Raw genomic sequence first — 72,089 nt, 5'->3', positions numbered from 1 at the left:
TATATTTATATGATAATGTCTATATATGAATATGAACTATTTTCCATATATACATACATATATAGAATATTTGTTTATGTAAAAACTTTTCTCAAATTTAGGTTGAAAGCTGATTAGAATGAAAATTTCTTACTGAGTTACTAAGAAGTAAATAAGACAGAAACCCTCAAATCTTCTTTCAGTGTGTATGTGTGTGTGGTGTGTGTGCACGCACATAGCTATGTGTTTAGAAGGGCACATTTCAAGAAACAAGGTCATGAGATACCCACGCAGATATTGACAGGTGCATAAAGAAAGATTTATCAGGGGGGACCTGATTTTTTTTTTTTTTGGCTATTTAATAAACTTGTACTGACCGAGTTAAAAATACGAAATTCTCCAGGAAGCAAACCAGCACATGAAACACAACCTGTGGACACAGTGTTGCTACTTCTCCTTTTTATTCTTGGTCTGAGATGCTGTTGGATTGTTTGCCAGGTTCTGCTGTTGATCTTCCCTCTTACAATAGGGACCCTGGGCTTGGAGGTCACCTGGAGTTTTAAAACTCAAACCTGGGCTTGGCCATGTTTAAGCTCTTATTAAAAAACATAAAAAGGGGGAGGTAAAGATAGACATGTTCCATACCTCCTTTCTGGCTGAAAATGAGCTGTTGTGTCTGAATGTCAGAAATCCACACGACTGAAAAAGCATCATACACATCTTTCTGTGGAAAATTTCCATCTCTGCCATCAAATCAGTAGTTGTGAACTCAGGGAATCAATATTTTTGAATGTTGGAAAGTAATTCCTTTCTATATTGTGTTTTGTAGCACCCAAAATAATTTTTCTGTCTTTCCTTTAGGTTTTGGCTTAAATCTTTTAAATAATTCTTTACAGCTAACATTGATTTGGTGTCAAAACCTTACATATTCAAGAAACACTGTGAATGCTATTAAAGCTAGAAAATGATGATTCAAAGCAGTTTGGAAATTATTTGAGGTAAGAAACATATGCAGTGACATCTACAAAATGTTTTATAATACCGCTGGAGTATGGCATTATCTCAAACTTCTCTGTTTCTGCTGTATCATTCAGTGACTTCCCTGAATGCAGGGACTTTGTCTTTCTTAACTGTTGGAGCTGCTGCACCTAGCACTTTGCCTGATTTGGGTCCTTAGTGCCTTTAGTTAAATGAACTAATAGATTAAATACCACTCTTAAACCAATGGTAACTTAACTGGAAGACTAATGACTAGGGAGAAGGACACATTAACGCAGTCTGACCAGTGTTCTCTTTTCCCCCTTGCCTACAAAACATCGATTGGATATGTTCTATGGCCATGGAATGTTCTAGAAACTGAGGTACAGCCATGAAAAAGATGGATGAGATGTCTACTGTCTTAGAGCTGACATTCTACTAATGAAAGGGAAGAAACACATTTACAGATAATGCCAGTCAGCATTTTATAAAATTAAATTAGATAGTGAGATGGAGAGGTGGATGGAGAGTGTAGGTAGGAGGGTGGTCAGAGACAGCTACCTTGGTAGGTCACATTTGAGTTGACGTCTGCCCGATGAGGAGAGGACAGCCATGTAGAGCCCTGGGGGGGGGGGATTGTATCCCCAGCTGAGGGGATGGTAAGTGCAAAGGCTTGAGATAGGAACAGCGTGGAAGTATTCAAGGAACAGAGAAGAAGTCTATGTAGCTGGAGCAGAATGAGGGATGGGAGGCCATAGGAGGTGAGGCTGGAGAGAGGGGTCAGAGGACAGGCCGTGGCATCCTTTGGGAGTCTGCTGCCTGATTGCTTTCGGTCGCTTTAAATGAAAGTTTCTTTCATTAATTATCAGAACTCCCCTAATTTTTTAAAGTCTACTTCATAAAGATAGGATTTTAAGCAAAAAAACAAAACAAAACACCAAGATATTGTTTGTAATGCTTCCCGAGGAATTATGATATCATGAGAAGGATTAAAGGAATTTGTTACAATAATGCTGTGTGTAAATAACGAGGTGGGATACTTAGGACCTCCCTCCCTGAGAAAGCATTTGGTTTATAACAGGGGCTGGCAAGCTTTCTTTTTGAAGGGTCATATGGTACATATTTAGAGTTTGAGAGCCAAGTATCTTTTTATATATTTTTTTTAATTTTATTGAAGTATATTTGATTTATAGTCTTGTGTTAATTTCTGCTGTTCAACCACGTGACTCTGTTATACCTATACGGACATCCACTCCCATCTAGGTTATCACAGAATATTGAATAGATTTCCCTGTGCTCTACTGACCTTCCATCCATTCCAGATATAATAGTGTGCACATGCCAATCCCAAGCTCCCAATATAAGAAGTTCCTACATAACGTGTGTGTGTGTGTGTGTGTGTGTATGAGAGAGAGAGTGTGTGGGTGTGTGTGCTGTGCGTGCACACATGTTATAATTACAGATAACATGAAGTTACTATCTTAACCATTTTTGAGTATATGGTTCCTTACATAACTATTAATAATGTAATTGTTTTAAATGTAAAATCTTCTTGGCTCATGGGCATGCAAAAATAAGCAGTGGATCAGAGTTAGCTGTGGGTCATCCTTTACCAATGCTGGGTTTGTAAAAACGAAAGAAATACTCTTTTCAGCAGAATAATTGACATCAGCACAAAATAGTATTATGCATTCTGAATCCAAATAACTTTTGACTGAAGCTATAATATGGAAAAATGTTAGACAATCATTTTTTTATTAAACACAGCTCTTATTGGTTCTGTATGTGCCAATTCAAGAAATATTGCTTGATGAAATTCATAGCATAGATATTGACAAACAACTGATGTGTGATAGTTAAGTTTTGTGTATCACCTCGGCTACGTTATGTGTCTAGTTATTTGGTCAAACATTCACATAGATTTGCTGTAGAATATTTTACAGATGTGATTAACATCTATAATCAGAGGGAGCAACAATAATGTGGGTGGAGATTCAGATTTCAGATTTGCCATCCTCTCAGTTGTGTGATCCAATTCCTTAAAATAAATAATATATGAAGAAGCTATATATTTATTATGTATAATAAGTCATATATATTTTATAATTATATATGATGTATAAGTTTGTTCTATTTGCTTCTCTGGAGAACCCTGGCTGATGCAATGCCCTTGGTGTGTTTTTGAACATAGAAGGATTAAATGTTGCTGTAATTTTTTGAAATAAGATTCTACCATTGAGCTTTTAGTTTCCAAGATTTTAAGCTTTATCATCAAAGACAACATAGACTAAGTCTATAAGTTGTAAAAGTCTCTGGTACAGAATATAGAAAGCAGCCGAGAAGTTGGAGAGTGACAACCCTGAGATTTTTTTTTTTTCCCTTCAAATTTTACATAGCACCAGTCTTCGAAAAAGCCCTCTAGTCTAGAAATAGAAAGTGCAATTGTTCAGCAATTGGATTCACTCTGTATGCAAGTCTCCATTTGCATCTTTCCTCCCTTGGCCTTGTAAATAACCCAAATAAATCCTCTAAGTAGAGTTTATGGGAGTTCCTACTCTCAGTTAGTAATAGGATGCCATAAAGTGGCTGCATCTGCTACAGAGAGGACTGCTCTCCTCATTAACTCATCGCTTCAGAGAACTCAGTGCCTAGGGGAACCCTCGTCCTGTATCAGGGTTTCTGACTGTGTGATTTTTTTTCCCCAAGAATTGAATGATTGTGCTATTGGGGAGATAGCATCATCTGTGACAGATCACTTCTTTATTGGGGAAGATGAGTAACACCGACTGTCGCATTGATATCATACTTAGAAACCTAAGGGGGAAGAAAGGCCATAGTGGGTATCACCCAACACCTGTCCCTAAAGCTGATGATTCATCACCCCGAGACAATTTTGGGGGACTAATACATTCATTGTGTCATGGCTGCAGCATCTTCCCCAGTTTAATAGCTGCTGCAGACCCATGGTGCAGGAGAAGGCTCTGAATTAAGATGATTCAGTAGGTTCCAATTCATCCTAAATAAGTGGCTGTCTAGATAAATGAAGTTCATCAAATTGCAATGAATACCATAGAACAACCTTGCTGGGACTGCACGCCCCTGGGACACGGACCGTGTCTAACTGTGTGCTCTGCAGCATCTCCTGTGCCAGCGCTTTGCAGTCCGCGTTCAATAACAACAATATGACAGCGTCTTTGCCCTGAGTCATTTTCTTTCTTATCAGCGATGTTAATGCTTTAACTACATCAATTAAGTCACTTAAATTCCACCGGTTAATGAAATGCCCTTATGGAGTGCAGCCCCAGAATAATTTTTTAAAAGCAGCCACAAAACAAAATAAAACAAAATCAGTATAAATTACGTCTCATTCAATTTATTTATTTATTTTTAAAAAGACAACTCAGAGTCAGGTTTTATTTTAATTAATGATCTGTGTTGATGAGGTTGCCTCAGCCATGCAGGGTCCTCTCTGCTTAGTAACTTTGTTCTTCAACATGCTGGAGGGACATCAGGGCAGTGACCTGGTGTGGCAGAAGGAGTGGCACTGTTGGAAAGGGACCCCAAGTGCTCAGTCTGGGATGCTTGGATACAGAGCTGGTGGTGCTGCCTCCCCCATCCCCCAAGATTTTCTCTGGGGAGAATGGCTGTCTACACGTTCACCGTTCATGAGTCAGGGCCTGCTTCCTTCCAGTACGGGAACTGCTAATTCTCATGGTGACAGAGCCTCCAAGGGCAGAAAATGCTTATGAAGAGTTGGTACCCACTTCTAGACCTTCCAGTGTCAAGACGCCTGTGCATTCTCCACAGATAGAACCACTTTCTCACACTTGCCTATTAAACTGGGCAGTGAGAGGTGGGCCATGTCCCCTTCCCTGGAGGGCAGACCCATAGTGTATGCACAGCCACGTCCTGGCCCTGGCCTAACCCAGAATTTTCACCTTGTTTCAATTCCTTGCTCAATATACTTCCTTTGCTTTTTGCTCAGTAAGACTGAAGGTGTGGTATGACTCATGATCAGAAGGAAAAACACAACCTGGAATTACTGAGATCCTGAAGTTCTGCGAATTACTCTTCAACTGGTCACTTCTCCCACTGCAGGTAGTAACCAGACAAATGCAAGAGTTCTCACCCAGTCATTTGATTTTTGTGGATATCTGAAATTAATAGAATTGTGTATCTGATGGCCCTAGGAATTTTTGGGTAGAAAGAATCAGGGATTCTTTCAATCCTTTTCTACTGTATGAGGAGTAGCATATTGTTTATAAATGTTTTATACACGTCTGAGCCTCAGATTTTGTGTGTGTGTGTGTGTGTTAACACCTCTTTCCTTCTTATGTTTCTAGAGACCCTGTCTAGTCTCTAAAATAGTTGCAGGTAGTACATGTAGTAACTTAGAACCTTAGGTGTGCTCTACAAAGGGCATTTGCTTATACAAATAACTCTCTGAAAGAGATTGAACCCATAGCAGGAGGTGGAGGTCCTGTCACTGAATGATTTTTATTTTCCTTTCATGGTCCCAAGGCTTCTATTCTCTGCACTTCGTAACTACTCAGATCAGGCTTTGGTTGACCCCTTTTCTCTTCTGCCTTGGACCAGCCTGGACCTGATATTGGTGATCAGTACGGATGGTTCTGGTTTTTTTTTTCTCCTTTAGTTCTTACAAGCCTTAGCATCTACAGGACAAGAGACAAAGCAGGAAGCTCTCTGAGGAAGGACTTTCTGTGAGTGACAAGATCAGGAAAGACTCAGTTCTGTTTCTCTCTAGCTAAAAGGATCAAGATCAGCTTGTGTCTCTTCTGGCTCAGCAAATCGTATTCATGTGGGCCATAAATCACGTGCATTACCTGAAAGGTAGGAACAGAAAGGGTCCAGTTCATACCATGTTCAAGTGCTATTCTCAGGAAAGAGAAGTCTCTTCTCTTCTTTAGGGATAGCTGATATTGTGCTTTTAAAACACAGATATATCAGTTACAGATCTCTTATTTCCTTTTTCTACAAATGCAGCCAAGACAAGGTATTAAGTGGATGGTGGTTATCAGCACTGATGCTCAAACACCATCAACGCTGCCTTGCTTCTCCCACTCCAGGTGGCAATCAGGCAAGGTCGGGTGCCTTCAGCTAATCATCCAATCCTTGGTTACCCAAAGTCAATAGAATGTAAGGAGACATGAAGTAAATGTGCTGGTATAAATCTTTAGAGAGTAGCTGAGTAGCATCAAAGAGTTATACTCAAAACCAGGTAGGAAAACACAACATTATGACCATGCAATAATCTCTAAGGAGCAGGTGGGAAACAGCTATGATGCAAAATGTGCACAAGAAGGGGGAAAACTTTTTTATGAATTATTTGGCACAAACCTGCTTTTGAAACCAAAGAGGACAAAACTATCAATTATTGGAAGAACAAGGATCCATCCAAGATATTTAGGAAGCTCTACAAGTTATTCACAAGATATACTCACCTCATGTACTTGTTTTAGCTAGCTTTGTGAACTAAGAATCCATGGCAGAAACAAAAGTAGCAGCAGGGAAAGAAACACAGATTTTGTTGCTCAGTTTCATGAGTTAAGGACAGAACTTAAACGAGAGTGAAAATCTTTATACTATACGCATTAGCACTGAAACCAGGAAGTGATTTGCTTTGTTGAGACCAGCATGGTACAAAGTAATACAGAGATAAGACATGTACACCATGGCTAATGGGCTAAAATGAGGCTGAGGTCAAAAGAAGGCAGAGGCACTACCATAGATTTTGTAAAGAACTCTCTTATGCCTATAGAAGAAGCAGCAATTGAGGTGCATCAACACTTTAAATACTTGGTCCTAATTTTGTCTTAATTCAGTGCAAGCTTCCAGACCTTGCAGGGAAGATGATATAGCAAAGTATTTAAGGGAGAGGTTTATAAGTCAAATTGTCCAAGTTTTTCCTGGTTGTGTTTCTTACTAGCTTTATCAGTCAGCTGTTGCCACAATAATGCTGAGTAACAAGTCACTCCCAAATTCAGAAGAATGCAAAAACCTGAACATTTCAGTGACTCAAGTGTCTGTGAAACAGCTAGGGCTTAGCTGATCTAGTATTGGCATTGGAACACTGGTTTAGTTCAGGCATAGTCAATTTATCTTTAATTTGTCTGAGACTAATAGGCTACTTGGGCCATATTCTTACAACAGTAAAGACAGAGGTGCAAGCTGAAAGTCCAATCACATGCAATCATATTTTACACTTTGCTTGTGTCATAGTCCATTACTCCCCATTGACTGAAACAAATCATAAGACCAGGTCCTAAGTCAATGGCAATATATTCAGCCCTCTATGAGACAAAATCAAGTGTCATGGCCAGGTTCAGTATCAGTGGGGCAAGAATGTACAATCCTTCAATGGGTAGGTATGTTGCGGGGGGGGGGGGGGGGACATAGTAAATTTCTGAAAAACAGGAATATATTCTACCATACTCCCTCTGTGACCTTGAGCATTTTGCTTAACATTTCTTACTCTACTTATCTGAGGGAGTAATAAAAGAGCTTATCATAAATGGATGTGAGAAATTACACGATATTTTAAGTGTTTAGGAAATTTCCCAGCCTGTAGCAATCATTCAAAATATTAGCTATTATCTATCTATCTATCTATCTATCATCTATCTATCAATCTATCTATCATCTATCTATCTATATTTTCTCTATCAATTTATCATCTGTCTACCACCATTATCTTTCACGGATTTTACTGCATCACTTCTTTGCTAGACCTACTTGGTAGTTAATATATGAGTGTTAGAATACTCAGTTTTTTAAATTGTAAACAACAGAAATGAATGTGTCAAACTAAATTAGAAAAGGCATTTAATAAAAGAAATATTGCAGAATCAAACTCAGAAAGCAGTTAGGATGGCAGCAGAAAATTTCCACTTTGAAACCCATCTCTTACAAGGATATAGGTGTCAGTGCCATTGAATTCCAATTGCCAACTCTGACCCAGAGCACATGGAAACTGAATGTTCCCATCCTCATAGAGTCTCTACCTGAAAATGGACTCCACTATGTCACAGGTTTTATTTTTACTTCTTCTTCGTAAAAGTTCTTATCAGATACATGCTATTGGCTGAGTATGGGTCCCAGGCCCACAAACATGGTTTGGAAAAGTGATTCTTGACTTTTATCTTTGAAAATTCTAGTGGAGTTAAGTTGTCTCCTTTCAAGATTTGTTTCATAGGGAATTCTTCAAACATTGAAAAGGGTATCAGATGTGAGGGAGATCAAAATATCAAACTGGAGACTATTCCAACTGTGGTCTCCAGTTCCCAATTGTGGGTTTTGCCTCTGAATTATGACTTCTGGAAAGTTTACTGAAGGAATCAGTGTTTCCTGCTGGGTTTCCTTGTGATGGTCCCAATGTGAAATTCCCTCCCATTTATTTTGTAACTTTGTGCTTCTCCTCTTAATACTCATGCTAATTGTGGGGGATTTTAGTTTTCCCCAATTGGGTAAAGCAATTTACCTTATTGAGTTCAAACAACTAATTTGGTATCAGGCATCTGAGTTTCGATTTTAAGCTTTTAGCTCTACTTGGTGTGTATCGAGTTACGCACATATAAGGTAGTAAGACTCAGTAACAGAGCATTTTTACCATGTGGAACCTATCAGGTATTATCATAGGGAGGTGCATAAATTGACAGATATCTAACTGCCATTGTCCACATTATTCTTAGTTGGCCACGTAACAGTGATTTTATGGGTCTAGTTTTCCTGCAGCTATAGGTTGGTTTGAATCAGCCAGACAGTTACCCTTCTCTGGGAGAGTGGAAAATGTGTAAACTCAGATTGAATCTTAGTTCTTTAATTTGGTAATGGTGAGACCTTAGGGAAGTTAGCTTACTTTCCTGAGCTTCAGTTTTTGTTTCCCAGGAATAGATCAGTTCTTACTCTGGAAGGGGCTTTTTTAAGCGTTAATGAAATGCTTATAAACATTGGGCCAGTTTTCTTATCCATTCTGCTGTAGCCAGGTTGGTTTCTATTACTTATTTGACCAAGACAAGTTCCTTCCCGTTTCAGGGTCTTTAACACTTTCACCCTTTCTACTTGCCATCTTGTCTCACGGATAGCATTCATGTGTTCATTTACGTAAAAGATATTTATTGAGTGCTTTCTCTGTGCCAAAGTTTTAGGTGCTAGGGAGGTATCAGTGTTCAAGACAGACAATTATGCTTTCCTTCTTAAAGCTCACCTCTAGTTAGAAAAGATAGTCTTGAATTAGCATGTTAGGTGGCAGGGAAAAATAAACAAAGGAAGGAGATAGGGAGGGTGAAAGTTGGAGCTACAATTGAGACGAGATGGTGTCTGCTACAGATTCCTCGTTCTCTATGCTCCTGGGTATCTGGGAAGACTTTCCAGCCCTTTGCAGTGAGATGAGGTCATGCCACTAGTGTCGGCCAATGCGTTCGTAGTAAAGTGATATTATCACTTCCATTTAGGAGTTAAACAGAAGTTGTCCTTTTTTTCTTTTTTTTTTCCTGCCCTGCAGCATACAGAGTTCCCACCAGGGATCAGATCCGAGCTGCAGTTGTGACCTACACAGGACCGGATCCTTAACCCACCGTGGGGGGGTGGGGGGTGGGTATCAAACCTGTGTTCTAGTGCTGCAAAGTCACCGCCAATCCTGTTGCACAGCAGTGGGAACTCCGAGAAGCTGTACATTCCTCCTCTGCCTCTGAGGCCATGTAGCCTGCATCATCTAGATGCTGCCAATAAAAGATGGTAGTGTCTTCATCGACCTCAGTAGTTGCATGAGATGCAGGCTGCCTGGCCAACCCCCCCCCCCCCACTTTGGAGGCATAATATGAGCAAGAAATATGTATATATATATTTGTTGTTTTAAACCATAAGTATTAATGTCTTCATTTACTACCATGTCACCTATCTTATCCTGATAATAAAGTTGCTTAGGCAAGAACTCACCAAAAAAGAGTCTTTGAGTCCCTGTCTAAATGAGGTGAGGGTGTAAACAGATTTTTCATCTTCAGATGTCAGCTTAAAACTGATCCTTCTTCAATATTTGCATAATGCCACAAGATCTTAAAGCTCCACAAATACAGGGGCTGAATTTGTTTTGTTTTGCTTTGTTTTATTGAATTTCCAGCATAGTAGCAATTTAATACATTTTTGAAAAATGAATAGATGAATAAACAAATAATATCAATGAATGAATGAATCACACAAGAAATTGCTGGGACACAAAAAAAGGTAACCATGACTGTTGAATTAAGCGTTTTATCTCCTTCTGGTCTCTCTTACTGTTTTTTATCTTGTTCTTCAAATAAAACTGATAATAGATATTTAGGTGGACTCTCCTGATTGACAGTGATGTTAATTATAAGAAACATTTGACCATAAGGGAAAGAGGAGTTATATTGGAACTGAGGGGCTGCTAAATATGTCAGTTTTATGGCAGCTGAGGCATAGTTGATAATAGCTAATAATGGCTAATATTTACTTATTGAAAAAAAAAACAAACTATGTGCCAGTGGCATTGCAGGCCTTCCCATGTATTAATTTATTTATTTTGCCTAATGGCTTTAATGGTGAGTCCTGTTGTTTCCCCATTTTACAGATGAAGAAATTGAGTCAATAAAGAGGTTGAGTAACTTGCTTAAATCCTCATCGATGGTAGGTGAGAGACACAGGGCTTGAGCTCTCCTATTCTTATTCCAGACTGTATCATTAACAATGCCACCCAGGACCATCCTACCTCTGGACAATCTTCCGGGACCATCCTACCTCTGGACAATCTTCTGGAAGTCACCAGGGTCTCAGCGGACAGGGTCTCTGGCCTCCTACTTCTGCTTTGCCCTTCTTGCAACCTAGTTCCTCTTAATAGTTCTGATTCTCTCTAGGTCTGTCTGCTCCCCTCACCAAAAACTCATTGATCCTTCCATCCATGAATATTTCTGAACTATGCCAATTTGCTTCCACTCTCCTTTCTCATAACCTCAGCACTTCTTCATACCTTTGCTTAACATCATGGCTTCTCTCTGTAAATCCTGTCCGTTTCGATTCTTGCCACTAGCCCCCTGAATTTTTCAGGCTTCAAGCTAGAGTCTGTCAGACTCTTCGAAGTAGTTCAAATTTAGGCACCTGCCAGGTCATAATTCTTGGCTGCTTCATAGGTCACCTGTGTTGAGCCTGGTGACCAATGGCAGGATCCTCCGTGGCCAAGGTAGCCAAGCCTTATGGTGGCATCAGTGTTGCCTAAGGATTCTCGGCGTTAAATGCTGGATTATGGCTGTTTGCTTAGAAAAGGTTATGGACATGGCAGGAATCCCAATTAATAGCTACAGCATTATTGTCTACAGTGAGCTGGGCATCGCACAAGACACTTAGACACATTGGATAATGTGATTTTGATGCTTCGAGGTGGACATTATCACCGTTTCCATTCTATAGAGAGATACTGAGTCTCTAAACTTGCCCAATGGTCCATGATTAGAAAATAGCAGCGCAAATATTCAGACTCCCTTGACATTTTTACTCCACTAAACCACAAGTTTCCTTTGCACATGTTTATTTTATTTAAAACCCTCTGCTCCCTTTCTACCTGAAATAAATAGAACACTTGAAAGTCACCACTACTGTCAATATTAGAGACATGTCAAATGCTGTCACTTAGTCAGGAAAGCTGCTTTGGAGTAACTGTGTAATATTATACAACATGACAAGTTCTCATCCACAGTGGCAACATTAAAGCCAGGAGCATGTGGCTCGTGCAAAACCCCAAAGCCATTAGCTGAAATCCCAGGACCCGAAGACTGAAGAATTCCCCACCCAACCCAATATGATCTCAGCCCTGGAGAGTAGAGGCCACTCGGAGCGGGTAGGTTATTTTCATTCATGGGAAAATGTGTGCCGACATTTGCTTTCTGTTCTGGAGCTTGCTGGGCATGTTAACTTCTCAGTGTGGATTGGATGAGGGAAGTGAGAAGCAAACAGCAAATTCTTGGCAGCCAGAGACAGGCAGGCAACAGAGAGGAAGGGAGAAAAGCTGTCAGGGGACTCTGGGGGAGTCACTTGACTCTTGTGCTGTTTTTGTCATTTTTATTCAGTCATCAGCATGCTGTTTGCAGGCTTGAGATTTTCTTAACAAACGAAGGGTGAGAGGGAATCCTAAAAATGAAAAGACTGGAAGGGTCATCTAATTTTCTACCTTTGTCCTGACTGTCACTGCCAGGGAGGACAGGCTTTTAGCAGTTAAGATACTTTTACGAACAAGAATGTCCCAGTTATAGAAAAACCCATTTAAATGGCACAAAAGATTTTTTTTTAAAAAAATCAAAATTCTGCACGACTTATTGGCCCCAAGTTAGAGAAGATTTAAAATGGGGTTTAGTACATTTGCTTCTCCATGTTTGTTTTCTGTAGTGTTGGCTTAATCTAAAGGCTGATTTTTCTTTCCGTTCCCAATTTGGCAGTCAACAGTGTTGAGGCTGCACGTCTTGGTTCTGGAAGAGAGAACACCACTGATCTTCTTTAACTTACCGTGAGGCTAAGTCCTGATAACCCCATCATAATTTGAAAATATCATAAATTGAAAATACATTTAATACACCTAACTTACCAAACATGATAGCTCCTTCTGCTTTAAACGTGGTCAAAACACGTAGATTAATCATCTAATATAAGCCTATTTTATAATAAAGTGTGGACTATCTCATGTGATTTGTTAAATATTGTACTGAAAGTGAAAACGGAGTGGGTGTCTGGGGACGCAATTGTTATAACTGGATCGGTTCTTTATTCTCGGAATCACATGGTTGACTGGGAGCTGCCACTGCCCAGTGTCACCACAGAGGGCTGTACCACATATTATTGGAAGGGGAAAAAAAATAAAATTCAAAATTCAAAGTTTCCTAGTTTTCTATTGCATGTGGATCACTTCCACATTCTCATAAAAGTAAAAAAATTAAGTCAAACCATCATAAGTCAGAACAATTTGTATTCCCAGTAGTTCTCCTAAAGGAGCAAAGGAGATGCTCTTCCAGAAGCCCAGCCCAGAAGTTTTCTGGCCACATTTGCTCCATTTGAGTCCTCTCTTTATTTTTTTTTTTAATTTTGTCATTAATTTTTGCATGTTTTTTATTTTATAAAGTTTTATTGAAGTATAGTTGATTCACAAGGTTGTGATAATTTCTGCTGTACAACAAAGTGATTCAGTTATACGTGTACACACATCCGTTCTTTTTCAGATGCTTTTCTCACATAGATGATTGCAGGACATCAGGCAGAGTTCTCTGTGCTCTACAGCAGGTCCCCACTGGAGAATCATTCCATATATTCAGGGTACATGTGCCAATCCCAAACTCCTAGTCCTATGCCTCGTCCTAATCCAATGACTATGGCCAAGTGAAAGGGCTTTTCTGATTCACTTAAGTTAATTAAGAATCATCCTTGGAACTGAGGACAAGTCATCTCACTCAAACTCCAGGCTAAAAGTAGGGGGAAGTGTAGTTTTCCAGAAATCCTGGGAACCACTAGGGGAGGAAACAAGTTCAGGGTAGCAATGATGGATCCCAGGAGGCCCTTGTCAAATCTCAGCTGGGCTGTTGCAAGCCTGCTCATTGGGCCCCCTGCCTCTAGGATTGCCACATTTGGTCCACTTTTGACTCTGCTCCTGATGACAAGCAAAGGAAACTTAAGCAGCTCACATGGCATACAGAGTTCTCAATGTATTTTTCCCACCTATCTTCTAGTTTCTCTTCTATCCCCTCTCCGCAATGAACAAGATGAAGCTCCCTAAACATTTTTCCAGGCTTCTCCATATAACTCTTCCTCCTTCTTCAATTCCACTTTCCCCTGGAGGCCTTTTCTAACCCTACGATCTTGGGAGAACTTTGCTTCACCTACTCTGTGCTTTCATGGCAATCTTTGTTTAACCCCCATCCTAGAAACATTCGACTGCATTGATTTGCTTTTGCTTTTCCCTCTCAAGAATGTAAGCTCTCTAGAAGAAAGGCCCACAGCTCAGCATCTGTAGATTCTGGGACTCCACATGTTATCATATAAGCATTCAGTCACTTAAAGCATGTTTACTGAATGCTTACAATTTTCTAGTGAAATTTGCGAGACAGCGAGTGCATGCACAGGACAAGCAGAACACAAATTCACACCCAGGTCCATACAATCCTACAGCCTACTCATTAAAAGAATTACATGAATGATGAATAACAAAATGTGAGAAGGAGTGTGAGGTATCTTCCAACATCCAAGAAGGTAAAGAGAAAAGAACATGAAACCAGGTCTTCTCTGTGGGACCCCATTCTCTGTTTCTCCCTGAACTTCAATTTCTCTTTTTTTTTGTCTTTTTGCCATTTCTTGGGCCGCTCCTGCGGCATATGGGATGTTCCCAGGCTAGGGGTCGAATCATCGCTGTGGCTGCCAGCCTACGCCAGAGACACAGCAACGCGGGATCTGAGCCACATCTGCAACCTACACCACAGCTCACGGCAACGCCGGATCATTACCCCACTGAGCAAGGGCAGGGATCGAACCCGCAACCTCATGGTTCCTAGTCGGATTCGTTAACCACTGCTCCACGATGGGAACTCCCTGAACTTCAATTTCATCATCTATAAAACAAAGAGATCTCCAATGCTTACGATTAAACAAGTTAAATAGCAAAAATTACCACAACATTGTAAATCAACTGTACTTCAATAACACCTTAAAAAATGAAAAAATAAAACAAAGTTAATAGTATTTGACAACATTCTACCCAATCTTTCTTCTTTGTTTTCTCAAAAAAATAGAGTAAGAAGGGAGTGCTTTTTAACCCCGAGACATTTGTTGGACTTCCTGGAGAAGCAGCAACCATACCAACTCCTTATGAATACCCAGTTGCCATTCCTTTAAGGAGGTAAGTGTTCAAGAGTAGACAGCCCTTCCCTAGAGGACTGGTCCAATCAAAAAGCATATTTAATACCAACTACTGATGCCAAGGCTGAAAAAAAAAGAATATTACATTAAGTGGAAATTTTGTGAATTTAGTACCAATTTAAATCTTGTCTTGCTCTTCTGCCAATGCTTTATTTCAACTCACTGCCAAATAAACTTACACCTAATTTTAAACTAATATTTAATGTTGGCAAACTCCAAGGACATAATTTGTACTGGTATCAATGATACATTAACCTAATTAATTAAAAACTAGCTTATAATTAAGAGAACAAATGAACAATGTACATTTTTGTGAGGCAATGGCCTCCATTTATTGTCATTTTTTTCCCCCTTTTTTGCTCACTTGCTAATTCTCAGATTCAATAATCTGCACTGGGTATCCCAGTCATTAGTATGAATTAGCAGTGCTCCACTGTAATTCACCAGAGACAGAGTTTTGATAAATGGAGGAAGTGTTTTAATAGAGATCAGTATGGTGAAGCCAAATTACAGGAAAGACTAGGTCCCTTTGGTAACTAGGCTTCCTTTGGTTTCTCTATCCTGCATCCCCTGCCATCTTATAAAATACGAAGATAAAATAAATGAAATCCTTAAAGGAAAAAAAAACCTAAATCTGAACCTAGGTTTTAATAAACTTAACATTAATAAAGAGTTTGCATGATTAGAGTAAGGACTTCTAATCAATCCAGACAGATAAGATCACAGTCATAATTGCATTGGCTGTTATTATTTCCTTTTCATTTACTTGTACCAAATGGAAAATAAAGTCTTGAGATGTCTACAAATGGAAATGAAAATAATGGTTTTCAGTGATAATTTGATAGGAAGTAATTGGCCACCTGAAGAGAAAAACCCTCATCGTGGAAATAATTACAAATAATTGGTTACTACAAGATTGGACTACATTTGATACACTCAGTACAATAAATACTCTTAACTAAAGATGCTAGCATGGAGGTTTGAAGGGTGTTAGCAGCCATGTAAATTGGCAACAAAAGAACAATTTAGAGAAAGAGTAGCCAGTGTGATTTGATTGGCTAACAAAATTATTTTGAAATCTACTTTAATCAGCTGTTGATGCTGAAAGATGGATATTTTACACACAAATCAGGATTTATAGTTTTTCCTTCGGTGTAAACAAAGAGGAAACATCAGACAACACCGGGCTTTTGTGGCCACAATGGTAGCAACGCTCTGGAACTAGAAGATAGGAGAGCCCAGTGGACCTACCCCATGCAGCTGGAAGGCAACCTACCCCTTGAAGATGTTTGTGCTTGTGACTCCAGCTCCAAATAACGTCCCATGTTTATATAAAACTTCTGCATTTGACAGTAAGTTCGCATATCTCAACTTAACTTTGCAGAATAAATACAGTTTATGGAAAAATAAACTGAGGCTTTGTTAAAGTGGCTCCCCCAAGGAGACAGGTCTGAAGCTGAGGAAGCCAGGACATGAATCCAGGTCTTTTGACTCTTAATCCCCTAACGTTTCAACTGAGCTCTGCTAAGTCTCATCTGAGATCAATTATGAAACCCATCATTGGAGAAATATGTGCATTCAGGTAAAGTAAATAGCCTTTATTTGGGCTTAAAGTATTAGCATTGGCCTCAGATGAAAACCGATTTGTTTCATGTGAGCAATACTAAATGGTAAAAAAATTGGATATGGTTCCAAACTCTTACCCATTTTGAAATTTCTAGAAAGTTTCTTGGGGCCATTAGTTTATTTAGAAAAATAATTGGTTTCAAATGATCACCCTGAAACAGAGACTATAGGTAAACCAGTAAGCATTTGAAAAATATATTCAACCTTACTAAACAGAAATACAAATTAAAAACGTGAGACAAAAAAAAAAAAAAAAAAAGAGTTCCCCTTCATGGTGTATTGGAAACCAATCCGACTAGGAACCATGAGGTTGCAGGTTTGATTCCTGGCCTCGCTCAGTGGGTTAAGGATCTGGCATTGCTGTGAGCTGTGGTGTAGATCACAGAGTCAGCTGCTCAGATCTGGTGTTGCTTCAGCTGTGGTGTAGGCCAGCGGCTACAGCTCTGATTAGACCCCTGGCCTGGGAACCTCCACATGCACCGGGTGCAGCCCTAAAAAGACAAAAGACAAAAGACAAAAAAAAAAGTGCTTTAAGCAAAATAACAATGGTGTAGTTTTAATTACCTATTAAATAGGCAAATAATTTAAAATGATCGTACCCATTGTATCCAAAAGTCCTGGAAAATTGGTATAAGGATACATTCCATATACACTATACATTGAAAATGTGCAAATAGTTTAAATTAGAATATAATTACAAGATTTGGCACCTATAATTTGAAGATACTTAAGGGTAAACACAAATATTGATTTATTTTATTATTAAAATTTAAAAAATAACAATAACACTAGTAATAAATTGAAAGCAAGTTAAATCCATAAATATTGTATATCAGATCAATTCTCTAATATCCATACACTTGAATTGCCATGAAGTCTATGGTTTTATAGACTATTTAATGCTATAGATATACATCTCAAGTATGTTTTTTCCAAAGTTTCTAAAAAGTATATGAATATGACCCTAGTTCTCTGCACACACAAATAACCTAGGTTTTAGAAACACATGGAAGAATATACTCTAATGTGTCAGTCATGCTTATAGGGTGAAAGAAATATGGAAGGTTTTTTTGTTGTTGTTTGTTTTTTTTGTCTTTTTGCTATTTCTTTGGGCCGCTCCCGCGGCATATGGAGGTTCCCAGGCTAGGGGTCTAATCGGAGCTGCAGCCACCGGCCTACGCCAGAGCCACAGCAACGGGGGATCCGAGCCGCGTCTGCGACCTACACCACAGCTCACGGCAACGCCGGATCGTTAACTCACTGAGCAAGGGCAGGGACCGAACCCGCAACCTCATGGTTCCTAGTCGGATTCGTTAACCACTGCGCCACGACGGGAAGTCCTGGAAGGTTTTTTGATGCTTATTTATAATTTGTTGCAAAGACAGTATATGCCTTTTGTAATTGATAAAAATAGAATGGAACACTTTAAAAACTAGCTGAATATTATTATTTCTTGATAAATTTAATAAATCCCACATACATGACATGATCCTACATTTTTTGGATTCAAAAATATAGGAATTCTTCAAAACCAAGCTTCTACTACATCTTGCTTGGACCACTGCAAAAATTCCTAATCAGATATGTTATTCTTCAGCTTCAAACCTTCAATGGCTTTCCAGTGCATTCAGAATAAAACCAAATTGTGTACATGACCTGGTCCCTTGTCTGCTTCTTTTGTCTTCTTTCACACCACTCTTTCCCTCCAATCACAATCACACTCTTTCTTCAACAAACTAAAAATCTTTCTGCCTTCAGGACATTGCACCTGCTGTTCGTTCTGCCTGGAATGTTCTCCTCTTTCTCTCCCTACTCCAGGCTTTTTTGCATGACTGGCTCTTTCTCACTTTCTGTGTCTCAGCTCAACTGTCACTTCCTGAATAAGGAGTAGCCATCTCCTGACAAAAATCCTCTGTGGCATCAACCTGTTCTCTTGTCTTTAGAGATCTTCTCACTGCATCATTTTTTTTTTCTTGCTTAGTTATTGTTTCACAGTTACCAAGTACTGATTATTTCTATTGTCTTCATTTCTTTCTCTCTAAGTGAAGCAAAGACCTACTTGGTTTGTTCACTATTAAGGTCTTGAAGCAAAAGAAGGTTTTTGTATGTTCAAGGTGCTTAATAAAGACAAGGAACGTTTGCCTTCCGTTCTTTGCAACTACCCATGCATAGCCTCAGAAATGACAGAAACTGAAGGATGGCTCCAGATGCCAGAAAGGACCAACCAGCAGGAGTTGGGGGCCTCAGCTCTCTGCTTGGGAGGCAGTATTATCATCGTCTCTTCTCAGCTTGTTTCTATTCTGTTATTTATGCTTTATGCAGCTTGAGATCCTGACCTACTACTTGTTCTCTATATTTTCCCTTCTTCAGAGTTTCTGCTGACTCATTTCTCATAATTTTGATTTACATATAATACCTTACAGTTAGAGGTGCTATAAAGCAAAATGACCATCATAGTGTTTTGATATTTAGTTCATGTAATTTCAAAATAGCTGTATTGCACCATTATTAATTTCAGTATATATAATAAAAAGCAAACTGGGATTGCTGTTGACTTCTACAAAAATCTTATTTGTCCTACTTTTTGGATTTGACCAATATAAGTATAATGCATGCCACTTATGTAATTATAAATTTTCTAAGAGCCACATTAAAAAAGTAAAAGAAACATAAGACATGTATGAAATTAATATTAATACTGTATTTTAAGCTATATCTAAAACTTTTTTCAAGAGATGATCCATATAAAACTAGTGAGGTATATTTTTATTCTTTTATTTGTACTGAGTTTTGGACATCCAGCAGGTTCTCTACCCTTGTGACAGATCTTAATTTGGATGAACCATATTGCAAAGGTTCAGTAGCCACATATGGTTGGAAGCTATTCTAAAGAGCAATATAGTTCCATGTTGCATATCATATTCTGTTCCACTTGGGAGAAGACTAAAGCTATTCGGGCTTTTTAGCTGGAGTATCCCCAGGGCAAATGATTAGCAAATACTGTCCTTGTTAAGATAAATAATCATGTCTGTGGTGCTGGAAAGATGGCAGTGATGAGATCCTAAGAAGTGAATTTGGTCTTATGAGAATAAAGGAGCAAAGAAGAAAAGGAACCCATGCGCAAGAGGAAAGGGGATAGATAGGCTTTAGGGAAATATCTAGAAACTGGGCCTGGAGACCCTTACCACCTTTTCTCTGCCCTCTTCTCCCCCAATCCCCTTAGCTAACCTTCCAGCTTTTTTCCCTAAGGTAACTGCTACCACCCTAAGCCAACCCTAGCAGAGAGTCCGGAGGTAACAATGAACCCAAATTAGTCCTCCTGGGTATGAAAATGGTTACTAAACATATGAGAAGATGATCACCTTGGAAAGAAGAACTGAAAATATCGACAACAAAATACCTGGGGAGGAATTGAAACAAGGGAGAAATCCAGTCAGAACACTTTCAGAGTGCCACATGGTTCCATGCATCGCTTTGAATAACTTTTAAAGTTTCAAATGAGTCAGATTTTAAATAGTGGAAATAATGATATCATGCACGAAAAAGACCTGTGTTTTGGTACTTGAAATTTCAAGGTACCGTCAATGTGGCTCATAAAAATGATATTAATATTACAAATTTCAGCCTCCCTGGCCTCTTTCTTGTTTCAACTTTTTTTTTTCTTGTCTTTTTGCTTTTTCTAGGGCCGCTTCCAAGGCATATGGAGATTCCCAGGCTAGGGGGTCTAATCGGATCGGAGCTGTAGCCACTGGCCTACGCCAGAGCCACAGCAACTCGAGATCTGAGCTGCGTCTGCGACCTACACCGCAGCTCACGGCAACGCCGGATCCTTAACCCACTGAGCAAGGCCAGGGATCGAACCCGCAACCTCATGGTTCCTAGTCAGATTCCTTAACCCCTGCGCCACGACGGGAACTCCTCTTGTTTCAACTTTTATTCTTATTGCTTAAGGATACATTCTCTCACATTTTTTTTTTTCCTTCAGACTCCTTAGTGAGAAAAATCTTATTTGTCTCACTTAAAAAAAAAAGATTTTTATTTTTTCTATTATGGTTGACTTACAATGTTCTGTTGCTACCTGCTGCACAGCGAAGTGACCCAGGCAAACATGTACATACCTTCTTTTCCTCACATTATCCTCCATCATGTTCCATCACAAGTGACTAGATATAGTTTTTGCACTTGATCAAATCATCACTTGCTGGCCTGTTTCTGGATGGACAATTCTTGAGCCAGCTCATCCCATGGTTCCACCAGTTGTGGCCAGGAGAGATAACGTGACCCTCTGCGGACAAGTAGGCACAGTAAACAATATTCTTAGAATATGTGTGCCCTGGACAAACTCGTGGCCAGCTGGCTGGCTGCTTTGCTTTCTTCAAGGAAGCACAGATTAGTAGACGGGAGTGTGGCCTGGGGGAATCAGACTTCCTAGGTTCAATTTTTGATTTCATCAAGAGCTAGCTGAATGTACATCAATTTACTTAACCTCTCTGCAAACATCTCCTCTCTCATGGAAATACTAATCATATCATTTTTTTTTTAATGGCTACCCTTGCAGCATATGGAAGTTCCTAGACCAGTGATTGAATCTGAGCCACAACTGTGACTTATGCCACAGCTATGACAATGCTGGATTCCACTGTGCTGAAGTGGGAATCAAATTTCTGCAGTGACCCTTTATAGCTGGATTCTTTTTTTTTTTTTGTCTTTTTGTCTTTTCTTGGGCCACTCCCGTGGTATATGGAGGTTCCCAGGCTAGGGGTTGAATCGGAGCTGTAGCCACCGGCCTATGCCAGAGCCACAGCAACGCGGGATCCAAGCTGCGTCTTCGACCTACACCACAGCTCGCGGCAACGCCAGATCCTCAACCCACTGAGCAAGGCCAGGGATTGAACCCGCAACCTCATGGTTCCTAGTCGGATCCGTTCACCACTGCCCCATGACGGGAACTCCCTATAGCTGGATTCTTAACCCCCTGCAGGGGAGCCCAGTATCAACTTCTTGGTTGTTGTGAGGACTAATTGAGATAATATATGAAAGATATTTGAATAAATCCTGGCACGTAGTAAGTGCCTTGTATTATTATTTTCTTCTCTCATTTATGCAGTGCTAATCATACCTTTGGCACACTGCTTTTTCCTGTTGATCTTTGCAATAGCTATGAACACTGGGTATTATAATCCCATCCCATCTATGAAGCAACCAGGGTTAATGAGGGTTAAGCAACCAGCTTAAAACCTCACAATTAATAAGTGACAGGGATGGGACCTAAAATAAAGTTTGAATGATTTCAAAGGTCACTTCCTCTGTTTTACTACTACTATTTCTGTCCCAAGAGACTGTAGGTATAGTACAAGAACAGGGTGACAAGAGTCAGCATACTTAGGGGCATTTTATTTCAATGATGTGTAGTTGATTATTCCAGAATGCAACTTCAGGATCTCATTTGGTTTCCATGAGGCCTCAGTTCTCATTCTGTGTTCTATTCATTTACATGCTTATATTGCCAAAATTCAAGACCTACAGCTGAGTGCCCCTGCTCTGTACCACTGGGTCCCACTGCCATCAAGTCATCACTGATATGTTGAAAAGGTGTGTTCCTGTTTGTTTTGTAGAGAATGAATTGATGCCTCTTTGGGCCAAGATCAAGCATGCTGTTCCAGTAATGGGACCATAGAACCCAATCAAAGGGACCAGACTCTTGCCCTAAGGATTATAGTAATGGCAGCCTCCCAGCCATTCTCTGCCTGCATTGTAATCTTGAAATCACTTGCATGACTGTGCAACTTGACCAGAAACCTCTTGGATTTGCAAAACATTTTCTGTCGTGCTTTGCCTTTTTAAAAAGATGTCCAAGCTTGGAATTATTCCCCCAAAGATAGACTTTGCCTTTGGAGCTTTGGGGGAAAACACACACACACATACACACACACCTGTGTAGAAAAGCTTGAATGTATCACATTAAGGATAGAGCCATTATAAACGCTGGAGCTGTTAAATTCTGAAAATCAGGACTTGGAAAGGGAATGCCTCCTTTGCTGATTGCACTGTAACTGGTGCAGCTATAATAGGCTCCAGACACTACTAGAATAGCAGATATCCATGTGTGACTACAGAGGAATATATAAGAAAGAAAAAGACAGATGGTGTACTTAGGTGCACTTAAGTCTGATTGCATGAGTTGATAATGAATGTTTAAATATGGCACTCCCATAAAATCAGATACCTGTAGACAATACTGGAATAACTACAGACTTGCTTGAGCAGGGAAAAAAATGAAATTGTGGTTTCTAATTTTTGTTTTTGTCATTATTATGATTGTCTATTTACTTGTATGGGGATTTTCATAACTTTCACAGCCTAATCATAAAAAAAAAACAACCAGTAACATAGAAAACAGATTCTTAGAGATGAGAGGAAACTTCAGGATTATTTCAGAGTTGTAGAAGCTCATGGCCAGATTAGGTGAGATGACAAAGCTCAGACAGTTCTTAGTGACAGATCAAGGACTAAAAGTCATGCTACATATCTCCTTGCCTCGTCATCATGCCACTACAAAGGGGTATGCTTTCTCTCCAAGGAGATTCCATGAAAATATTAGAAACCAAACATGAATCATAAACAAAATACAACCAAAACTATTCAGTGAAAGATAATAATCTTCTACCCCAGTGAACAACTTTGGTTTACATATTTCATTGGCCCCAAACCAGATGAAGGTTTTTTAAAACCTTAATTTAAAAATGGTTTTTTTAAAAAAGTTTTATTGGGAGTTCCCATCATGGCACTGCAGAAATGAACCCGACTAGGAACCATGAAGTTGTGGGTTCAATCCCTGGCCTTGCTCAGTGGGTTAAGGATCTGGCATTGCCATGAGCTGTGTCTTAGGTTGAAAATGCAGCTTGGATCCCGAGTTGCTGTGGCATAACTGGGACCTCCATTTGTTATTGGGGTGCGGCCCTAAAAAGCAAAAAAAAAAAAGTTTTATTGAAGTATAGTTGATTTACAATGCTATGATAATTTCTGCTGTACCACAAAGTGATTCTGTCATGCATATACATACATCCATTCTTTCAGATTCTTGCCCCATGCATATTATCACAGAACATTGGGTGGAGTTCTCTGTGCAATACAGCAGGTTCCCGTTGGCAAATATGCACTCAATTTTCAAAAGGGGCTCTATTCTTAACATCTTTCTTGCATATGCTGTCCAAATGGATTTCCAGTTAGACTATTAAAAGTCCAAAAAGTAAAAAGTCAAAAATCTTGCTTGAATCTGATGCCAAAAGATGACTGCGGCACCAGGCGATTCAGGAGAAGGGCGCTCACTTCACATGCGTGAAGGGATGGTGAGTGAACTGACAGAGGTCTGAAGTTCAGACTCCGTGTGGAAAGTAGACATCGATCAGAAGCTGTAGATAAATTGGACCTGGCATCTTAAGTGCCTTAAATGTTTGAAGTTAAACCTTAAATCGCAGCCTTATTCTTAAAGGAAACGGGTGAGCCTCCCATCAAAGAGACTGGTGGCATAATCAAGATGAGCCATGTTGCCGAATTCTGAAAGGACTTTGCAATGAGTTGGTCCCTGGTGTGAGGAGCACTGAAAGTCCACATGTCACTTATCATGAGCAGGGATCTAGGTGGTAAAGATGCCCATCCTCGAAAATCAGATAGTGCTGACAGATATTGGAAACTCTTTGCATGTTGGTGGAAATACTTTCCAATCACCATCTCAAAAATAGGTCCATATCTGGCTATTAATAGTCTTTGCTAGAACACAGGAAGTTTTGGAAAAAAAAAAAAAAACCCTTCAAGGAATGGAAAGGACTATTCCATATACAACTTTAAATTGCTTTGCAGGGAGTTCCCGTCGTGGCGCAGTGATTAATGAATCCGACTAGGAACCATGAGGTTGCGGGTTCGACTCCTGCCCTTGCTCAGTGGGGTATCGATCCGGTGTTGCCGTGAGCTGTGGTGTGGGTTCCAGACGCGGCTCGGATCCCATGTTGCTGTGGCTCTGACATAGGCCGGCAGCTACAGCTCTGATTGGACCCCTAGCCTGGGAACCTCCATATGCTGCAGGAGTGGCCCTAGAAATGGCAAAAAGACAAAAAATACATAAATAAATTGCTTTGCTTTTTTTTTTTTTTTTTTTTTTTTTTTTTTTGCTTTTTAGGGCCGCACCTGCAGCATATGGAAGTTCCCAGGCTAGGGGTCTAATTGGAGATATAGCCACCAGCCTATACCACAGCCACAGCAACGCCAGATCTGAGCTGAGCCGTGTCTGTGACTGCTTTACAATTCTTAATTTATACATTTTTTTTGCATAAAAACAACTATAAAATTCCTTATAATTCCCACACAAATAGACATTTAATAAATAAATATAATATAAATATCACCTCTTTAACATCCCAAGGGTTTGCTTTTTGCAACCCATTGAAATAGTAAAATGACAATTTATTACAATTTGCAAGGGTGAGAGAAATACTTTAAAACTTGAACACATTCCTAACAGACTGTAAAAGAGGAAGTGATGCCATCAGTGAAAGCGAAATTTTGAAAAACTCTGGAAGCCAGAAAGCATATGGAATCAGATTGGCATAGAAATTAGAACAGAAAAAATCGTAACTATGCAGGTAAGAGCAGTTCTTGCGAGCGTGGACCAGAAGAGAGCTTATCTCAGAATCAAGGCACAGAAAGAGCAGGCGTCGTCGGCCAGATGATGCTGTGGAGAAGCATTCGGGCTTGACTATGGAAGAGCTGGTCCAGTTACGCTCCTCGTAGACAACACTGGCCCCTTGCAGCACGTGATTCTTGGCTAAAACTAAGAAATTTTCCTGATGAGGGTTACCCTGGTGAGGGTAAACCAAGAAGAGCAGGTGGTGATTTGAGACCGTCATAGTGGATCTGAACGAATCCAGATAATAATCATAGAGGAAAAGGGAAAGACAGCTCCGCCTCGTATTCAAAATGTGGCAGACAGTGACAAGTTTCTCATCCAGAGTAAAAATACTTTTCTCTGGCAATTAGGGAGAAGGAGGCCAACTTCACACCTCTTCCCAGTCAGTTCACTAGCTGTAAAGAAAGTCAGCTTGTCCCTAAGCCTGGTCCACCAGGTCCATCGGGCAGCCTGTCCTCTCATTCAGGGGAGAGAATGAAAGAGGGAAATCTCAGATAGACTCTCTTTAAATGAGAACGTCAACATAAGCTACAGAGGAAAAAGTTTAACAAATAGAGTTTTTAAGTTGAAATTGAAATGGCTGATTTTTCTGGAAAAAAAACAGAAATGAGCAAATTCATTCAAATGGAAGGAAATGATCTTAATAGACTGAAAATCATAGAAAAAATTGAAAAATAGATCTCAGGCTAACTCCCCTCTCCCAAGGCAGTAAACCAAGTTTTACATGAGAGAGTCATCAATGTCTTTTAAGCAAATAAATCTTTTTATTTATATAAAAATGACCCCAGATCTTAGGATAAAATGCAGAGCTTCTCAACTCATTCTGTAAAGCTACCATAATCCTTATAGCAACTCTAGAAAAATATGGAGTTTAAAAAAAGATAAAACTACTGTCCAATCACATTTATATATAAACATAAACATATCGAAAATATAAATATATAAAAATTTCTAGATTGAAATTTAGAAAAATAGGTCCAGTAACTTATTAAAAGAATATTTCATGATTAGTATAAGGTAACTGAAGAGCTATTTTAACAGAAGAAATGTCCATTATATGTTAAGTTATAAAGTTTATCCTAGTATGCTGTATAAATGTTATAATTTTCCATGTTTTCCATGATGTAAAGAAGTTTAAAATACCTTACTTTAAACTGAAATGAATGTTACATAATCATATGCAGAGGGTAATTTCATTTATGCTATAAAAAATGTTTGACATGTGAATGTGCGTATGTGTGGGTTTTTTGCGTGTTTAAAAACAGACATGAAAATATCTGGTGGGATTGAAAACCAGTATGGTGACAGCGGTTACTCTGAGGAGGATCATTCTGTTTTTTTGGTAAACATTCTATCTCTTGTTCATAGCATAGTCATTGTCACATAGAAGTTTATTTGTTAAATGAATGAACTAAATAGATTGAGTTGGGAGTGAAATACGATTTTCAGTTTTTACTATAGGTATCTACGTTAGTTAAATATTTTAAAATAAACATATAATTGTATTAAAATGACATATTAAAACTATGTGTGTTCACACACATACACAAACACAAATGTATATTATTTCCTAATAATCACTCATTATCAAATATTTGTTGGAATGGTAGACTGCAATAGGCATTGCTCTAGGGGCTTGGTATTGACCAGTGAACAAAACTAGCAAAATAGATTTCAAATGCAATCATTGATTGATTGATTATAATTATGATTACTTAATCATTTATAAATCTTTTAAACTGATTGGTTGCAATCTATTTCAGATATTCTGTTAAGAGGGACCTATTGAAACTTACAAAAATAAAAATTCTCTTAACTATATTTTCCTATATGTATAGAAGGGAGAGTCACAGAAATCAGCTAGGAAATTGCATTTTCATACCCATTATTCCTTCATTATTAGGCAGGATTCACCAGTATGTATAAAAAAACCATGGGTCAATTCTGAGAGAGGGATGATAAAATGCTTGTTCTCTATTTAAATTAGCAAACTCTTGGGCGTTCCTGTCTTGGCTCAGCAGAAATGACTCTGACTAGCATCCATGATAATGAAGGTTTGATCCCTGTCCTTGCTCAGTGGGTTAAGGATCTGACGTGACCATAAGCTGTGGTATAGGTTGCAGACATGGCTCAGGTCCTGCGTTGCTGTGGCTCTGGCATAGGCTGGTGGTTACAGCTCCGATGTGACCCCTAGCCAGGGAACTTCCATATGCCATGGGGGCGGCCCTAAAAAGACAAAACAAAAAAAATTAACAAACTCTTTAAAGAAAGGAGAGATGGGTCAAAGAACCCTGAGTCTGAAATCCAATTGGCCTGATTATAAACATTGTATCATATGTGAGCATTTTTCTGGAGGGCAAAACTTAACACCCTGATAAAAGTACAAGGGGGCTGTGTGTGAACAGCTGCTGGGAGCGCTCTTAGGAGCTGGAAGAAGGTTATGATGCACCTTAAGTGAAGAAGACATACTGTAACTTTTACGGAACACTGTGGAAGAACTAAGAAAGCTCCCACAAGTGGGCAAGTGAGAGAGGGTGTAAGCCTGAAAAGCCCACTGGGTGATTATGTCTCATTGGAGAACCCAGAGAACATTTTCTTTGCAAAATTAGTGAAGAGTTCACTGGTAAAAATGGCGTCAGCCTCATTGAGAAACATAGTGATGGTTTTCCTCTGAGATGATATTGTCCCTTGATACTGGGAGATGTGACAAAATTGGCTCCTTATAGCACTGGGAAGGATAGCACTGGGAAGGATAGGGTCTCAAATAAAGGAGGCCAGGTAGCAGTGCTTACTTCTCAGAATCCAAGGGGGTGTGATTTTCCTAATGAACGGCAGGGTTGGAGAGGCAGCCAAGAAGTCTCAACCTATGGAAATCCACGAAGACTGTAAATAGAACAATAGCTAAAAACATGCTGCACCGTCTTTAATAACAAGAGGAAATCAAGTTTAGATGATCGGGAGATGGGGACTAGCCATCCAATGAACGTCATGACCTCTTGCTCAGCCTCGAAATAGAAGCCGGTTTTCACATCTGGAATCCACTGGCTGAAAGAGAGGTCAGATCTTCATAAAAAAGGATCCTCAAAAACCAGGTCAAGTATAGAGTAATATCTCCCCAATACTTCCCAAAGGGGCCTTCAGACATTTATAACGGAACGAAGAACATCCAAATGTTTCAGGAACAGAGAATTGGAGTTAATATCCAGGTTTCACGACTCCCCTGGTAAAGTGGAATTATGTGGCCAAGTAATAAATGATGTTCTGACCCAGGTCTGGCTTACAGAAGGTCCAGTGCATCCAAGGACCCACCCAGTGTTGTCTTCGAGTCCCTGAATGAATAATTGAAATAGACATCCTCATTTTTGTTCCCTTGTTGTGGGATAAAAGCTACTGTAGTTAGGAAGACCAAGTGAAATCTCTGAAAGTAAACCTCTCTCTCTTGCTAAGACAGCTACCAAAAAAAAAAAAAAACAAAAAAAACAGGAAGATGACAGAAATTAGTTCCACCCAGAGAATACAGGTACTGCATCCTAGCATATCTTCACTTAGTTCACCAATCTCTACATTATAGAAGTCAGATGAATTTTGAAAGGTTACTGCCAACTCAACTGAGTAGTATCCCAATTGTAGATACAGATGTGGTATATTTGTTAGAACAGATAAAAATGACCTCAGATATATGGTATTCAGCCACTGACCTGGTGGATGATTTTTCCTTCCCATCTTTATCAAAAGGGTGGATCAATAGAAGTTCACATTCAAATAAAAAACCAAAACAGCATGCATTTTTAGTTGTGCCCCAGAGCCATGTGAAAACTGTCCTATGTTCTGTCAAAATGTAGACCAAAGAGAGCTGGACTGTCTTGACATACCTCAGAACATCCTACGTGTCCACTCTATAATGACATCATGCTAATTGGCACGAATGAGCAAGATGTGGCAAGGAGAGTAGAGGCCTCAGAAAGACACATGCCCTCCAGAAAGTAGGTAACAACATGATGATTCAGGAGACTTACTCCTCGGTGGAAATTTTAGGATACGGGTAGTCTAGGAAATGCGGTGTCATACCCTCCAAACTAAAAGACAGATGCTTATATTTTCTACCCCACTTGGTGATGAAGGAAGCACAACATGTCATAGATGTTTTTAGGGTTGGAGAAAGCCAATACCACACCTGGAAATACTGCCCTAGTCCATACCCTTGAATGACCAAAAAAGCAGACATATTTTATGGGGCCCAGAGGAGAAAGGGCTCTGTGCTAGTGGCCCTGCAGCATGAATTGCCTGACCTGGATCACTCTACGGAATAAAGGGTATTACTGCTTGTGGAAGACACTGTGTGGAGTTTATGACAAAGTTCAGGGACAAGGATTTGTCTCATCCCACCCAATAAGCCACATAGACCAGCCACAGGGACTAGCCCAAACAAACATTTAAAATAGGTAGTAGAGGAAAGAAATAATGTACTTCAAAGTCACTTAATAGCTTTAAAAATATTTTAACTAAGTTAGAATCTTTCTGAATTTTAGTTGACTGACTGGAAAAAGGGTATTAAGTTTGAATCACAATGCTGGCGGGAGAAAGAATGTAATTTGAGTCCTTAAAGTCAAACAGAATCCTGCATCCATGAGGCTAACCTACGCACTGTGTATCACAAACTATCACTATGTTTTATTTAAGCCCCCACAAGTGACTGGGAAAGACATGGTGATGTCAAATGAGCAAATGTGCAGTCCAAAGTTTTAGGAAGTGCAGTTCCTACTGTGGCTCAGTGGTTAAGAAACCCCACTAGCTTCGATGAGGATGTGGGTTTGATCCCTGGCCTCACTCAGTGGGTTGAGGATCTGGTATTGCTGTGAGCTGTGGTGTAAGTCGCAGACACGGCTTGGATCTGGTGTTGCTGTGGCTGTGGTGTAGGCTGGTGGCTACAGTGCAAATTCAACCCCTAGCCTAGGAACCTCCATATGCCGTGGGTACACCTCCCAAAAAAAGACATCCCCCCAAAGTTTTAGGAAAAGACTAGACAACTTCATAGAGCAGATAGCATTTGAATGGCTGATTCTTTTGTTCATTTAGTTGTTCATCTTTCTTTCCTGCTGAGAATCCATTCTTGATGACTGGAGAATAAATTGTAGTCCTCAATTGCCCATGTATATATTGGGGCTTTGTATATTTCAAGCTCCACCAGTGCTTTCAAAATCACAAAAAAATAATTGCTTTATATTCATCTTTTTCTTAACTAGAACACATAGGCTCTGCTTGCTGATCTGTTTGCTCCTTGGTAATTATGCTATGGGAGTTACTTTCAACAACAATAACAGGAGCAACAATACTAATAAAACTAAAATTGTTGGGGCATTTTGTATACCAGGGACTGTTCTAAGGAATTTCTATGTATAATTCATTTAATCCTCAAAAGAGCTATCAGGAGGGACCAATACCACACCTATTTAATATTTTGAAAGACTGAAAACTGAGAGCTTAAAAAAGCTGACTTGAATTGATACAACTAGAAAGGGGTAACGTGGGTTTTGAACTCATATTGACCAACTGCCTTGAATAAACAATCACATACCTTACTGCAGAAATGGCTGTCAAACTATAAATCTTAATCTATGGAGCTCTGAATGACCCTAAATTCTTCTCAAGTTTTGGTATAAGGGCTAGAAACTATGGAGAGACAAGAATTTGAAGTGTTGTATATGGTCACAGCAAAAACAATTTTCTACTTGACAATAAAATTAGAATTTACTCTTACTGTCTTCCATTACGGTCTATCCTAAGAGGCTGGATATAGTTCCCTGTGATTTACAGTAGGACCTTATTGCTTATCCATTCTAATTGTAATAGTTTGCATGTACCAAACTCCCTGTTCATCCCACTTCCTTCCCTTCCCCCTTTGCAACCACAAGTCTGTTTTCTATGTCTGTGAATCTGTTTCTGTTTTGTCGATAAGTTCATTTGTGCCATATTTTAGATTCCACATATAAGTGATATCTTATGGTATTTGTCTTTCTCTTTCTGACTTATTTCACTTAGTATGAGAATCTCTGGTTGTATCCATATTGCTGCAAATGGCATTATTTTGTTCTTTGTGATGGTTGAGTATGACTGGGTCACTACGTTGTACAAAAGAAATGGACACAACACTATAAATCAGCTATACGCAAAAAAAAAATAAAAATGGAATTTATTTTCTCTGCTTTTCAAATGGCATTGCTAACTTTGAGTGGTGAAATCATTATGCAGAAGAAAGGTCTAAGAAATTTGTAACTTAATCAAGTCCTGCTATCACTGACTGTGGAACCACAAGTCATTTAACCTTCTGTGACCAAGTTTTCTCATGTGTAAATAGCTATCAATATTACTACCTCTCAGGTCTGCCTTAATTATTAAATGGGTTAATGTTTGTAAAGCACTTAGCAGAGCATCCTCATCCCTTACAGCAAACAAACACACACACACAAACAAAAAACAGCAGCAGCAACAGCAAAAAATATGAGTGATTTCTAGGGTTAGAATGTCTTTTGAGAAATATGAAGCCAACCTCCTATGGCCAAAAGCATCCATTGGGATTTCTGTCCTTGATAATATTTTAAACATGTCTGGAATAGTTGTAGTAGTCACAAATATGCATAAGTATTTAAATATGGAGAGGAATTCCACTCTCTTCTTTTTATAGTCCTGTGGGGTTTCCCAGAATAGTTCTTTCCCTTTTAATTCTATGGTGAATTAAACACCAGACTTTTTTGTTGTTGTTGTTCATTTCTTCTTCTGATACCAACACCATTATTTTCCTTTGGGAAAACATCAGTCAGCCTCTCTCAGCCTGTGTAATTGTTGGGAGGGAGGGTTAATATTGCTCTTAGTTCCAACGTGGGTAACTTGAATGGGACATTAGAGATGACTCATGTCTGACAAGTCAGAGAATCACATTCCCCTGGCCAGGGTGATTGGTAGAGAAATGGACAGATAAAGCCAGACCAACCTGAGTCAGTAAGACTCCTTCTGGACTTGTTTTAAAAATACTGAAAAGGATACGTACTCTTTCTGCTGACATGGCTGAGAGAATAGGATAGAAACATAACTTTGGAGCTGGTGGCAGCTATCTTGCCATCATGAATGAAGACTGCCTGACAGTGGAACCAATACAGAGGGAAGCGCAGTTCAGAGATGGATAAAGATTGAGTCCTGAGGATACTATTGGTCTCCTGTGGATCTATCTGTATCTGAAGCCAGACATGGCCAAATTTTTCAGTTACCAGGGCCAACAAATAATCATTTCCCCCAAACCAGTAAAATCGGTACTATATCACTTGCCACTAAACAATGCAAAGATAGTTACTCTCTTGACTTCCAAGTGTGGGAACTGCCAAATGCATTTGAAATGCTCAGTACTGTTGGAAACACATATTCCAAGTCTTTAAGACTGTTCAGCTATGCTCTCCATGCATGTTTCAACTGAGTGCTTGCTCTCAAGATCTAACCAGTGAGTTGCTTTCCCCAACCTCTGGTCTCGCTGCTCTGACTTTCCCTTAAAAATCTGAATATAGCATTTGAGCTCTTTATAACAAAATGGCAAGATTGTTTTGCATAAACACACATGACTTCTTCCAACTCATTCCCAAATGAGTCCTCTCCGTCAGTGCATAGAGATGCCCACGGCATATGGCGCCAGCTATGATATTACACTCGCTCCCTACAGAGAGTCTCTGGGTCAGCTCTGGGAGACAGTAATTACTCCTTGCATGGAAGTAGCTGTTTATCACTCAGGGGCTTTTGTAATTGATGTTTCATACACCAGTGTTTCTTTCTTTTTTGAGATGCCTCAGAGAACTGCAGACTAACTTTTTTAAGGTAATACTTTCCTTTTCTTGCTTATTTAATTTTTAAAGCAAATATTATCTTATGATGAATTTGCTTCATTATTACCAAGGCCTCAAATTTGCATCAGACTCATTGCCTTGATAATGATAGATAACCTCTTGAAAAGAGTCATTGGATATTTTGGAAGAGGGAACCGTATTTAATTATTTATAATTATGTACTGAAATTGCAAGGTAGCTCTTTGACATAAACATTAAAAAAATCCGTATTACAGGCAAAGCACTTGCTTTGTTGGGATTTAAAGACTCAACTTTTTTCCCCCTAGGGAGAGTACCATGTGGTCTCAAAATACTAATACAAGCAAATGTCATTTGTTCCCTCCTCTTTAGAATATTTAACATTCCACAGACTTGGGGCTCATAATAACCATGCAAGCTGAAATTACTAAGAAGGGCACCTTCTTAGTTGGCCTAATATGAGCAAAGAAGAGGAAGTTTTAAGCATGTGCCCATCTGATAGAGGATCTTATTTGAAGAACATTATAGCTAAATTGGAGAGAGCATAGGGCAACAAAAATGATAAATGGAATGGAAAGGATTATGGAACATATGAGAAGAGATTAAGAAAAATGGGGTTGTTTAGTCTTGAAAGAAGATGAGTCTGAGGTGAATTGATTGAGGAATTTGAACTAGCTAAGGGCCACATTGCAATTAAATTTGATCCATTTGAAGGTGTACCTTCAAGCAGAAATGTATGAAAGGCGAATTAAAGGGCTCTTATTTTACAGCAAGTGTAGTGATAAGCAAAGAAAGGATTTGTAAGTACTAAGCTAAAATAAAATTGTATTATCACACTTAAGAAAATATTTGTACTGGTTAATTGAAGACCCACAAAAGCAAAGCGGAAAGACAATGGGAATGAGCATCTAAGGTCTTGAAATGCTTTTTAGAGGAAAACATTTAATGTTTTTTATTTTCTATTTGTATTTTTATTCTAATCAATATATTTGGCTTAAATTCTAATTTATTCACATACTATCTAATTCTGTGCTTTGATTTCTTTACTTATTAAATAAATGACAGAGGTAATACACTGTTTTACTGTGGGATATTAAAAAACTAAATAAAATTTGCAAATCTATTTTGACTATAAAATGTATATTATATGCTATATTTATCAAAGTAAATGTAGCCAAGTGCAGTTTTGAGAAAGAATATATGTTGTAGAAAACCCTTTCTAATAAATTCAAATAATTTATTTGTCCTTTCTATTTAGTTCCAAAGCCATCTGAAAAAGCAATCAAAAATACATAAAATAAACTAAAATATTCAAAATAGGTACAGTAGGAAAAAAATTCAGGAACATAAAATGTAGAGAGAAATAAAACTAAATCATATATCATGTAGATTTAATACGGATAGACTATGAACTTTCTTCTAAATTTCCTCTCAACCAAATGGAAAAACTAAAGCCAAACCTTGAGAGTTATGTGATATAGTAAATTCAGAATTATTTTCAAGAAGCAATATGGCAAAGAATAACTATTCTTGGCATTATAGCCAAAGGAGTATGTTTTCTGAGTCTTCTCCTAGGGAGAATGTCATCATCATAACAAACAAGTTCCTTGATAATACGTCAAACAATACATACCATAATACTTTTATGGGACTGTTTATTTTGGTGTTCAGTAGGGCAAACAATGGGCATAAAAATCAAAACATCATTCATTAAATGAAGTTCCAATGGGTATTGCGTAAATTGGTCAAAGTACTCAGTTCTTTTTTGAACTTAGAAATAAAAAATTCTATTAATCTGTTAATTCTATCAACTCACATTGAATATTTAGCATTTGCCATTATTAAATTAAATCTTTAGTCTATATAGAAATAAAAAATAGTCCCTTAGTCAATTCTGCTTCTGGATTGAATGGAATAGCTAGTACTAGGCTGAATCGCTCACCAGAACCAACTATAAAATCTGGATAAAGTACAAAGAAAAAACCCCAACTATTTGAGGATATAGAGAACAATCAAGGCAATCAGGATTTGAGAGAGAGAATTTCAAGAAGATACTTCTAAGAGGCTGAAAAGCTAAAAAAATATTAAGCAGTTTTATAATTACTGAAATTGAGGTTAATGAAGGAAGAGAAGCCTAAGTAAATGGTTCAAATTTTTTTTAGCACCTGGAAGTGCAAATGATAATAAATTGGTTTTGATTAATTATAGTGATATGATCATATACTAGCTACTGGCCAGAAGAAAAATAAACCCTCTGAAAAATAACATCAGAAACTTTAAAATAGTTTTATGATATTTATTTAATTGAATTCTAAATATTGTATAATATTGAGCAAAAATAGGAGAAAAAGAAACATAGAAAACAGAAACAAAACAAAACAAAACCTCAGGGAAACAATTTCTAGTCACCAGCAGAAACTTTAAGGTAACTAAAATTAATGTGTTAAAAATATATTAAAGGGTGAATTGAAATTAAATTTAAGTATATGAGAAAAAATTTAAATCCTAGTAATAAAAAAGAAAATAGCAGCTATTAAGAGGTCGATAGATTCTTTTAATAGAATATTAAATACCACAGAAGATAGAATTAGAGAATGGGAAGATAAAACATTAGGAAATATCCATTTTGAGGCACAGAGAAAAAATACAAAATACAAAAATGCAAAATACAAAATTCTGACATCTAGAATAAAATAATGATGTCCTATATACTTGTAACTTGAGTCCCAGAGTAGGGGAGAGAAAGAGAATGGGGCAAATATATTTTAACAAATACAAAAAAAGGGGGGCATTTTTAGAAATCAACATAAGATATTAAGCCACAGATTTAAAAAGCTTAGAAAAATCAAAGCAGGATAAAATAAAAGAAAGCTATACATATGCACATCATAGTAAAATTGACGGAAAAAAAAAAAGGACACAGAGAAAACCTAAAAGCCAGAGAACAAAAGACAAATTATTTTCAAAGGAGAGGCTATCGAGATAAGAAATAAAACTGACTTTAAATGGAACTGATAAAGCCAGAAGATAATGAAATAACTTTTAAGCTACTGAAAGAAAGTAATTGCCAACCTAGAATCCAACTGCCATCAAAAACATGCATCAGAAATGAAGGTAATATAAAGGCATTCCAAACTGTATAAGTGCTCTGTTGCTGCCATTGCAAAGTACCCCAAATTTGGTCCCTTAAATAGCACAAATTTGTAATCATCTTATGATTCTTTAAATTGGAAGTCCAACATCAGCCTTACTGAATACAATAAAAGTGTTGGCAGGGTTCAATTTCCTTCTGGAGAAACTAGAGCAAAATTCATTTCCTTGACGTTCAGCCTTCTAGAGGCCATCTACTGATTTTGTGGCATTTCTTGATCTGTGGCATTCTTGCTCAATGTTTAAAATCAGCAAACAAATAATCAAAAAAACAAAGCAAAAACCCTAGGTGTTCTAGTGCTGCCATCATTTTAGTTTGCTACGTTTGGAAAGGGTTCTCCACTTCTGAAGACACATGTGATTAGATTTACACTTCTGGATAATATTTTCATCTCAAGGTGCATAATATTCATTTCATTTGCAAAGTCCTTCTTGCCATTGAAAGGTAACATCTTGTACTCACGGGTCTTAGCATTAGTGTGTGAACATATATGGGAGCTGTTATTCTGCCTGCCACCCAGAAAATGAAAACTTGCCAAAAACTTTTGCCAGTTGTTCTTCACTGATATATATTCTACAGAGTTCTCCAGGAATAGAGAAAATAATGCTACTAATAACCATGGTGATTCAGGAAGAAACAAAAACCATTAAAAAGGGTATCTTGAGGAATTGAGATATATAGAGTCCAATGATATGCTGGAACCAATCAGTACTGGCTTGTAAGAACTGTGAATTTTCAGGAATTTTGGAAGGTGGTTGTTCAATACATTATTTTAGCCATTGTTAAAAATTAAATTGTATAATACAACAATAAAATAATTTATGGTAGCAACAAATGTTATAAATATTTCCAAACTCCATAACTTTCTATTTCCTATTTTACCACATTTTCTTTCATCTATGCTCTTGAGATAATTGATATCTATTATATATGTATGATGGAAATGCCATATGATGATGTATTAATGCACATGTGTTTACAACACGTATTCAGTGACATCACACTGTAGCTCTCATGGGGGTATTTACATCATGAAAATTGTAATATACTATAATTCAGGGCTTGATTTATTGTTTTTTATGATTGTCTAGAAAGTGACAAAAAAGTTAATAAAGCAGATTATCAACCATTTTAGCAAATTTGCTCATGTCAATTTGTCAAGCTCTGACATTTATCCTTGTTTTATTTTCATCATTTGTGTTAATATAACCAAGATATGAGCCCATTGGTATTATAACTATAGGTATTTAACAAATTCAACCTTAGTTTGACTAAGGATACAAGAGTTTGAAAAGATTCAATGTAAGCATTTTGTGAGAATCAACCAGCTATATGGAATTTATAATAGATAAAATAGCACATTTTATTTTTATTTGAAAACTTAGTGTTACACATGTTTTTTATCAAGAAAAAGTATAATAAAGTCATATATGTATTTCTGCATACATTTTCCCCAGATAGCTGGTTACTAAACATCTACTGATACATACTGAAGTAGGACAAAAATATAGCAGTAGCACAAAAAATGGAGTTAAAGTGTGAACTACTTACATTTTCTGAGAGACAGAGTTTTTAAGAGCAAGACTGAAAGAAATAAAAAAAAATGCAAGTTGTAATTTCTATGATGGCCACTTAAAGAATGAGTAAATAACAACTTAATAGAATGACAGAAGATAACACAATAGATACACTGATCTAGAAAGAGTTAGACATTTTATCCATTACCATGGAATGTAATTATTGGCATATTTGGACTTAAAAAATCATTTCATTATTTCCTTAATTTAGTCCATCTGATTTTATTTCTTTTTAATTTTTATTTTCTCTGAATGCATGGGTAAACTCTTACCAAAATTGGTAACATTTCTTTCTATATATTGATTTGCAGCCTGATTTTTCACTACATGTTAAATTGCATGTCATTAAGTATTCTTTGAGACATCAGTTTTAATGGTTATATCAAAATATGTACAATTATTTATCCTTTCCCTTATTGGTTGATACTTGCTTTTCATGACTTTTGTGAGTAATGAGAAGAACTTCCTTTACCACACATTTCTTTGGCAAATCTATGATTATTCCCATAGGTCAGATTCCTAGGAATAGACTAAAAAGGTATGATTGTTTTAAGCAATTTATACATATTGCTAATTGACTTTCAGAAAGGTTGTGATAATTTATATTCCCTCTAGCAATTAAAAATGTTCCTTTTTCAATAGAGGTTTATCAGCATTAAACATTATTACTTAAAATCTTTTCCAATTTTTTTTTTTTTTGTCTTTTGTCTTTTTAGGGCTGCACCCACGGCACATGGAGGTTGTTCCAGGCTACAACTGCTGACCTACACCACAGCTCACAGCAACACCAGATCCTTAACCCATTGAGCGAGGCCAGGGATTGAGCCTGTGTCCCCATGGATACCAGTCGGTTTGGTGGACTGCAGAGCCATGACGGGAACTCCTAAAATTTTTTTCAATTTTTAAGTTTGAAAATACATATTTCATGGCCATTTTGATTTGCTTTTCTTTGATTATTGGTAAGGCTAAATAGTTTTGCAAGTTTATTGACCATTTACATATCTTCTGTGAAATTGCTGTTTCATGTCTTTTGTCTTAGTTTTCCAAAGGATCTTCCTTTTAAAAAATGTTCCTCCATTTTCATGATGAGCAATTGATCCATGGAATTATATCTAACAATATTAATCAACTTGTTAAGTGTTTGCTAGATCCTAGCTTTTAGACTAGTTATAGGTACAAAAAATAAAATATTTCAAGGTTCCCATAAGATTAGTGGATAGCTGTTGATTCTTCTTATAACCTAGCTCAATTCATAGTAGATTATATAACTAAGAGCCAAGTGCATATACTATAGACAGACAGTGAGTGTACATGTCAGGAAATATTAGTAATTGGCAAGTATTTTTGATGGACTTTGGGCATGTACTAAGCCTTGAAGGAAGAGTGGTTTATAGATTGGGGGAAGCAAGCTTAAAACAAATGGGCTTGAGATAGACTATAAGTGCATGGTGAGTAGAAAGAGTGGGGTTTGGGAACTAGAGCTTTTAGCAGATGAGTGGATGCTGATATTAGTTGAGATAATGGTGGCATTAGATACATGATTGACTTAACATCTAGTAGATTGCAATCCCTTTCTATTAAAAATTGATTTACAAGGTGTTCTCCTTGTGGCGCAGTGGTAATGAACACAACTAGTGTCTATGAAGACGTGGATTCAATCCCTGGCCTCATTCAGTGGGTTAAGGATCCAAGGTTGCCATGAGCCATGGTGTAGGTCACAGATGCAGCTCAGATCCTGTGTTGCAGTGGATAAAGTGTAGCCTTGTAGCTGCAGCTCCAATTCATCCCCTAGCCTGGGAACCTCCAGATGCCACAGGTGCAGCCATAAAAAGCAAAAAGCAAAAAAATTGATTTCAAGATTCACTATGAAGTCAACAACAAGAATAACAACACGGAAGACAATGATGACCACAACATCAAGAGAAAAAGGCAATGTGCCCCCCAGAGGGGGTGCTATCTGCAAGTCGTTTTAGTGTCAGCACAACATAAGGCAGGCTGAGGGAGACTCTTCCTGGAACAGATGTCACGGACACAATAAAATCAAATATAAATGTATAAGGGATCGGATGTACTGCTCCAATATAGATAGAAAGAACAAATGAGTCCTTACTGTATAGACTTCTCTTAGGGTCACAGGGTTTTTTTTTTTTTTTTTTTTTTAAGATTACTTGAGGAATTTAAACATTTTCCTCCCAATACTTCCTGTTCTTCTTAAAGCATACAAGAGAATAATTATAAGCACTCAAATCCTAAAGCAAATCATTTCAGAGATTCTCCTTAATTAATACAGGACCTGCCTTCCTGCTGTAAATAACAAGATAGCTGGTCAAAATGTATGAAGCCCTGGAAAATGGGCAGTGTAGGACAGAGGGGGAAAAGAAATGATGAGTTTTACAATTGCCTGGGATTTCTATGTGGAAATGACTTCTGTACTCTAGTGCAAGGAGCAGGCCCTTAGCACTCAGCTTGTAGAGCACAGTAGTTCCTTGAGTAGAGAAGAAAAAAAATCAGAGGGCCTGTGAAACTACTAGGTCAAAGAAGTCACTTCTGCTCTCTAAACACCACTAAAGGTTTTCCACTTCAAGAAAAAAAATCAGGAGTTCCCATTGTGGTGCAGCAGAAATGAACCCGACAAGTATCCATGAGGATGCAGGTTCAGTCCCTGGCTTTGCTCAGGGAGCTGTGGTGTAGGCTGGCAGCCGTAGCTCTGATTATGATCCCTATCGTGGGAACTTCCAACTTCCTTATGCCTTGGGTGCAGTCTTAAAAAAGCAAGAGAGAAAATCTATTGGGCATTAAAAATGTCACTCCCTGCCATTACCTCTGTCCCTGTTTCCTTCTTCCTGGTTCACATACCTTGAAGTACCCTGAGCTTCTGAATCTCCAAGCTTTCACTTGAACAAGCCAGGCTCTTTTCCTGACCATTTCCTTTTCTTGGAACCCCTTCCCCAAGATGCCCCTATGTCTCTGGCACGATATACCCATGGATTTTTCCCTTACTTTGTTCAGGTCCCCACGTAGTTCTCACCTCTTACAGGCAGGCTCTCCCCGGCCCCCATACACAACACGCTTCTCCCAAATCACCTCTCTGCCACACCCCTTATCTCATATCATTTATCATCATAGTTTTTATTACCTTGGGGCATACTGTTTTTTATTTGTTCATGGAGTATCTCACTTACTCTCTCTCTCTCGCTCTCTCTCTCTTTTTTTTTTAGGGCTGCACCCACAGCATTTGGAAGCTCCCAGGCTAAGGGTCGAATCAGAGCTATAGCTGCCGGCCTATGCTACAGCCGTAGTAACGTGGGATCTGAGCCATGTCTGTGACCTACACCACAGCTCACAGCAATGCAGGACCTCTGACCCACTGATCAAGGGCAGGGATTGAACCCGCATCCTCATGGACACTAGTCTGATCCATTTCTGTTGTGCCACAACGGGAACTCCAAGTATCTCCTCTTAACATTATTTAAGCTTCATGAGTTTGGAAATGTGCCTCATTTCTCCATGGCTCTTTGCCCAAGACCTTGTACATGGCAGGTGATCAAGAAACATGAACTGAATGCATGAATGGCTGAAGAGAATTCCAGGCAAGAGGACCAGTAAGCATAGGCTTTATAGAGGGCTCAAGAGAAAGAGTTTTATTTAGCCGAAAATGAAATGCTCAGAAGTGTCAGTGTGAACAGCAACATGGAATAAAGTATATCGGAACAATTCCAGATCGGTTTGGATGCAGCATGAGGGATCTGAAGGACAGCTTCAGAAGATAAGCCACATCAAGTTGGGGAGAGCCTTGAATGGCTGCTGAGGTTGTTTGTTTGCTTGATTTTTTTAATGTCCCTGGAAATCCTTAAGGATAACTGGCATGGAGAGCCTTTAAGTGGGAGAGTGGTTTGTTTTAAAGTAATATTTCCAGAGGGTGAATTGGGCACCCGAGAGAAAGAAGGTACCTGAAAGCAAGGAAGCGCTTAGGGGTTACCTATGTCCAGCCAATTAACAGGCTATCATGAGCACCATTTCACTGTCACAATAATATTAAATTTTGGTGATCAAAAGGAAAATCACTAAAATAGGATACCTTTTATCTCAACTGTTGCTTGCCAAGCATCCTCTGTGGATTATCAAAGGGCTACATATAAAGAAGGTTGAGATATATTATGATCCTGGCAGGACACATATTATTGTGAACCAGTGAATTCTCCTCCCCAACCCCAAGGGGGATTATAACCTCAATGCAAGGACCTGATAGGAATTTCTGCAAAAGTGCTCCAAATCCATTTGGCTGAGTCTCTCAAAGGAGAAAGATGTCAGTTAGTGGCCTTTGTGTTTTATTAGAATTAATAGCCCTTAACATACAGATATCCCTTATTCCCAACTTCATTTTCAACAACCAGTGGTGGTTTTCATTAATTAGTTATTTTCAGAGCTCTTTCTAAGAGGGAGGCCCCATTTTACAGATAAGGAAACTGAGGCCACCAGAGGTTAGGGAATTGTCCTGGAACATTGTCACATGTTTTTCAAAAGGGACATCGGCATTTAGTGATATTTAGTTATTAATAACAAGAATTTATGTCATCCAGGACAATGATAAGGTGATAAAAATAATAACCATTAAATGATAATAAAAGTCAAAGATTTAATGCTTTTAACTTTCCAGATGTTCATATCAATTTCTTATGATACTTACCGTATCCTTATGAGTTTAGGAATAATACTTATTCTTATCCCTATTTAAAAAGTGAGCTAAAAAGACACAAGTTTGTTTGACTGCTTCTAAAATGTTTAGAAGCCCATAAACTATACCTCTTTCATTTATTCAATAAGATATTCGTTTTTAATTTATTCACTTGACAACTACTTGTGTCATCTATGTGCCAATACAGGATCTGGATATACTTTGATGAATGAAATAGATGACCCCAGGCTTTTTGGATCTCACATTTCAGTAGGGAAGATAGGAAGTAAACAAATAAAGAAATTACTTATTTTTGTTTATTTCACTAAAATATTTAATACGCTACAATTATAAATTTGCTTTTGTACTTTACAGTGATAAGTTCACAATAGATAATTATAGATTCACAGTGTACAAATTTACCTGCCCTACCGACTGTAAACTCTTTAAGGCATGGATTATTTTTTATTTGTTTTTAATCCTCAATACCTTGAACACTGCTGGGGATATTTTACATACACAAAGTGTTTTATGAAAATATTACAGTCTATTTTATAATGCAAAGTAGAGTGTAAGTTCTAGATGTGTGTGTTAGGCGGAAATGGGTAACATCATTTTTTAAAGCATATTTTAAATTTAGCATTAAAAACCACTGTAATTTTAAACTAGACTGTCTAGTTTTAATTACATTTTAATTATTATATTTTGGAGAGGTGGAAAGGTGGTAGAGCAATCAAGACACGGTATGTGGTGCTACAGATAACTTTCTTGCAATCTGACAAGTTTGTAAGGCATCCTTGGATCCACTGAGTTATACCCTGGTTGAACTTTCTATTCAGTTTTGCAATACTTGTGATACACTTCCATTTATATAAAAGGAGTATAATTTTTCCTCCTTTTCTTTTCTTTCTTTTTTTTTCTTTTTTTTCTTTTTGTCTTTTTAGGGCTGCACCTGAGGCATATAGAGTTTCCCAGTCTAGGGGTCCAATCGGAGCTACAGCTGCCAGCCTATGTTACAATCACAGCAGTGCAGGATCTGAGCCCACATCTGCAAACTACAGCACAGCTCACAGCAACGCTGAATCCTTAACCCACTGAACAAGGTCAGGGATTGAACTGTAATCCTCATGGATACTAGTCAGGTCCATTAACCACTGAGCCATGACAGGAACACCTCCTCTTTTTCATAAAGAGAGTGAAAGCTTTATGTTTTCATTTGTACTTGGGGTCTAAAAAATAAAACAAATGAAGAAATATAACAAAAAGGGAAATAGACTCACAGATAGGGAGAACAGACTGGTGGTTGCCAGATGGGAGCAGGGTGGAAGGAGGGGAGATGGAAGGGGGGGGTTAAAAGGTAACAAACTTCTAGAAATAAAATAGATAAGTTACAAGGATCTAGTGTACAACACAGGGACTACAGCTAATATTTTATAATAACTTTACATATAGTTTAGTCTATAAAAATATTGAATTACTGTTGTACACCTTAAATTAATATAACATTGTAAGTCAATTATAGTTTAAAAATGTTTCATTCTAAGTAGGACAATTTATAAAGGAGCATTTTAATGGAGATTTATCTTGAGTAACAAACATGTGGAACAACCTGCCGTATTTAGGCATGTATCAAACTTCCACATGACATTTCAAATGCATATTTTCAAATCAGCATCATTTCCATCCTATCCATTCTTTGATTCTAGGAAAAAAAAAAAAAGTCCTGAAAGTAAAAGTCTAAATAACTCACACATGGAAAACCGTAAATCCTCAGGAAAATTTAAGAGTAAAAGTGTTTCTTAAAAATCACATCTAGGAGTTCCCATTGTGGCTCAGCAGTAAAGAACCTGAAGCATCCATGAGGATGTGAGTTTGATCCCTTGCACTCAGTAGGTTAAGGATCCCACATTGCTGTGAGCTGTGGCATAGAAAGCAGATGCAGCTTTGATCTGGCATTGCTGTGGTTGTGGCATAGGCTGGCAGCTGCAGCTCTGATTCGACCCCTAGCCAAGGAACTTCTACATGCTGCAGGTGTGGCCCTGAAAAGACCAAAAAAAAAAAAAAAACCACATTTGAGGAGTTCCTGCTGTGGCACAATGGGATTAGCAGCATCTCTGCAGCACCAGATGCAGGTATGATCCCCAGCTCAGCACAGTGAGGTAAGGGATTCGGCATTGCTACAGCTGCAGCATAGGTAATAGCTGTGGCTCAGTTCCGGTCCTTGGCCCATGAACTCCACATGCCATGGGGTGGCCAAAAAAGAAAGAAAGAAAAAAAAAAATCATACCTGAAAGAGCTTATGTAACAAACATGCTTGATTTGTAAAATATTAAACTAAAGATGACAAGTGAATAATTTTTCTCTCCTGAATGTAAAATTTCGGAGAGATCACAGTGTCTGGCACAGCCATGGCTGCGAGTAACAAGAGTGACAGGGGAATCAGTGGTTACACTCTCAGAGGAGTCAATTCTCCACAGAAGAGACGCTTGGTTTGGCACCTGCAGGGAGTTCATTGGAATTCACTTGGACATCCTTTATACTAAAGGAGCACACCTGAAGTGTCTACTGAAAATTTTAATCGATTTTTAGTTCATTTTGTTGAACATGTGCCAATTTGGTGGAGGTCAAGGATGGTTCAAGAGTCTTGAAACTCAGACATGGGTTGTATTACAGGCATGGAGTGAAGCCATTGTTAGGTGAGGTTAACTGCTGTGCATACTACTTAATAATAATAATAAAGTTAAATAATTATAGCTTACAGAGTAACCCTGAAGTAATTTAGTCAAACTATACACATACTTATTCACTTTTCACTTGGTAGCTGACATTTGGCATTATATATTTAAATACTTTCAAAGATGTAATTTCCCACATGGTGGAAATATTACAATTTTAAAATAAAACTGTTAGATCATACTTTAAATTTTTCCAATAAAGTATAAACACAGTGATAATGAATACTCATCTTTCATTCATTTAAACTATATGAACAGCTTTAAATAAAGCAAAATTGTTTTTATCTTCAAACTAGTATTTTTAGTCTACTTTCTCCAAGTAATTTTATCCTAATTTCATGTATTTTATGCTTGGAAAGATTTTATTGCTCACCTGAACACACTTCTCTACAATAAACCATGTATATAAATTGAGATTTAATTTTTAAAATGTTTCCTGTAACCATAAGACTGTTAAGTGTTAAAATCGTCTTCCACATTAATTTATAGTAATTGTCATAAGTACACCATTGATAAAAAATATATTTCAAATCAGATTAATAATTATTAAGTATAAAAGTAGTATTTTATTGGAAATTCATCTCTTAATGAGATAGTTTTTTTTATTCTTTCATTGGCTCATATATCTATGAAAGAATAGTACTTATTGCAGAATCATATAGTTGCCTAATGAATTCTCCTCATTGGTTTTGATAGATGAAGCCCTGAAAAATCATATTCATATAAGTAAGTGGATGGGGATGGAAGGAGCAATGTCATTCAATTTTTTGATCTTCAGAGATATATGCAAGAATTCACATAGTCATCTAGCATCATAAATTATTTTTAATCTATTAGCTGACAACTTGATTAAGTCCTCTTCAATATTGCTGAAAGTAAAGAATTAGAAACCACCTGACTTTGAGAAAAAAGAACTGTCACCTAGTCATTAGAGTCATTCACTTTTTCAGCATCTCCACCAATATGTGTCCCTCTGTTTAGTGTTGTAGAGGTTCATGTACCCCAGGGTATTTCACTAGAGGTAGACTCTAGGATTGGTGAGAGCTATGTCTTTCCATCTTAAAGCAGAAGAAAAGAGGTTTATGTTAAATGAAGTGGAAATTAAAAAAAACCCCAAAACATCATGTCTTTAACATACTCAAAGAGACTAATTTTATAAAAGTGCACTTAAGGAACTTGGGCGCTTAGAAACTCTTGGAAAGTCTTCCTATAACAACAGGGATACATGAAACAGAACTACCACAGACTGAAGCTCCTAGTGAGCCTCTTACTATGAGCCTCATGTTATAACAGCCTGCCTAGAATATCTCCCACTGATTACCATCCACTTTATATATCATGTACTATATGGAAATTAATTACCTATGAGACCTAAATACATACATTGTAAAGGGTAAGTAGTATGTCAAAACAGACCAACACGTCCAAGTGTCTTAGTAGGGAGAGATTATGTTAGACAGTAGGGAGTAGGGTAAAGAAAGTCTGTGCAGATGGTAACTGATACATTTGATACAGTTCCAATTCAGGGAATCTATCTTAATGAAAATATTCTAAATAAGGATAATATTTTTTTTTGCAAAACCAATTTTTATTGCAATATTGTTTACAATGGTGAATAATTGAAATCAAACTAAATGCTAGCTCATGATATATTGACTTAATAAGTGTGGCATGATTCTTCAAGAACTATTTCCAGACATTGAAATTGTGCTCTATGGAGATTATAGAATAATATCAATAAATATTTGTAATGCTAGTTAATTTATATGAATTAGTTTATGCAAAATTCTATGTCAAATGCAAGAAAAAGTAGAAATGTATGCATATGAAGAAAGACAAGGAAGATACATGAAGATAATAATAATTATTCTGGATTTATGTGTCTGCGTATTTTTTCTCCCTTTTCCTCAAAATAGAGGAAATATGATTATATTGAACAAGTGATTATAGTTCTTCTTTTTTCAAAGAAGAAATGTGTATATGTTATATACATATAATTATATATAAATATAAAGTTATCTTATAGTTATATATTTTATTTATTGATTTATTTTATAACAAATGTACATATTCTTGGCCCTAGAAATGGCAAAAAGACAAAAAATAAATAAATAAATTGCTTTGCTTTTTTTTTTTTTGTCTTTTTAGGGCCACACCCACGGCATATGGAAGTTCCCAGGCTAGGGGTCAAATTGGAGCTGTAGCTGCCAGCCTACACTACAGCCATAGCAGCAGGGAATCTGAGCCTCATCTGTGACCTACACCACAGCTCATGGCAACGCCAGATCCTTAACCCACTGAGCAAGGCCAGGGATAGAACCCGGATCCTCATGGATACTAGTTGTGTTCATTAACCACTGAGCCACAACAGAGATTCCTATTAATTTTTAAATGTAATACATGCACATAGTAAAATGACCAAATAGATCCAAAAATTTAAAAACGTACAAAATGCAAATACTCCCAATTTTTTTTCCAGTTTTACTGAGATAAAACTGATACACAGCACTGAATAAATTTAAGGTGTACAACACAGTGATTTGACTTACATAAAACAGTAAGTTTGGTTAACATCCATCATCTCCTGTGGGTACATAAAAAGAAACTAAAAATTAAAAAAGTATTTTTTCCTGTGATGAGAACTCTTAGGATTTACTTTCTTCACCTCTCAGGTATAAGTCGTACAGCCGTGTAAACTACAGTCATCATGTTGTACATTACGCCCCGAGTACTTACTTATCTTGTAACTGAAAGTTCGTACCTTTTGACCATCTTCATCAAATTCCCCCTCCTCTCCTACTCCCCGCCTCTGGTAATCACACGTCTGAGCGCTTTCTCTCTGATTGAGTTTGTTCATTTACTTGTTTGTCTAGATGCCACATATAAGTGAGGACATAGAGTACTTACCTTTCTCTGACATTTCATTTAGTGTAATGCACTGAGGTTCATCCACTTCGTCACAAATGGTAGGCTTTCCTTCTTTTTTGTGGTTGAATAATATTCCACAGATTCTTTCTCCATGCATCCGTTGATAAGACACTTAGGTGGTTTCCATGTTCTGGCTGTTGTAAATAGTGCTGCCATGACAGGCAGGTGCAAAGATCTCTCTCTTCAACATAGTATTTTAGTGTCCTCTGAATATATTCCTAGAAGTGGAAATGCTGGATTAGATGGTAGTTCTGTTTTTTAATTTTTTGAGGCATCTCCAAACTGTTTTCCATACTCATTGTACCAGATTACAATCACACCAAGAGTAAACAAGGGTACTAGTGTCTCCACAGCCTTGCCAGCATTTATCTCTTTTTGACGCTAGCCATTCTCAGAGTCATGAGGTGATAGCTAATTGTGGTTTTGACTTATATTTCTCCAATGATCCGTAAAAACTTATAAAATAATTTTTTAAAAATTTTAATTCAGCTTTCCAGGGCTGAATGGTAGTTTCCATAACTACGATTGACCACCATTTACAAACACTTTGAGAAATTTTCTATGAATATACACACATATCAGTGCATATATGCATCAATGAAAACAGGGTAATCCCATGCTTTTACATACATAGATTCAGTTTAGGGGCAGAACTCATTTTCTTACAGCTGTAGGACTCACAGCAACTTGCTTCTGAAAGTCAATAAGATTGTATCCAATTTTAGGGAAAGTGCAAGCTCTCTTTTAAAGTGCTTTCCTCTTCCTAGATCAGGGCTGTCCAGAATAATCTCCTTTTTGATTAAATTCAACTGATTTGGGGTTTTAATTACATTTACAAAATTCCTCTATAGTTGCATTATAATGTAGCCTATTCAAGGGAGTGAGACCCATTTCCTTTGGCATATAATGTAATTGATCATGAACATAACACCGGGGGGCAGAGATTATGGGGCCACCTTTGGACTCTGCTCACCATCTTCTCTATAAGTATAAGAGATGCTGGGTGAATAAGCAAAATGACTCCAAAGAAACATGTGAAAGGAATCCACATTGTTCTATCTTCAAGTTGGTGTAGAGATAGAAATGTAAATACACACATTCACACACAAACACAGTTAAATGTGGGATGATCAGTGCAAAAGTAGAAGCATGTACAAGGCACCAGGGCAGAGCAGAAAAGGGAGCTTGTAATTCTCCCTGGAAAGGGAAAAATCAGAGAGAGCGTGTGAGAAGAGGTATTACTTGAAAGATGAATATGATAAGATTAGCAAATAGCAGATACACAAAATGAGGAAGGATTACCAACAGATAAGTGGTATCTTTGACATGTACAATAATAGAATGCATATTTTAAATGTTTTGATATTTTTTTCTTTCTGGATTTTGGCATTTATTTTGATTTTTTAGCATTAATTTTTTTGTCTTTTTTTTTTTAGGGCCACATCCACAGCATATGGAGGTTCCCAGGCTAGGGGTCTAATTGGAGCTGTAGCTCCCAGATTATGCCACAGCCACAGCAATGCCAGATCCAAGCTGTGTCTGTAACCTGCACTACAGCTCACGGCAATGCCCAACCCTTAACCCACTAAGCAAGGCCAGGGATCGAACCTGCCTCCTTATGAATGCTAGTTAGATTTGTTTCCACTGATCCCCGGTGGGAACTTCGATTTTTTTTTTTTAATATGATATTAAAACATTACTTACCTTGTCGTTGCCAGGGCAGGGGATGGGGAGGGGACTGGATGAGGAGTTTGGGGTTGGTACACGCAAACTGTTACATTTAGAATGGATAAGCAATGAGGTCCTACTGTACAGCACAGGGAACTGTATCCAGTCTCTTGGGACAGAACATGATGGAAGATAGAATGAGAAAAAGAATGTATATATATATATATATACATTCATATATATATGAATCATATACATATATATATACATATATATATATATATATATATATATATATATATATATATATGATTGGGTCTGTACAGCAGAAATTGCCACAACACTGTAAATCAATTATACTCTAATAAAAATAAAATGTAAAAAATAAAGATACTCAAACCTCAAAAAAATCCACAAAACATTTCTTACCTTGATTTCTAATTTTTTTTTTTGACTTCTTAAATTTCACATCTGAGGCAAGAGCCTCACCCTCCCTAGCCTGCTGTTACCTAGCCCTGAGCCTCAGGTAACAGTAATATGCAGGGAGTGCAATTATTAAGGTATTGCTGGAATGTAAGGTAAACGGAGGAGAACTGAAGGGAGGGAAGCTAGAAAAACTGGCTGGGGTAAATGATGAAAGGTCTTATTTGTTCTTTGAAGAAGATCTCCAAAGATTTTACCCTGAGGATCACAGGGGTGAGTCATGGTTTTAAACTGGAGAGTGACCAGATGAGACCGTCATTTAGACAGATGAAACTGGCCAAAGCGTGGAAGCTGGTTTGGAGGGTTTTGCTATTTTCCGTTAAAAGAGAACAATTAGGAGGCTATTGTAGTGGTCACACGAGATAAGTAATCATGCTTATGTTACCCATAGTATTTGGCTCACTGAAAAGTATTTGAATTTGGGGGTTCACTGGTGGAAATGGAAAATATCTTTTTGGAGGGCATGTTAGATGGTTCTTTTGCTTCTTTAAAGGCAGACCTTTTGTTAACATGATTTTTTTTTTTATGGCAATCACATTTATGGCTGAAGCATTTCTGTAACTCTATGCAGCTTATTTCACCTGAGAAATGTTTTTGATAAGATACAATGTTCTGATATGTGATGCCAGAATTGAGTCTGAGCCTATAGTTTTTATTGCATTTATATGCAGTGATGTTAGGTTAGGAGTAAGGCAAATGAATTCTCACCATACAAAATTGAACAACCCAGCTTTATAATTGCTTCAGGATAGTCGATTGCCTATTCTGTCTCTGTTCAAAGTACCCAAAGGAAATCTTCCTACGGCCATTGAAAATATCAGAGTCTGCAGATGGAGAGCATAACTATAGAGCCTTGGCTGTATATTTAATATACAACTAGTGAAAACTGAATCAAGGGAGAGAGCCAGGATTACAATTGGATGCCTGATTGGAAGGGCTGATATAACCAAGAGGCCAATCTATAAAAGACTACTTTACATAGTAAAGAAGTATTTACTGCCTTGAAAGGTTCTACATATGCACAACACAAATGCTGATAGAATCATACTGTCCTTTATATGTCAACTTTATTTAATATCTATAATACAGCCCCCATTCCACACTTCCATAGTTTTAGATTTTCTTTTGCACAAACTACATAATGATGCCAGTCCCAGATTGTTTTCTTATTTGTTAATAAAAATTTAAGATTCTAGCAAGCTTTATTTATCTATTGGGTATTTTTTTTTCAATTACAATAGAACTTAACATTTTTAGTGTTTCTTGTCATACGGAATAACCATCAGTTAACTACAAAATGTCATGATTTAGTCTTGAAATTAGAGACAGAGGTTTTAATTTTAGAGTTAATTGAAAACTTTTGGAAACAAAAGTGAACCTCCCAAAACTCTATGCTTCCTTGGAGCTTGTTGTAGACATCACTGAATTAAAGTTTTGCGAATTCATGAGCATTCAAGAAAAGTGACACATTCCCCAAAGAAAACCGCTCAAAGATTTAGGCAAAAGATGCTTCCATCGCTGGCATCATTTCAGCAGCTCTGAAACCGTCTTCCCATCTTCAGAACATACGCTATACTGAAAATCCCACTACACCTGAAACAAACATTTATTTCATGGTAGAATGTGAAAAAATGGGATTGAAAATGTAAGTCTTCCTAACAGAGTTTACACTTTAATTAAATTTTTGTTAAAGTAAAAATTACAGATAGCCGAGTTTTGCCTGAGCTTTTTGCTGTGCTAAGAGTTCTGATATGTTGAGTGGGAGGATGCCTTTTTGGAGGGAAAGGAGAGGAGCAGAAAAGAAGACATACCAGCCACTGTCCCATTTTACCTTTACCCACTGTACTTGACAACAATTACCACAAAGTCTAAAATTCAACTGAAAACAAATTCATGTGTTGAAAATTTCAAATGATACAAAAATGCGTAAAGTGCAATGTTTAACCCCTACCACAGATCTCCAGGTTCTCAGACCTCTCTCCAGAAGTAACTACTGTGAGGAAATATTGAAGTTTGTTTTCCCAGGAATACTTCTCAAATACAGAAGCATAGATGCATATATAACATACTAGTATACACGTATACCCTGGGGGTATGTACATGTGTGCATGTGTTGCAGAAGTGCCTTTATGCTCTTGAGTTACCCAAATGAAAATAGACAGTGCCTTGCTTCTCCAAATAATGGGTCTTCAAGAGGGATCCTTCTCAGCCCATGCAGACAAGCTCATTCTCTTTAGTACTTGCAAAGCCAGGCTTCCTCAGTTTTGGCACTATGGAAGTTGTGGGCCAGATAATTCTTTGTTTTGGAGGGTGGTCATGTGCAGAGTAGGGTGTCTAGCATCATCTCTGGCCTCTACCCACTAGTGGCAGTAGTATCTCCCTAGTAATGAAAACCAAAAACCTCTCCAGAAATTGCCAAGTGTTCCCTGGATTGCAAAATCGCCCTAGGTTGAGAAATGCAGCTTTAGGGGATTCTATGGTATAAACAGGTACTCCCTTTTGATAAATATTTAGGTTGTTCTCAATTTTTGAGATTACACAAAAATGCTGCACTGAGCATTTCAAATCCACCTGTCTCTGAGTAAATGTATAAGCCTATCTGTAGAATAAATTCCTAGATGAATTCGCATGTCAAAGAGGATGTGTATTTTACATATGCATGGATGCCGCCAAATTGCCCTTCTTTTATACTTATTTTGCCTTAGAACTATTCTGTCAGAATCATTTGCTGATCTCTGGGTGGGGAAGAGGACGCTCAATAAATGTTTAAATCAGATAGTCAAAACCTCTAAAGACAATGACAGCAGTGGTCAATTGCATTGACCAAGACGACGCTGGAGAAGATGACATGTCAAACGTTTACATTTCAAGGCAAGGGGAACCTGGGAGAGAAGAAAAGGCAGAAAATTAGGAGGGGGAAGAAAGCAAACATTTATTGCATGTCTTCTATCCAGGTGCTGTGATAGGCACATTACGTATGTTACCTCCAGTGTGTTAGGAATTATCATTATGGCCCCTGCAGGGATTGGCTTGGATCTCTGGGCATGGACCCAAATCAGGGGAGCAGGCTTAAGGACTAAATACTGACAACATCAGTGCAGGTGTTGTTTCTCTTGTGCAGAGATAAGAACCACCTTCTTAAGAGCCTGAAGATAGACTCGGTTTCATAGTGGGTATATTTCATTGGAACAGTCCCTTCCTTCAGGCCTTCCAAGAGTCTTGTGATAGATGTTTATGTCATATTTTAATCCTAAAGTCACAAACCAGTGGCTAAAAAGTTGGACTGGCCCACAGATTTATTTCCTCTATCGTTACAAAAACGTTGAGTCAACCCTTAAAAATCAAAAAGAGATGTTATGAACGAAACCAGGGATCTCACCTACATCCTCACAGAGAAAACGTTCAGTCCTTAACCGGCTGAGCCACAATGTAACTCCACAGTTCATCTTATCTTCAACATACCATTCCTACCTCTCATTAACAATTTTCAAATGGAAAAACTAAATCTCAGAGAGCTCAGTCAAATGAGGGAAGATGGTTCGCCTTTAAAGTGCAGAACTAAGACTCAACTCAAATCTTTTTGATTGCAAAAATCCACAATCTTTCCAACTATGCCAATTTTTTTCACAGTATTGTTACTGCTCCTCTTATTTTTGAAAGCCCTTTGACTGGAGATAAAGCCTTTCATTTCACAATGAGAAACGGAGCTTGAGGGAAAATGCCTCTGGAGGGGGTAAAGTAATAAAATAAGACCACACTGATACATAAATGACTAATTGCAGATCCTTCCATGAGAATTATTACAACATCATTTTTTGCTGGTTTTAGGAGTTTTTACATGCTCATTGGAAAAATACTTGGAAAATAGATAAAAAATAGAAGGAAGGCATTGACTAGAGAATTACCACTCTTGAAAATCACTCTTAATATTTTGATGTGTTTTTTCTCATCCATTTATCTCAAAATTGAGATCAAATGATAGATACAATTTTCTCTTCCAATTGATCATCTAGCATTATATACTGACTATTTCACCAATTCATTGAAAAGTCTTTGAGTCTTTGAAAGATTTCTAATGGCTGCAAAATATCTTCTGGCGAAGAACCACTATAATTTATTTAACCAGTTTTAGCAGAGAATGCTAGAGATGGATTTGGAAAGATGTGAGGGTATTTTATAAATGGACAAGGGAACACAGCTCTATGTCAATATGCACTGACCTGCTTTGCTTCCCATGAACCACAGCTGTAACTGCCCCGTGCTTATTGCTGACTATTCTTTGATTTCAATTTGGAGAGTTTAGATTATGCCAGTCTTTCAAGGAAGAAAGATCAACCTTAAAATAGAGAAAAAAAGGAGAAAACATAGAGAAGAGGGATTATTTTATTAAGTTGGAAATGCATAGGTGCTTTTCTTTACCTTTGAAAACAACTCTAAGAGGGCAGTCAGCACTTTTTAATGGGGCACAGACTGAGAAATAGAAAGTGAATCTGGCATTTGAATATCTTGCTTCTTAAACTAGCATTAACCATAATTAATTATGAGATTTTAAACTTTAACATTTAAACATTATTTACTGGACATATATACTGTGGAAAACACTAGACATTTAGAATATAATGATGGGCAAGAGAGACACATAATTCATCTTCTGGCATTACTACTTAATGCAAATTTCTCATTTATAAAATAAAGGAATCTCAACAGCCCCTTTCAGTAATGAAACATTATTTTCTCAACTCATTCATTAATTTAAGAAACTGGCATTAAATGACTACTGTGTTAACATGCCTTTTGCTAGTTGTTGCTGATGCGAAGTCACTTACTCTTAAGAAACTCACTGTACAGTGAAAGTACATAATAGAAACATAACTTTCAATGAAGTGCAATGGCTTGCCATTATCGAAGTACACACCGGGTGATTAGGGTCAAACACAGGTAGCATCTGTTTTTCTGAGAGGGAATGGGAAGTCTAGGATAGAGTAGAAGAGGGGAAGAAAATGAGTTTTTATAACACAGGAGCAAACGCATTCTATGCAGAGAATCTGGAAGGGATGTGTAGCATACACAGCACAACAGGAACATGAGATGACATTCTATACTCAGGAAAGGATTGAAATGTATGTTATGTTTATTAATATATCCACAAACTTTTACTACCCATCTAGAGTGCTGGCTACTGTACTGAGCCCTGGGAATAAAACAACGGTCCATAGGAATGTGGATCCTCACTTCAGGAGGCTTAAAGTTTATTGGTGGAGACACATGATCACACAAATAAATATATAATTACAAGTAGTCACAAGGAAAATGATCAGAGTCATCTCAGCAGGCTTAAGTTTAGGAATCATTTGGGGGAAATGAGCTGGGGGCACACAACATTCAAAGTAATAGAAATAATACATTCCAAATGTCTCTTAAAGAAGGCTGGATGTGATGGTTTGGTGGATTGTATAGTGTCATGTGGCTGAAATATTTAGGGCAAAGGAGATTGGTTAAAAAGTTAATTAGAAGCAGAGACTTAGGCCAATCTTGGACCATGACAGGTACTTACTGAGCTCTTTGATTATGCTTAATATTTACTAATGTAGTCTTCAAGTCCTATATTATCTGGCCTCTAGCTAGTTCCCAAGTTTCTTCTTTTACTGTGTTTCTCCTAAGTTGAACTTCTGAAACTTCAACCAGGTATTTCCTTTCTAGGAACTATTCTTCCTCAATTCCCATGGTTATCTTGGTACTCCCAGCCTCATCCCACACTCCTAACTTCATCACACAGGCTGACTTCTGGGGATTGGTTTTAGAGGCCCCCACAATCTGGCATAGGCCAATCTGAGCACCCCTTGCTTCGAACCATAGTTTACATTTGTGGGTCAAGGGGTTTTCCTAATAAGTTTGTTCCTGGATCATTTTTCTTTATTTACAGTTGCAAAGGATACAAGTTATACTAAGTGGTGGTTATATTATTATTATTATTATTATTATTATTATTATTATTATTATTTTTACTAACAACTTGAGCAGAGAAATAATATAGGATCTCCTGAGTCTTCGTAGTTGTGACTGGAGTGTGCCTGGGACAAATAGTATTTGCTGTAGATGAGAATGTCCAAGAGAAAGATGCCACTCGCCTTCACACCACATTGCTTATTTATGAATTAACCTAAAGGAAGCTTGAAAAGATCTGACATATGTAAGTAACCAAGAATTTATTAGGGAACTTCTGGATCAGGAACAGGCACAGGAAATATGACTACCATGGGTGGGGTGTGCTCTCTGACATCTCTTGGACTAGACTAGAGTGGTCTCTACATACTGGGGTCACCAACAGCAGTGACTGTCTCAGTCAAATACACTGCTGAAGCTCAAGAAAAAAAGAGAAATACATTTTGATCCTCTTCATGTAATTAAAAGAAACACTGGCCCATACTAGCACTTCAAAGTGAAAGAGGGCATAAGAGACTCACAAATTTTGGTAACTCAGAGAGTTAGCTTGCATAACGCATATATAATCCCATTAATCTTTCCTGGGGCTTTCAGGGTTCACTGGATAGAACGGATGTTCTAGAAGGAAACCAAAGTTTATAAAGCTTGCCTAAAGAAAAGTTCTTCTCTAGGAAGTCTATTTTCTGAGATACTGTGTGAGGAGGACATATATCTGGATGTCCCAAATACAGAGTAGAGAGGAGACAGATATCACAGTCAGACCCCTTTCACACTCCCTAAGAAGCGGGATTTGCCATGTGTAATGGTGTCTTAAGGCTTATGCTTCCAAAGGGACGTTTTGCATTGTTACTCCATGAGTGAATGAAATGCTAATTTGGAGAAGGTGAAGAGGAGACATATTAACAGGCAGAGTACAGACAGGATGAGTGTGATTAATTAATTTTGGTAAAGTGGTGTTAAACACGTGCAGGACTTTTCAGAGGCTTTAATAAAATCAGTATATATATATATATATATATATATTTTTTCTTTCTTTCTTTCTTTTTAGGGCCACCACCATGACATAAGAAAGCGTCCAGGCTAGGGGTGGAATCAGAGCTACAGCTGCCAGCCTACACCACAGCCATAATACAGGATCTGAGCCACATATGCAACCTACACCACAGCTCACAGCAATGCCGGATCCTTAATCCCCCTGAGCAAGGCCAGGGATCGAACCCGCATCCTCATGGATACTAGTTGGATTTGTTTCTGCTGTGCCAAAACAGGAACTCCAAAATCAATGTATGTTATGAATCTCCAAAAGGATAAAACAGTAATCATGATTTCCAAAGTTTACTTACTTAAGGAAATCTTTTAATTTTCTACTCAGTTTCTTGAAGTACTAATTGTTAAAATAATACCACTAATACTAATTGAGCATTTAACATGTGCCAGGAACTGCTGTAATTGATTTATACAAATTATTTAATATTTGTGATGAGTTGAAGACATAGAATCTATTACTCCTCTCATTTTACAGAGAAGAAAATTATGACCGTGTATGTAGAAGCTTCTCCAAAACTGCTTGTGTATGGAGATGCTTCAATTGGAAGCAAGGCAGTCTGACTCCAGAATTTTGTCATTAACTACCTGGTAGTGCCACCTATAGTTCTTTAGAATAGCATGAAGAAAAGCTGACAAAGAGTATCGAACTCTTTAACAATGCTTTGCTTCTATGTGAATTGGTCTTTTATCACCTGGAGCTATGCTGTTTTAGAACATGTGATTTCCCTAGAAACACATTGGTCTCATAGAATTCATAACAATGAGTCATTTTAGATGGATCCACCAATATTTCTACAAGGAAACTCAGCAAATAATTTATTTTTTAAAAGACAACATCATAGAAAACTTTAGCTGTGCTTTCCTGTTGCCCCATACCTTGGGGAGGGGAGTGACTTTATAATGAGATCATTTTGAAAAATGAACCTTAAGGACTATATACCTTGGTACCAAAACACAAAATCAAGAATACACCTGGATTCTTCCTAGACTCTCCATCAATTTTAGAGCACACTTTATTCGGGGCAAGCATTAGCTTATGAATCAGAAACTCTACCTATTATTGAGTAGAATAAAAGCATACTAAAAGTCTGTCATTGGCATTTTCCTGATTCTATCTTAAAATCCTTCGTCTACTGAGAGTTTCAAAGTTCCTGACCTAACGGGACTTAGTCCTGGGAGACTGAGGTGGTCTCAGTACTAATGAGTGGGGTTACTTGGTTTTTTATCAGTCCTTTGTGATGTTTTTAATTGTAGGGCACCGTAACAGTTGGTATAACTCATCCCGAGCTTGGAAGAAGGTGGTAGGAGAAATCTAGGGAGAGGAAAAACAACTTGAGAATATTCTTGATACGAAACATGCTGAGGGAGATGTAATGGGTTGAAGTTAGGATTTTCCTTCATGCTTTCATTAATACTGCACTCTAGATTTGATACTGGCAAGATCCTGAGAAGTAGATGTGATTCTGTTAAACTGTAAGGAAGAGCTAATTTGCCACTACATTTCCAGGTAAGGAAAGCAGACCTAAACTTCAATCAGACACCCTTTGATGATGGCGATATTAGATTTGCCATACATGAACACAGCAAGGACTTCTATACGTTATGGTGCTGGACTCCTGTGAAAGGAGGTATGTATGTAGGTAAATTTTTTCTGAACACCCCTCACCCAAACCTCTAAAATATATTGACATCTAAGAAAAGCTTTTGGTTTAAAGGTGGTTTTATATTTTACAAAGCAAGTTTATGTGCAATGACGTCATTTAATCTTCACAACAGTCTATGACGATGATGATTATTTCTCTATTTTGTGAATGAGGAAAGAAGCTGAAAGGAGTTAAATGACTTGCCCAAGTCACAAGTTAATAAACAGAGGAGCTAGACTTCAGAATTAGATCCCTGTCTGGTGCTCCTTTTCCTATACCTGCCGTCAATTATCCAAAGCTCACCAACATTTAGGGAAGTACCATACAAAGAAACATAATTTAAATTAATAGAGATTCCAGACTGACTATTAAATTATCACATGTAAATTAATTATAATATTCAAATATGAAGGAAGATACATGATTTGCTATTCTCACACCTGCCTAGTGGATTGAAAATTCAGAAGATTTGCATGTAGCGAAGTTCAAAAATTTTCAAATCTTTTTATCTAATATTTCCACTATAAGTAACCCATATTTAGTTAAAATGGAAAAAAAAAGTTTTATATACCAAGTTGTTTGTTGATATTTATTTTTAATGATGATACAAAGTAAATATTTCTCCAAGACTAGAATGATTTAATAGTTAGACAAAGCAGTGGAATATTATACAACCATTAAAATAACGTTTACAAGGAGTTCCAGTCATGGCTCAGTGGTAACAAACCTGACTAGTGTCCATGAAGATGCAAGTTTGATCCCTGGCCTCAGTCACTGGGTTAAGGATCCAGCATTGCCATGAGCTGTGGTGTAGGTCACAGACGCAGCTCGCAGCTGGTGATGTTGTGGGTGTAGCATAGACTGGCAGCTGCAGCTTTGATTCGACCCCTGGCTTGGGAACTTCCATATGCCATGGCTGTGACCCTAAAAAGCAAAAATAAATAAATAAATGAATTAATTAACTAAAAAAAATAAGGTTTACATGCTTTTAATACTATGGAAGATTTATGATGGAATTATGAGTAATAATACATGCACACTTTTTTTTCTGCTTCTCTGCATTCTGAAGTGTTTCCAAAATGACTACTTTTTTCTTTATAATTTAAAACCACATTTTTTAAAAGGTAAAAAAAAATGTAAAAATGCAGTTTTTCAAAATCAGAAGAAAGCATCTGGTGAACTAGTGTGATATTCTGGTTAGTGCTTTTTTTTTTGAAATCAAGGAATCTGGTTGAGTTCAAGTTGTGGGTTCTGTATGCTAACCAATCTCTCAAGGATCTTTCTGCATCTGTTTCCTAGGACTACTGGATCAGAATGACCAGTTACCATCTCTCGGCTAAAAACATTCAAGTCTTCCTTTCTAAGAGCACGCCGATGCCTTTCAGGGCGATTCCTCATTGTATACAGTTGGGGTGCGGGGCAGGGCTGCCTTTCTATTCTTTCTCCTCCTCTAGGTCACCCCTATGCTTGTACCCTGTAGCTCTAGAACATAGTGTTAGGTGAAGATCATCCGATTTCCAGCTGATCAGATATTTTCTGCAGTAAACGCCCTTCCATTGAACTGAACTAGAATCGAGTTCCATTGCTTTGCATCCAGAATGCTGACTAACAAACACAGTGACAACCATTCTGCACTGGAGTATGAGCAAATACTTTCCTTCAGGTCTATAAAAGTTAGTCAGGAAGCATTTTCAGTATCCAAATAAAATTAAAAGTAAAGGCTAATGGCTATAACGTAACACCTCACCCAGAAGGACCTAGGGAAAACATCAAAGGGCACCATACATCAATTCAAAGCTTTAAAAGGGGTTTAATGTCATAAACACATTTTAGGCTTCAGTATGATCTGAAAACGAATATTCTCAGAGTAGCCACGAATGGGTGGGCTCAGAGAGATCACAGTATGTCATTTTATAAATCAGAAGGCTGCAGTATATTGCAGGGTTCTTGATTATCTTACACCTCCTAGATACAGGCTTTTTTTTTTTTTTTTTTTATTCTGGCTGTTCTTCAAGACCTTTTCTTGAGAAGGACATGGTCTTTGGCCAGTTTAAGCTACTGTCAGTGTTCTGAAGATAACCTGCTAATGCTTCAATTCCTTTGTAATTAAAATTTTCCTGGAGTGGTGCATCGGATTTGTAATAACTCTCTCATGACAGCAAAGCCAAGCAGAAGACCCAAGCCTGTGTCCTATAGTCCTTTACAGAATAACGGTCCCCACAACAGATACTCAGCTTCTTATGGCAGCTTTAACTCAATGAGGCAAGTGTTCTCTTAGAGGGTCCAGAAACCAAAGCAGCTTTTAAAACAAGAAGCTGACATAATTGACTTTGAGTTCTGTCCTAAAGAGATATTTTGTCAGCTTTGGTTCTATTTTTTTTTTAGCTAGCCAATTAACCAGGATAACAACTTTGACTTGCAAGTAGATTTCTTCTGAAGAATGCAAACAAAGCCACCATCTCTTTAAAAACAGCTGTGGGGCAGGAGGCTCTAGGTTTTGATGGGCCAGATCTTGCATTTATTTTGCCCTGTATTGACTGTTAGCCCTCGTCTCTCTCTCCATCCCCGCCTCCCACTTTCCAGCTTACCTTGGGTGAGGCATGCGGAAGCTGCTGCCAGGTCTTCCAGAAAGGTGAGAGCAGGAGGATGACACAGCATTTTTAGGACTCCATAAAACCAAGAGCCTCTGCTTCCTCTTCAGAGACAAAGCAATGCCCTAGGTGCTGCCACTTATAATGTTGTCTAATCTAGAGGTAAAACCTCTCTTCCTTATTTCTTCCCAGCCTTGCCAATTCTCTCCTTCATACCCTGGTGTCTTCTCCTCCCCTTATAGCAACTGGAGACTTTATTACTGAACTCAGAGGTCATCAGATGAGCTCAATTTGCCCTTCTCCACCTTCCTCTGCCTCCAACTGGCTATGCCTTTTTCAGGCACACAATTCTCCTCCCTGCCCTAGTTCCCTTGCTTTCTGCCTCAGAGACACCGTTTGGCCTAGGTGATCTTTCTGATTCACAAAAGTAATCTCTCTCTCATGTTCTCTTTTTTTTGGGTAAAAGTTTGCCTTTATTTTTTGTTTGTTCCATCCTTCCTATGACCAGGTATTATAAACACTGGGATGCAATGGTAATAATCATGCAGGGTCCCTGTGCTCAGACCTCACCATCCAGTAGAGAAAGAGGAAATGAACGGCTGTGGATGGAATAAGTGGTGGGGTGAGTGTGACTGCATGGACTTAATCCCTCCAACCTTGTTGCTGGGCTGGGGGATGTCTTCCCTGATAAAGTAAGAGCTCAGTGAGCAGGGAGGTTAAGTAGGAGTCAGTTAGGTGAAGTGGGTGAGTTAACAAACTAAGGAAACAGATTTTTTTGTGTGTGTGTGCTTATGTTTGTTCTATGCATATAGTGGTGGAATTTTTGGAAAATAGAAAAGGATAATGAATGGAGAAAATTATCTTAAGTCCTCATTATTCAAATATTAACCATTAAAATTATGGCACCTTTTCTTCTAATCTTGGGTGTAGGTGTGGGGGGGAAGATGAGGAAGTCATGAAGAAATGAGCCAGATTCTGCATTTTTCAAATTATTTACTGTATAGTCAATGTTGAGTATTGCTTTTTTTTTCCACTTAAAACTGTACTATAAGCTTTGCTTCACTCCATTAAATCTTTCAAAAACATCATTTTAATGGCTCATTTAGTCTTTCCACAGGAGTCCCTCCTGGTTTCTCTCCTTCCTGTCCTCACACCAGTAATCTCTCTTGTTCATGCCTCCAAATCAAACTCACCCTCTCAGCGTTCTTTGAGAATTGATAATATCGGTCACATTTGTAATCTGAATCATTTGTGTGAATTGAGAATACCCAGCCCTGAAAATAATTGTATCAAAGGTGCCTAAACCCAGGGCACTTCAGGTATCCTCCTTTACTGCCTTTGGGATTCCCTTCCATGGGTGGTCAGTGTTTCTGACTAATCTATCACTTGATATTCCTTTAGAACATAAACAAGAGTCCAAAGCCAATACACCTTGTCTAAATCTGCTCTGAAGCTTTTTTGGACTCCTTTCGTTGGGTAACGTCTCAGTCCTTCCCACTGTGAGTTATTGATGTTGCCAGTCCTCATTTGCCTTGGAACTTTCCCTTTAATTAGGGTTAGAGATGGGTTTGGGACCTCAAGTGCCAGATATTGATAGTTTCTGCTGCTGAAATAGTAAATCCACAGGCAGCTGTTGGGCAAATCCAGGCGTGGAAGTCACCAGCCTCACCCCTGTATTTCCTCCTGTCACTGTCATCGTCACCATCATCTGAGTTACCATTACTATTGGTGGCGCTCACAGCAAGTTCTCTCTACATGCCAGTCATTGTGCTTTGTCGGTTGCTCATAGTATGCTCTTGAAATTTCAAAATAACCACCGGAGGCAAGTGTTAATTGGCATCCCTACCTCCAAGAATTAGGTCAAAATCAGCTAGTAAATGGCTAGGTTAATGACCGAACCAGATTTATCTGATTCCAGAGTGCGGTGTCTGATCTTAGGAGACGAGGCTGAGAAAGGATGTGTGCGTGGGTGCGTGCGTGCGCACGTGTGGGGGCAGGGGGAGAAAGCAGAGAGGAGAAAAATGGAAGAAGCAGAGTTAGAAAAAAGAAAGACTGGAGAATATTTTCACATGAGGGATTTTGACAGAGTTCATTAGCCTTTATGTTTCTGACTTCAAAAAAGGCCATTAGGGGCTTCTCATTGTGGCGTAGCAGAAACAAACCCAACTAGTATCCATGAGGATGAGGGTTCCATCCCTGGCCTCACTCCGTAGGTTAAGGATCTGGCGTTGCCATGAGCCATGGTGTAGGTTGTAGACGCGGCTGGGATCCCGCATTGTTGTGGCTGTGGTGTAGACCAGCAGATGTCATAGCTCCAATTCCGTGATTCCACCCCTAGCCTGGGAACTTACATACCCTGTGGGTGGGTGCGGTCCTAAAAAGCAAAAAAAAAAAAAAAAAAAAAAAGCCATTAGGTGAAAGCCCAGCGCCTGTGTTGGGTCTGAGAACCCAAAAAATTCTAAGGAAAAGAAACTGTTTCTTTGCAGTCATGGATTCTATTTCCCCACAAGTGTTGCTATTATACTGGTTGTTTTCTTTTCTCTACCAAATACAGGTCATTCTCATGTTTTTCCTTCCAGTCTCCTTAGTCCTGAAGTCAAAAGGAAGTCCAAGCTGCTATAGTTTAGGCTTATATGGGTGATGACATGGCCAGTTGGTCAATGGCTTTCTTGAGGTATAGTCACATACTTCTATTTCTCTTTACTTTTCTGTTTCTCTTCTGTATCCGACCCCCCACCCCACCTCTATCCTGGGACCAAATTCTGTATGGAAAACATACAGATATCTTATTTTCATCATATTTTCTAATTTGCTGTATTTTATGATATTTTGATATTTTAAAACACTTTTCTGGCTGGCCGGTGGGAGACTGCCCTTCCAGGGCTGGCCCATTCTTAGAAATAGAAAAGGGCCTGCCACTGGGAGCTGACTTTGATATGCAAACTCACCAATCCAGAGCCAGACCTCCTCTATCTGGTTCCTATAGCCCAGGAGGCACTCACCATTCTTCTGCCTTAATCATCCCAGGAGCAAGTGCCAAATAACTAGAGATCATCCCTATAGCCCAATGGCAGTCAAAACTATTCATCCTACCCAATCCTAAACTCTTTAACGTGTCCTGACTTATCTTTCCTGCAGAAACCCTAATAAAGGCTCAGACTCTATCCCTTGTTCTTGCTTCGCCTTCCTGAAACCTTGAATTCCTCCTAGAGATCTTCAGTGAGCCGTGCCTTGCTAGAGGAACTTTGAGTAACATTCAACCTTTCTTTCGGTGTGTTGATCTTTCCATGTCATCACTCAGTCACCTTAAAAATTAAAACCTGGGCACAGAAAATGTTTAAGATATGCTATTTTTGGCACACAGATTCTAAGGTGCCCCCATTGGGCAGCTGCTGATATGCATGTCTTTGTAGAATTTCCTCCCCTTAAGCATGAGCAGTATCTGTGACACTCTTCTACCTAGTGGAATATGGCAAAGGGGTTGGGATGTCCCTTGATGATTACATTATAATATAAAGGATTCTTTCTTACTGGGATATTCATTCTTTTTTTTTTTTTTGTCTTTTTGCTATTTCTTTAGGCTGCTCCCGCGGCATATGGAGGTTCCCAGGCTAGGGGTCAAATCGGAGCTGTAGCCACCGGCCTACGCCAGAGCCACAGCAACGCGGGATCCGAGTCACGTCTGCAACCTACACCACAGCTCACGGCAACGCCGGATCCTTAACCCACTGAGCAAGGCCAGGGATTGAACCCGCAACCTCATGGTTCCTAGTCGGATTCGTTAACCACTGCGCCACGATGGGAACTCCCGGGATATTCATTCTTGAGACGCCTTTGCTGGCTTGGTGAAGTAGGTGGACATATTGGAGAGGCCTTCATGGCAAAGAATACTGGTCAACCCCTCATTATTGAGGGTGGCCTCCAGCTCACAGTTAGCAAGAAGCTGGGGCGCTCTGTCTTACAACCTCAAAGAAACAGATTCTGAGAACAACCTCTTTGAGTCTGGAAGTGGATTCTTTTCATTGGAGTCTCCAGCTAAGAAGGCAGCCCCCTTGACATACCTTGAATGCATATGAGACCGTGAAGCAGAAGACTCCCACAGAAACTATCAGATAATGCATGTGTGTTCTTGTATGCTGCTAATTTGAGATAATTTTTAGGTAGCAATAGATCACTAATAAAGCATTCGAGTGCAATCTAAGCTCTCTTCCCTTCTTCCCTGATTCATTCTAGCAGAGGTCACCAGTGACCTCCCTGACACCAGCATAATGGACTTATTTTGGTCTTCACAGTCAGGCTCTCTCAGTGACATTCCCATCTTCACCTTTTGAAACTCCCCTTCGGTGTTAAACTAAAAGCAAAAATCAGAATCAGTGACGAGATTTTTCAAAATACCTAGTCCAGGCCCCTCCTAAGAGGTATTAAGTCAGATCTGAGAGGCTAGAAAGAGGAAGTCAGTAGAAGTATTTTACGAAGGCAACATAAGTGATTCTAGTGGACATTTTTCCAAAGGACATACTGTCCTAAGCCCATCCCTTCTGGGTTACTGGGACCTCCTCAAAGGATAGGGTTCTCCAAGGACCCATTTCTGGCTCATTACCTTACTTCTTTCCTCATACTTTTATTGGTCAATATAGTGTGGCTTTATAGTTTTACAACTCTCCATATGCTGATGTCACTAAATCTCTGTCTCTCTCTTCACCCTTAATTCCTACCTTAAGACAATTTACTGAAAATATGAACATGTATCTTCCGCAGCCTCCTCCCGCTCAGCACATTGAGAACAAAACTTCCCATTCCATCCTCACCCCTCAGCCTTCTCTCTCCATCTATTTTCTTGCCCAGTGATGGCATCCCCCCTCTCTTTGGATGCTCAAGTCAGAAAACTAGAAGATCATTTTAAGTTTTGAACCCTTTCAATGACTCCTTATCATCTACAGAATGTTACTAAATTCCTTAGGCCTTCCTAAGCATCTCCAATCTACTGCTATAGCTTTAATTCCAGCCCTCATCAACTTATACTCGGTATGTGTCTACTGCTTTTAGGGCCATACCCACAGCATATGGAATTTCCCAGGCTAGGGGTCTAATCAGAGCTGCAGCTGCCAGCCTATGCCACAGCCACAGCAATGTCAGATCCAAACCAGGTGTGTGACCTACACCACAGCTTGCAGCAATGCCAGATCCTTTAACACACTGAGCAAGGCCAGGGATCGAACCCACATCCTCGTGGGTACTAATCGGATTCCTAACCTGCTGAGCCACAAGTGGGAACTCCCTTAACTTCTTGATGTTAACCACATTTACCATTATGTTTCTTACTTTGTTCAGTTTACCCTCCTAAAAGCCTTCCTGTATTTATTCCTCTAACTCTCATCTCATCTCATCTGTGTGTCATCTCTTCTCCTTTCCTGCATTTTTAAGTATATTGAAAAATCTCTCTTGTGTTCCTACAATGTGTTATGCCTACATCTTCCACTAGTTCTTATCATGGTAGTCACCTATTTATACATGACTGCCTGTCTCTATTGGACTAGAAGAACCTTGAAGGCAGAGCCTGTGTCTGATTTCCTTTTTGCATTTCCAGTGTCATGAGGTGTCCTCGGGCGATAGAAACTATTCAGCTGGGCTGAACTCTGGTCCACCTGATTGATGGCAGGTGTAAGTCCAGTAGTGACAGAGGTTCACTTCGCTCCTATAAAACCTTGATGCTTAGGACAGTGCATATAGAAGAGAGATGCACGAGAGGAGGCAGGGGACCATGTGGATGAATTGCTCCTAGCTGCCTCAGTGGGTAACGTTGCTGGAACCACAGTGGGTGTAGACGTCTAGAGACTGCTTCTGAAGGTTTGGTCAAAACATTTAATGACTGGTTTATCAATTTTTTTTTCATATTCAAATCCCAACATTTTTCAAGCTTTTTCAGGTGGTTTAGCCATGTTTTTGGAAAACCTTGTTACTTCTTTTGAATAAATCCGCCTAATGGGAATGAGCAAAGGTGGATGTGGTAGGTGGAGGGATATGTGCGGGGGAGACTGAAGGAGAGAAAAATCAGATAAAGACAAATGCACTCAGTCACACCTATGAATCCATAGCAACGTTCCTGTGTAGCCACAGCTGGCTTGCTCTGAGTTTGCTTTCTGAACGGTGCACTGGAGTGCAATTTATAGGAAAAGTGAGGGGTGTCAGGTGTGATTGGGGTTAGGCTAGGCATTGCAAAAGGTCCCTTAATGGCTGTCGACTGGAACAAGTCAAGGCCTAAATTTGCCCTTTTCATTTATCTTTAAAGCAGGTTGAGTTTACAGATAATTAGGGGATATCTTGGTTGTTTTCCTGCGATGTTTTCTTAGTTCATAGAAGACTATGCTGCACAAACAAAGCAAGCCAGAAACAAGAATACTGTCACCTCACTTTCTTTGCTTTGTTCTCAGCAGGAAAATACAGCTAAGTCTCAGTCTCTGGAAACTTCTGAGCTAAATCTTGGTGTCAGCTCTGGAATGAAAGTTACTCCCAATGAATTTTGGAAAAGGGAGAGCCCAGGCCTGCATCAATGCGACAAAAGTTAAATCATGGATGATGATGAAAACCAAGCAAGGCACTAAGGGAAAGCAAAACTGGATTCTACTTCCTCTTTCTGAAACATTTTAAAATTTGGACTACATGGCAACCTGCATTTGTGGGAAAATGCTACCTGCATTGGATGCAGACAGAGTTCATGGAGACAGAAGTACTGAAGGACAGCAGATGTGTTTGATGGAGCCAGATGTATTAAAAAACAGTCAGATGCACATATATCTTCCTCTCACTTGAGAGGAAGAAGTGACGGTTGAAAGTAAATATACATATAAATGTGGGTGGTGACCAAGATGACAACAAATTGGAGGTATTGACTACTGTCTTTTCATGTTTTTATTTTAATGTCCTAGGTCCCTCTTCTATGCTTCCCTACTAATATTAGCTGTAAATCTTTAATTCCTTTGTTTAGCTTAATTTATTATTTTATGTTAAGAAGTCCCATTTTATAATTATTCATAAAATTAGAAATTTAATTTTCAATCACAATCCCGATCTGTTCTCATACCGAATCAGAAGATATTAAGAGCAAGAGAAAAACCTGTTGGGACCATGTTTTCATTCTGGTCTGTGTCTTTGTTCCCTCTTTGCTGAAGTGAAGATCTGATCAATTTTCACACACATTAAGTAATGCAGGGAGGAAGAAGAGAAGGTAATTTATATGAACAAGCCCATGAATGAGTCATGGCCGATGTCTCCTGTCACCTCCAAACCCCTCTTGAATTGGAGGGAAGGACAGCATAGAAAAGTGAGCATTTAGAATCATACCAAACCAAGAGTAACTCTTTACAAACTAATAATGTAACACTTCGCAAATTAATACTAAACCCGCTCCTTGCCCCTCTCACTCCTATTGCTCCAGTCGTGACAACCATGGTATAGGAGGCCCTTATGGCACAACCAGGAGAGGCTGGCAGAAATGTCTCAAAGTTAACAGAATGTCCAGCAGAAACATAATTCCTTTTATTATATATAGGCTGACATAAAAGTGTATACCAATAATGATATATTTTATTGGAATTGAACATTGCAATTCACCCGCATACAGTGTGTATGTTGTTAAACTGGTAGCACTTCTCTGTTTAAATGTTTGTATTATCATTCCAGCTTTTATCGTTCTTTGAAATAAAAGTTCCAGGAGTTCCCATTGTGACTCAGGGGTTGACAAACCCCATCAGTATCCATGAGGATGTGGGTTTGATCCCTGGCCTCACTCAGTGGGTTAAGGATCCGGCATTGCTGTGATGAGCTGGGGTGTAGGCTGCAGACATGGCTTGGATCCCATGTTGCTGTGGCTGTGGCATAGGCTGGCAGCTACAGCTTTGATTTGACCCCTAGCCTGGGAACCTCCATATGCCATGGGTGCGGTCCTAAAGAGACAAATGACACAAAAAAAAAAGAAAGAAAGAAAGAAAAAGAAAAAGAAATAAAAGTTCCAGAAGAACAAAACAGTAAAAGTTCTAGAGCAAATAATTTGTCTTTCAGAAATTATGTGAGGGGGTTTGAGGGGTTAGTAGACATAGATCTGTGATTCTCTTGGCTGTGTCGTTTTATTTATTTATTTATATTTTATTTTTAGGGCCACACCTGCAGCATATGGAAATTCCCAGGCGAGGGGTCAAATCAGAGCTGCAGCTGCAGGCTTATGTCACAGCCACAGCAATGCCAGATCTTAGTCACATCTGCAACATATACTGCAGCTTGTGGCAACGCAGGATCCTTAGCCCACTGAGTGAGGCTAGCTATTAAACCAGCATCCTCATGGATACTAGGTTGGGTTCTTAACCTGCTGAACCACAATAGGAACTCCAGAATGTATCTTCTTAGATGAATCTGTGGAGCCCATGTAGTGTCCATGTGGCAAGGTTTGAATCCAACCTCCAGAGAAACACCTGGGTAGGGATCCAACACCAGCATTTTTTGCAAGTTCCCCAAGTGGTTCTAGTGTGAACCAGGCTGAGAAACCCTGGAACAGAACAACCGAGGAGGCAGAGCGTGATGGACTATTAGCATTGCCAAAGAAGGTCCTTTCCTGTGGCATATGGACTTAGGTGGTGGGAGTTTAATTCCACTAACAGTTCAGATCAGTCAGCGTATGCTTTCTTGCTCTCGTTCTATTATGCAGAGAACGCTTTGGAAAATAAAGTAGCTTCTTGGGCTGGTTAGACTGCTGAGGAACTTCAGGTGGATCTGGTAACATTAGGGATTTGGTTTAGGAGACATTTACATGTTTCATTATATCTCAATCAGTACAGTGACTTCCTAAATGAGACCTTGTTCTCTTCTAAGAATGATCAGCCCATTTTGTTTCCCAAAGCCTGATTAATCTTGAGTCTCTGAAAACTTTGGGATTAAAGGCTCTAGGACAAGAGTTCCTGCTATGGCTCAGTGGGTTAAGAATCTGACAGCAGAAGCTTGGGTTGCTATGGAGGTGTGGGTTCGATCTCTGGCCCAAGAATTTCCACATGCCTTAGGTTTGGCTATGTAAAAAAATAAATAGATAAATAAAAGGCTGTTGGACAGATAAAACCACAAGAATCCAACTGAAGCATTGCACCATGGGATGGAGAACTTTTGCCTTTCTTTTGGAGGTATCACTCAGAATCACTCATTAATTCTGTGGGCTAAATGTTGTCTCCGTAGACACAGTTTGGGATGACTTTTTAGAATTTGACTAATTTTGGTTAACATTTTGGAAGAAAGTGACCAGAAATGATTTCACACATTTTCAAAAGAAACTTGTTGAAGTTCAGATCGCTTTGGGCTTGCATTTGAGCTTGTTCAGGATAAAGTGAAATTGTCCTAACTCTGAGCAAGTTTTAATGCTATGTGACCTCACACTTTGATCCTATGTGATCTACACATGTCACTTAGTCTCTCTGGGTATCAGTGTTCCTCAATGCAAAATAAGAGAATAGGGTTATATTCAGATATCTCATAATAGAAATAGATTTCTGTTAGTTCAAAAATAATGAGCACCTATGCAAGCGTGGTCTTTTTAGAACATACACCTTATTTGATAACAGTTTTAGCTGTATGGGACAAAGAGTGCATGTGTTATTTACATCTTGCTTGAGTATGATACCTATGTTATAATTAATGAACATACATTGATAGATTGTTATTAACTAAACTCAATGACGTATTCGGATTTCCTTTCTTTTGATCTAATATTCTTTTATTGTTCCAGGAGCCCATCCAAAATAACACATTACATCTAGGAGTCATGTCCCCTTGGCTGTGACCCTTTCTTCGCTGAAGGCCTTAGGAGTTTAGAGGCATACTCGTCAGGTATTTTGTAAAACGTTCGTTCGTTCGTTTTGTCTGATATTTATCTAGTGATTAGACTGGGCTAATGAGTTTGGAGTGAAGATCACAGGATCAAAGAGATTTCCAATCCATCCCGTGAAGGGTATACACCATCAACTTGACATCCCTGTCGCTACGGGCCTTGACCTCCTGCCTTAACTAATGTTTGTCGGGTTCTTCTACTGACAAGTTACTTGTCCCTGCCCCTTCCCATACTGTCTGTCCTTTTCAAAAGGACGTCACTATTGGCGGCCCACATTTATTTGTTTATTTATTGTCTTTTTAGGGCCATACCCATGACATAAAGAAATTCCCAGGCTAGGGGTCGAATCGGAGCTGTAGCCGCCAGCCTACATAGCAATGCTAGATCCGAGCTGTGTCTGCAGCCTACACCACAGCTCACGGCAATGCTGGATCTTTAACCCACTGAGCAAGGCCAGGGATCAAACCTTCGTCCTCATGGATCCCAGTCAGATTCATTTTTGCTGAGCCGTGACGGGGAACTCAGGCAGCCCACATTTAACGAGTGGGGAGTTATACTCCACCTCCTGGAGAGTGGACAAACTGCATAAATTGTTTGGAATTCTCTGAGGGAGATTTGCCTTTTCTCCCTGATTTTTTGTCATTTATTTGTATCAGTTTAGACTCACGGATACTTATTTTATATTTTTTTATTATCCAGTATTACTTTATTTTGTTGTTCAAATTCTTCCATCTTTGTCCCCTAGGAGCT

At 38.5% G+C, this 72,089-nt stretch overlaps 1 long non-coding RNA gene across 1 annotated transcript; it reads right to left on the bottom strand.

Annotated features, from left to right (window-relative positions):
• Window positions 1-51,451: 51,451 nt before the first annotated feature.
• Window positions 51,452-61,873, bottom strand: LOC125137919 (uncharacterized). Its single transcript, XR_007137536.1, has 4 exons — window positions 61,472-61,873; window positions 55,166-55,222; window positions 54,471-54,586; window positions 51,452-53,132 (listed from the first exon to the last, which is right to left on the bottom strand). It is a non-coding gene; the product is annotated as an uncharacterized LOC125137919 (long non-coding RNA).
• Window positions 61,874-72,089: the final 10,216 nt, after the last annotated feature.

Source organism: Phacochoerus africanus, chromosome 10 (assembly GCF_016906955.1).
Source record: "Phacochoerus africanus isolate WHEZ1 chromosome 10, ROS_Pafr_v1, whole genome shotgun sequence".
NCBI classification, from domain to species: Eukaryota; Metazoa; Chordata; class Mammalia; order Artiodactyla; family Suidae; genus Phacochoerus; species Phacochoerus africanus.
Note: the sequence above shows the minus strand (reverse complement) of the source record. Positions and strands in the feature narration are given on the sequence as shown.